Source organism: Parasteatoda tepidariorum, chromosome 6 (genome assembly GCF_982258835.1).
Source record: "Parasteatoda tepidariorum strain Cologne lab strain chromosome 6, Ptep-v5.0, whole genome shotgun sequence".
Taxonomy (NCBI): domain Eukaryota; kingdom Metazoa; phylum Arthropoda; class Arachnida; order Araneae; family Theridiidae; genus Parasteatoda; species Parasteatoda tepidariorum.
The window spans coordinates 53505340-53566346 of NC_141760.1; the positions used below are offsets into that span (position 1 = coordinate 53505340).

At 28.9% G+C, this 61007-nt stretch overlaps 2 protein-coding genes across 4 annotated transcripts; one reads left to right on the top strand and one right to left on the bottom strand.

Moving 5' to 3' along the window:
- Window positions 1-14185: 14185 nt before the first annotated feature.
- On the bottom strand, window positions 14186-27099 carry LOC107452734 (uncharacterized). The gene is made up of 6 exons (XM_016069342.4): window positions 27015-27099; window positions 18413-18564; window positions 18175-18300; window positions 16971-17095; window positions 15767-15924; window positions 14186-14733 (listed from the first exon to the last, which is right to left on the bottom strand). Exons 2-6 carry the CDS (start codon window positions 18555-18557, stop codon window positions 14622-14624), a joined length of 666 nt encoding a protein of 221 aa, XP_015924828.1. The 5' UTR covers window positions 18558-18564; window positions 27015-27099; the 3' UTR covers window positions 14186-14621.
- A 3361-nt stretch (window positions 27100-30460) lies between these two features.
- LOC107452335 (glycine receptor subunit alpha-2) lies at window positions 30461-58486 on the top strand. Of its 3 annotated transcripts, XM_021148192.4 has the most exons (10): window positions 30483-30905; window positions 33227-33361; window positions 35100-35224; window positions 37409-37476; window positions 40031-40251; window positions 43032-43114; window positions 50503-50640; window positions 52162-52422; window positions 55721-55884; window positions 58097-58486. In XM_021148192.4, the coding sequence occupies exons 2-10, from the start codon at window positions 33306-33308 to the stop codon at window positions 58322-58324; spliced, it is 1344 nt and encodes a 447-aa protein (XP_021003851.2). In that variant the 5' UTR covers window positions 30483-30905; window positions 33227-33305; the 3' UTR covers window positions 58325-58486. The 3 variants fall into 3 exon arrangements, with proteins under 3 accessions (XP_071034764.2, XP_021003851.2, XP_071034765.2); XM_071178663.2 differs by lacking the exon at window positions 33227-33361 and having other exon boundaries at window positions 30461-30905; XM_071178664.2 differs by lacking the exons at window positions 30483-30905; window positions 35100-35224.
- The last annotated feature ends 2521 nt before the right edge of the window (window positions 58487-61007 follow it).

Below are 61007 nucleotides of genomic sequence, written 5' to 3' on the forward strand. Positions count from 1 at the left end.
TAATAAAATTATTATCTGGAGGGAATATTTTTCGCTAACAATTGATAAATGATCCTTAAGAGCAAAATAAGTGGAAAAGATTCACGAAATAAGCAGCTAAAATTGCATTAACTTTCACATAGATGAACAGAACTTTCGAATTTTAAAAAAAAAAAATTTATAAATAAATAGAAGGTTACAAGCTTTAATTGGTCAAATTCAAAAAAAAATTATTATGCAATAAAAAATTTGTACTTTCAAAAAATACACAGGTAAAGTGCCAGCATCTCACTATAAAAACAATTTTAAAGCCTATAAAAATATTATTTGGAGCACACAACTTATTAAAATTATGTTTAAAAATAATTCTTTGTTAAATAACTTTTCTTGACAATATCCGTGAATTCAATTTAGCTAGGGTTTGTGGCACCCAGGTGATTACCTCTTTTCAATTTTCAATATTTCTAAAGAAATCCATGAATATTTACTTTATATAACCGGATCCCATATTCAGCCGTTTATCCGTATTCAGCCTTAATGCCATTTGAGATTGCATAACTATTCTATGTAGTAAATTACTCCTACTATTAAGGCAACTACTTTTGCACCAGACAGAATTTTTCACTGTTTTTAAAAAATTTTATTAAAATGAAACAAAGAACTAAAAAAGCATATGTGACAACTAAATCACTGTTTATCATCTTGCAGCAGGGCTGAACTTTTTTTGGCATATGCCTTTTTTATTTACTTACTTATTTATTTTACTTCGACTGGGTGACCTTACTGTGTTTATTACAATGGCCACAACATAAAATATCGAACATCCTCAAATGATATATATTCAACATAATGTAAGCCTGTGTGCCAAGTCAAGATCTATAAGAAGTCTGAGCAACCAAATGAAAGAATGCATAGAAAATAAATATTAAACACAATAACAATGAACTAATTTAAAAAAAAAAAAAAAACAGTGTAAGGGAAAGCATATTAGAACATTAAATTATAAAATACATAAGGTGGTTTAGTTTTATAAAATCAAAGTAATGCCATTAATTTTTTTAAAAATAAAATGTAATACATTGTTTAAAAAAAATAGAAAGAAAAAAAATTCTACAATGGTTTGTGCCGTTTCAGTCTGAATTCTATTTTATGATGTCAGTTCGCTCCTGTTGTTAAGTTATGGGGACAAACTCTTGTAAATAATAGCAAATAACTTTAAAGCATAAATCAAAATATGATTGCGATTATATGATTAGCATAAAATAAAACGGTTATACAGATATTAACCAAGAACTATAAAACAGTTATTTTTTATTTTATTTTATAGCCGTCGTTGAAAAGCCAACCCAATTTTTTTAGGTTTAGAACTACTAATGTTCAACTCCATAACCTTGCAATTTTGAACGCAATCCAGAAGACAAAGGAACTCCTGAATCAAATATTGGGAGAAATTTGCCTTCGTGGAGGATTTTTTTTTATGGAACTAACCTGCATTTGCATTCCATGAAGAACACCACAAGAATCTTTAACAGTTAGCGTGACAGCAAAGTCACTCTAACCCATGATCCTTCTACCACTGAGGATTATTAACGTCAGCGCTGTGGTTGGTGCAAACAGGATGAGGAATTCGTATCAACATGCCATCGCTGGGATTCAAACCAGGTTCACTTCAATCGAAGGCGAATGCTCTATGCCCTGAACCATCGCGGCTCATACAGTTATAAAACAGTTATCAATCTAAAAAAAACTATATTAAAATAATTAATTTTATCTTTATTTCAGACCAACTGACTCCGTAGGCTTTGCCTATAACCCTATTTTAAAGGGTCAAAAAACAATGAGTTTTGATCTCAGTCAGATGAAGTAGAGAGCGCCAAAGATAGTGTCCTCCTTTCTAAATGTTTACACAACACCATGACAGATTTAATATGCTTAATTGCTGCTTAATACATACGACATACATTAATACATACGACACAAGCTTAAGACATTGCTGCTTAATACATCCTGTTTTTTAAGTCAAGAGCAAGAAGTGAAATCACGACCGCCAACTTTTCTTAACCTTCATCTATCTTTTATTTGTTAGCAGTAAATTACACAATTAGGATAATATATTTTATTAACTACAACATTCAACAATGAAATTAAAATTTCAATAGAACATGGCAGACACATTGAATGAACATATCATCTGACACCAGTAAATAAGTAACTATAACTACTCATAGTTCAACAGCAATTGTCAACAATTCAAAAATCAAGTAGCTTAACTACAGGGAAGGAATAACAAATTCACAAGCTCATTGTTTCACTGGAAAGAACATTGTTTAGGAGGGGACATTCTCCATACACAGAGAGATATAATACTATTTTTTTTATCCACTCAAAAGATGAGAAAAAAATATTAGGCATGCATACAAGTAGTTTAAACAAAACAGATACTTATAATTTGACAACATAATTATGCTGAAATTATTGATTACGCATACTATGTTAATGTACAATATCACAATATACAGAGTGGTACTAACAAACACAACTAGAAGGTGCAGACTAGATATTTAACGTTTGTGTAACTAAAAAAAAAAAATACATAAAGAAATTCACAGCAAAAAGTGACTAACATAGTTAAGAAACCTATCTATAAAAATAAAAGTGCAAAAATTAATAGTATCAACTACTTTTAAAGATGCATTAAGATTCCCATTTTATAAATCTGCCATTTATTATAAAAGCTATTGTTTATAAAAAAATTTATAAATTCTACAGCTTTTTTTATGCATTAATGCTCATTTTTTTAATCAAAAGCATTCAAAGTATGGTATTTCAAGCAATATTTCTGCAGTTGTTGATTGTAAAATTGCTTCCTATATTTTTGTATCAAACATTTTTCGTAAACAAAACCTGTTTAGCCTGCTGTCAACAAACAAAAGTGTTAAGTTTTGATCACTGCAGCATAACATAAGCAATATGCACTTGATGTTAAATGAACAGATCAAATGCATCATAGTAGGTATAAGTAATCCCAAAATCATCTATGGAAAGTGATTGAGTGCAATTAAAATAACAATGAATACAAAATTTAGCCTGGAGTATGTGAGGCGGTGATTGCTTCTAAAGCAGTTTCAAATGAAAGGAAAAACTGGAGGGAAAATAGATGTATATTAATGAGAATTTGCATGTGTGTTCCTATTAATTCATAAATATATTTTGTCACTATTGATTAACTCTAAAAATGTCAAGCCAACACTCTAGGCAAACTTATATGGAAAGCTTCCAGTTACAAAATACAAATTTTCAATTGGATAACATGGAAAAAACAGTTGTGACTAATACTTAGAAGGTCGAAAAGAATTCATATAACAAAGGAACTTCAGAAAAAAACTGCATAGTATAAAAATTTTTTATCTAACTTATCTATATTTAGGCTACAATGGAGTGAAAACCTCAAAATCACATGATTATGTAAACGAGTGAAATGGGTAGATTTTATATTTTTGCAATGCTAAATTTATTATAACTAAATAAAAAACAAAGGAATCTGTTTGCAATTATACATATCAATAGCTTTTAATTCAGTTCATCAATCAACGTGAATTTGTAAGGAAATACACTAGTTTGAATTATTATCTAAATTTTGTACAATTATTCTTATTAAAAAAATGTAAATGTTTAGAGCTATGCTGGAAAAAGAACTATGCATGGGAAAAGGTAAAAACTAAAAAAATATATAAAAACAATAAAAGTGTTTAATGAACAACACCAGTGTATATAATGTGTTATAAATTAAACTGATATTTTTCAAAAATTAATAGCATGAATACTGAAAAGGAAAAAGAAAAGAAAAAAATTTTTACAACAAATTTATGAGGTAAGGCATAAATTTTCCTTTCAGATATCTTGATTTTACTTCAAAAAGTGCTCGACAGAGATGACAGTTTGATAGCGCTAATAATTCCTTGATTGGTACTGTTACGTGCTATAATTTCATTTCCAGAGTCTGACATTTGATTGCGGTTAATGGTCGAAATTTTAAAAGTACTTATATTTGGCATTTATCCCCAAAAGATTTTACAAAATCGTGATATGATTTCAACGTATTCCTTTTTGGCTGACAAGTTTGCAATAAATAGTGCAATTTGCCAAGAAATTTTTTAATTAAAACCAGATACTTGAAAGAAAAAATTTACGCCCATCATATGAATTTGTTGCAAAAATTATTTATTTAACCACAACTCTTTTCCAGTTATAAATTTTTAAAGTTTATCCATCTAATTTAGGAGACTTTATAAGAATAGCACATTTAATTCGAAATTGTCATGAACATAGCTGTGGTGATTAGCAAGTTATGACTCTCAAATAAATGGCAGGTAACATTAACTATTCATTTTAAAATGCCCAGACCAATTTTTGAAGTGCATACTATTGTACTTCTTCAAATTAAAGTTTTTTTTTAAAATTATATATATATATTTAACTTGAAGCGGATGTTAACTTTAACAGCTATTCAATGAATGGGAATCTTAAATAAATTTTAAGAAAACTTATTATATTCATAGATAGACAACGTACTAAAAACATATTCTTCTTTAAAGTCACTATATTACATTTCTATCAACCAATTTAAAAATAAATAAATTTAGACATAGCACTTGCCAGTTACAGATTATACTTTTAAAAATTCATAATATATTTTAAATACAACTTTTTTTTAAATCAGGTTGTGTTAAAATATCATCAGAGTCACAAAAATTGATCGATGATTTGAAAAATCCATTGAAGAATCACAATAGGAGACAGAAATATCTAGTTTGCTGTGTTCGGCTCACAAAACCAAATTATTTATATGGAATTTTTAAATTAGTCAAAAAATCTGTCGACAGATGGCAGTGGTGACTTAAAACAGTCAACTATTTTCCACAGCATGTCAGGCCACTTCAACTGAAATATTTGAACCTAAATATTGTTCTCAAACTCTGCGAATTTCTTACAACAAAGGGCACTTTAAGACTACTTCTTAACCTGTTTTTGTCAGTAAACAGAATCGGTATACAGTTAATAGTATCTTCATTGATACATTGCATAAATAAACACATATTTCTACTTATTTTGTTTTTCTTCAACTGATTTTCAAAAAATTGTTTGTCATTTTTGGGACACATGAATGAGGGTGGGTGAGGGAGTAATAATGAGATAATTAATTTTTATGCTTAACATTAAACTTGGTTTTTAAGATAACACTAAGAACAAAATTAAAAAAATCATCCTACGATGAACAAAAATAGTTTGAACATACTATATGAGTAATTGTCTCTAGCTAATTTAATAGTGAATTTTCACATAGTATGATGAAATTCAAAAATCTTAATTTTAATAGTTTAAAAAATTTTAATAGTTTATTAGATCAAAATGACGTATCACACAGGAAAATTGTTGAGAATTTTTGGAGTGTCATACCATATAAAAATAAAATCTTTTTTGACTATAATTAAATAGATAAATTTTGGTAAAAAAAAATGGTGATAAAAATTAATTGTGAAACATATGTGAAAAAATAACAGTGGATATATCAGTGAAAAAAATAAGAGCATTTCTGATTTGTCATAAACTTAGTTATTCAGTTTTTATTAATTTCTTTTATAATTACTGTTAAAAAAAATATACTTTAAATTGGTCAAAACTTATTGTTGGCGTGTTAACTCAGTTGACATAAATAACGCCATAAACATAATTGTAGAAAAATATGTTAAACATCACTCTGAGGGATTATTTTGATTATTAAATACGTGAAATCCACAAAGAATGATGGGTTTTTATTTTCTAAGCAATATCACCAGCAATCTTTCTGTAAGTAGGAACCAAAAAAAAAGGTCCAGGAGATTTTAGAAATAAAACTATTGCACTCTATAATACTAAAAATAAAACAAATGTAAGCAAAAAATATGATATAATAAACCGTAACAGTTGAGGAGATTATAAATAAATGAATAAAAAATACATTGTGCATAGTTATATTTTAGTATTAATTAATGTTAATTTCAGTATTACTTCACTTGCAATAATTTTGATAAAAGTTTATTCTGTACACTTTTCTATTAAATTAATGTTATTTAAAAAAAAAAAAAAAACATTATATTCAGAATAACTAAACATTTCACTAGTTAGTTTAATTATTCAGGAAATGAAAGAATACACAGAATTTACACTTGTGTATACAGAAGAGATAACTATTGCTTCTCAGAGACCTAATTTTCAAGCAAACCAAAAATAAAATTAAAATAATAAATATATCATAAAAGGAACATCACCAAAATCTTAAAATTCATAACAAGAGAAAAAAATATTTTAAAAATACTTTAAATAACTTAACATTTTTTTTAACTAATAACCCAGCATCCTCTAACTGTAAATGCCTGATAAACAGTTTCAGTATAAATTTATGCAAAGATTTGTTGATAGCAACTTACTCTTGCATAGGAAGAATGCTTGTAGTTTTACACTACTTTTGTCTAACTTTAAAAACTCTACTGTTTTATGACTAGGGCTGCAGGTTTGTCGCGGCGCGAATTTCTTCGATGATTTCCGCGAAATTGTCATCTTTTTTCCTAAAATCCGCACATTTCTGAATATGTCTTGACTTGCGCGAAAATTGCTTAAAATTTGATTTTTTTTAGTTTTTTTATTTATTATTTTTATTAAACAGAATTTTTTATTTTCCTGAGCCTTAAATTGAACATGTAATATTGATTAGATATTTAGGGGAGTGAATCAATAGCAAAATGACATGAAAATAGTTCAGAGATAATCACAATCTTGTCAACTAAGGTGGTCTTTCTACACTTAGGGAGGGTAATTACCTTCCTGAAGTCAGTAAGAGTACAAAAGAAATTGGAATCACAAAAGAAGGAAAATGTTATAAATCAAATCTTTGACAGAAAAATTATTATACATGCTATTGCACTGGGCAATGAAATTTCTACGGCCTTTCTACATATCCAGTTAATTTTTCCTAGGCGGCTTCTTGTGATTTCTTAAATATGGATCAGTTTCTTAGATGAAGGGGGGAGACTAGTAGTTAGTAGGGACTTGTAACTAGTAGTTTGAATGTAGAATGTTTGAGTTTTCACAGCAATTACTTCTTACAAAGCAACGGTCAAGGAATTGCGCGTTGGTGAAGGAAAATTGATCGAGTTTCGGAAATCAAAGACCAAACGCTCCTAAATTGGCAAAAGTGACGATTCGAAGTTTGTCGGTGCCTAAAAACAGTGTTGACGCAGAAAGATCGTTTTCTAAGTATAAAAATGTCGTAAGTGATGAAAGACGAAGGATAAATGAGAATAATCTGACATTGTACAATACTTTGTACCAAAATTCTGTTCATTTAAATAAAAATATTAATATTGCTTGAAGTTCAAAGAAATACTTTTGTTGTGTATTTTTAAGCTTTTTTTATTATTTGCGCAATTTCTGTCTTTTGCATCATTTATATAATAAATTTCTTTATGTTTAAAATTTGTGCAATTTAAAAAATTTCCCGCGATTTTTCCGCGAATTCGGGGTCTTATAAATGGGATATAGGCTACATAGAAAAGAAATTATATTTAAATAAATTGATTCTGTTGCAACAAACTTTAAATTGTTGCAATAACATAACCAATTAGGTGCATGAAATTGGTTGCAATTACTTATAATTTTATATGAATTTTTTTTCCTAAGCAAAAGTTTTGCATTAACTATAATAGCATTACATTTAACAGTTAAAATTCTGTTTCAAGCTAATAAAAGCATCTCCAATGATGTTAAAATATCACTTATATTTTTATTTACAATGATCCTATTGTAATTATATTTTTTAAATGAATAAAGATTCTAAGATTTCTTACATTTAAATATTTTTGCAAATACAATTCTTAATTATTTTTAAAAAGTGTACATAGTTTTGTACCTAAAATTCCCCAAGACTCCTATACAAAAAAAAATGCTGTTCTACAGGGATGAGTAAATAATGTTCTTATTTAAATCGTAAAACAGTGAAAGTTAACTTACATTTTAGTGTTAAATATAGTAAATAAATATTTTTGCAAGTTTATTAGGTAGAACTAAAACAAATATAATTTTTCTTTCTTTTCCAGTTTATAAAACTTTTTCTAGTTTTCTAAAATGAAATAGTAACCATAGAAATCTGATTGTCTAACATGAAAAATATAAACAGTTTAGTAAAACTAAGTTTATAACAAATAACAGATATGAATATTCTTTTTTCAGTTTCGAATTCAAGATAAAAATAAAATAATTGGCAGGTGCAATAGAAAAATAGAATATAAGAATCAACAGAAATAAAATGTTTTAAAAATATAACAGCATATATTTTATAATCTCAAAATGATGATTAACATATAATGTACATATAGATATTTGTATACACATTTACTGGACAGATATACAATAAAACATTTTTTGAGATTGTAAACATCAAGATCAATACATGATTATTCTTTTTACCTTAATCTATTCAATAAAACATGTCAGATTAACAAATTACTTTATAATCTATCTACAATATATATTCTTCAATGCTAATAAACTCTTAATCATTACCATATGTATTCCAACAGTTTGCAAATATGTTTTAATTTTTCATTCAGGATAAATATCCATATAAAATCATAGGCAAAAAAAAATATTTTTCAACTGATTAAATTAAGTAAATGTTTAAAAAATATGTTTCAAAAATATACATTTTACACTTTAAATAAATAAAAAACCTTCTTTAATTTATATTAACATCATAATTGTGAAAATTTGAAATGGTAAAACTTCAACGCTGTATTTCTGTCTTTCATTTCTAGAATTTATCAAAATAAATAAAATAGAGCTTACTCAAAGAAATTAACTGTGTATTTTTAACTGTATTTAAAGATATGTACAGTATTTTATCAGATATATCTTTAAACTATAACAAATAGTTTGATAATGATAATGCTTCGGTAAACAATCTATAGCAGACAATTTCCACACTTCATGAGTTTAAAAACTGTAAAAATATTATTAAAATTTTTATTTAATTAATATTTTCTTTAATAAAAAAAAATTGAACAATAAGCATGGCATAAGTCAAAAACTCAATACAATTCATCCGGATAAGGACATCACTTTTCACACAAATTGGTTTATATTTACTATATGGAAGAATTAAGATTAATTAATTAGGTAATAATTATTTTTCTTAATTTCAAGTAATTCAGAATTGTTTAAACTAAATATATAAAGTTTTGGATCACGCTACATCTCTCATGTAGATATACAAAGTCATTACTAGGTACAGGAGAAGCTAAAAAGTCACTAAAAGTTAAAGCATTGATTTCTATGATGCTTTTAAATAAAACCCACCTAAATTTGAGAAGAATAAAGAAAAAATTAGGTAAAATGAAAAATTTTGATGTTTATAATATAAATACCATCAAGCCAAAACAAGTTAAGGACAAAAATGTAAAAAAGTAGATTCAGTAAGACTACTACCCATAAAATGGCAAGATCAAATTTCCAATTCAAAAACAGGGAAGAGAGAAAATGTAAAAATTATTAAAGAAGAAGCAATTATTTTATTTTACATCCATCAAAAGATTCTTTGAATGATGCTTAAAAAATTTCACTTATTTTAAGTTTCTCATATTTGAATGTAGTCACAAAATTTCACACTGTTGCTTTAAATATAACATTAATATTTCTAAGCTTAAGAATTGAAAACCTGTTAAAATGCAGAAAAATATAAATACAGATTTTTTAAAGTAATAATATTCATTATAGAAATGCTATTGTAATCACTGCTTAATAGTTCACGTTAAAATTTCTTTTCTTTTTTTACATCATTAAATATTATTCTTAAAAATTTTTATAGTAATTTTAAAATAACAGCAATAAAATGTATAACATTCTAAAAATCAGTAAAAAATCTTTATAATTACAGAAACAAAATTAAAGTTATATTTACACTAAATGTAACTTAAAGAGTTTTTAACTTAACTATACTAAGTCAATGAATAAGTTTAACTTTGAAGTATTTAAAAAATACTTTTTATATCATTAAATTACTCACTTGAAGATAATAATAACTATAAAAAAAAACAGCTGTTTAACTCATGTGTGAATTAAGTCTAAAAATTAGTAAGAAGCAAACTAAATATATCCAATTAAAGAAAAAAAGTTTTTAAAAAAAATTACAATAATATCCACACGGCATTATTTCAGCTTATATATTTTATGCTATGAAGTAAAACAGAAAATAAAAGACGCTTTATTGAAGTCAGTATATTCATAAAAGGTCTTGCAACTTACATAATTTGCAATGGCAATGAAAAATAATATGTGAAAAGTAACTTTAGGAAAATTACAACATTTACCAAATTGCATCATAAACTGAATTGTACTAAATGTTTATCTCAAACAGAAGAAAAAAAGAGGGAGAGAAACTTTAAGGAACAAACAATTGTTTTTCAAGCAAAGTAGTTTAGTAATTTGGTTAAAGAAAATAATCGACATGAAATATCAAAAATCAAAACTGCTTAATGTCACATAGTAACCAGAAAAAATACAAAAATCCTCCACATTTCTCTTTAATGCAGAGCAATTAAATAAATTTTTCAAATTTTGATGGCAAATGGCTTAAGTAAAATGGTATTTTATGAACAGCAACAGCAGGAAACAAAAGAATTTTCAAAAATTATTTTTATAATAAAACTGAAGCAAAACAATAGTAGATCTAGTAATCCTAGTTAAAAATCTTAGTGATAACTAAGAATATAATTTGTACATACATATATTAAACGAGAAGAATTTCCTTTTCAATCATAAATTTTCAAAAAATAAATACCCCAAAACAAGTTACCTATTTAAAGCAGAAAAATGTATTTAAACCAAAATAAATAATGCATTTTTCTAAAGAAAATGAAAGATACAAATACAAACCTGCATACTCTCAGTTTTATAGTAGAGTAATCATGTTTGTTACACATTATTTTAAAGAAAATAATGTAAAAACAGAAAATATTCCTTGAAATTGAGCTAGAGAACTAAAAGATATATTAGAATAAAAGACACACAAAAGCATAGTACAAGATAATGTTCAGTAACAGTTAGCAATTCATTAGCCAATATAGGGTTTAAGAAAAACTATCCATATTTTATAATGTGAAAAAGTTGATGTGCAATAAATGAAGATAAAATAACTTAAACATTGAGCTTTCAAAGTATAATGATAAACTATAAATTTTGTTTCTAAATAAATATTGGTAATTTAAATGGATTATAATAACCTTGGATTATAAATATGAACAAAAAGACAATTAAAGCAAATTTGTGAACTGTTAAAAGTTAGAATTTAACTCTGGTAAACAGGTAATAGAACATAATTAAATTCCGAAATACCAACAGAATTTTCTTTCAGAGAAGAATAAACCCTGGATTTGTGAAGAAAAGAAAAAAAAGAGAGAATTTGATATTTCTCTAATATTCCATAGACCTACAAAGTTTCAAACCATAATTTAATTAGAAATGGGTCGTTAGTAATATATATTTGTTTTAAAACAGAAGGAGGAGGATAGAATTAGAAGTCGGGCAGCTCCAAAAAGCAAGATACATCGATCAGAGGTTTATTGTACCCAAACCCTAGATCATGACTAGCAAAAAAGCTTTGTAGTTGAAACTAAGTTCAGCAAACACCCGACAGGAAAGACTTGTAGTTCCCAGGTCTTAAAGCAATGTTGCCCCAGATGCTCAAATCTTTGAGCAGAAAAGACTTCACATTCACAAAGAATATGTCTCTTCCTCAAGATGATAAAGAGGATCAGATACATTATCCATAATGTGTCTCCTGGGGGTACAGTGAGAAGATTAATGATCTTCCTCAACCCATTCCACACTCAGTCACCATTTAACATCATAGCTTGTCTTGGACCATCCGAGTTGCACCACTGCTCATAGGCAATCTTGCCATTGAGCTAGAAAATACAGGACTTGAAGGATGTGGGAGAGGTTCCCAAAACTGGTTAAGGACCATAGAAAAATTGCCCTTGCTAATTCATCAGCCAGCTCACTTTCAGGAATACCCATATGCCCAAGCACCCAGTGTAGGTATAACTTGATTAAATACATAATCAGATAATAAATTTATCCATAATATAATGCAGGAGGATAAATATATAGTTACAAGTTCCAATTTAATAACTTTAAATTAAAAAATAAATGCCAATCGTCCTATGAAATAAGTGCTTATATAAAAAACTTTTTCAAATTTTATATTCATAAGGTAAAAAAGTTTTACGGAATAATTGATAGTTATGAAATGTATAAAACACTCTCATTACTCTGAAAGGGAACATTGTGTGAAAGGAAAGGACTTTTTAAAAAAGATCTAGTATAATTTATTGGTATGTAATTTTCCTGATGAAATACAGTTTGGAAGGCATTTGTCCATTTGATATGCCAGTTGTCTAAAGCACCACTAACCAAGTACATGAATAATTTTTCTCTATTCTTACATTGTACAATCAAAACCTGTACAATCTTACATTGGCTCTTTTTCTATGATATTAGATAATTATATTAAATATTAATATTATGTGAAAAAGCATAGCATATAATGCTATGCATTTATGGAAAAAGCTGTATTTTAGATTTTCTTTTTTATCTGTATTTCAAAGTTTCAACAGTACTGTTTTGAACAATTGAACAGAGTCAGAAAGAAAGCTTGAACATAAAATGCTAAGGAATTGATAAAATTTTTATTTTTATGATTTGCTTCCTGCTGTTACTAGTAAAATACAAAATTTCTGAAATGCGATCAACTATAGCTTTCTGCAAACAAAAAATGAAAGTATTCTCAATTATTCAATAATTTTTTGAATATTCAAAAAAAAATAATTTTTTTTAAAAAATAAGTAGCTCAATGATGTATTATTTTTTTAATAATTTTCTTCATTATACTTTCATTAAATTCATATCCCTATGTTAAAATCAAGTATATTTACGAAAATATAACAATCTAAAACCTCGTTATTCCTGTAAAATAGGTATCTCATAAAATCTTTAAACATATATATATATATAGTTTTACGTACATGTATATAGATACATAATACAGTCAACAAGACGAAGTGTTTAGCTCTTGAGAGATTAGAACTGTGGTATTATCTTCAATAAATGTGCGCATAAACATGAACAACAATTTGTATTTACAACATACAATAATAAATTCTCTTTTTACCACTATAATATAAGTTGATCTATTTTCATCACATTTAAATAAAAATAACAATTTAAGTATATTTTGGACTTATAACTTTTATGTTGTTATATCAATATACACAGTTGTAAAAAAATTTAAACTATAAACTAAGGTTCAAAAAATGCCTACGCTATTATAAAGATTTTAAATGGTATTTCATATCTAGTTAAAAGATGCATTTTAAAATTGTAAATGAAACTTTTTGATTAAAAAAATTAATGCCCTGTTAACAAAAAGAGCATTTTTAAAATTACATTTGAAGCATTTCATTCAATTTTAAGATTAAAATAACTAATGATTATAAATGATGAAAACTCTTTAGGAAGCCTTTGAGATTGAAAATAACTGACTGACTAGAGAATGGTAAATATGTTTATGAAAAATTGGAGAAAATTATAAAAATTAAAATTTAATGTACACAATATGATTGAAAAATTTGCATAGAAATGATGAATAATAACATACCAATAAAATATATTTAAATTTATAACTATTTATTTATTTATTATGGTCATAATAAAATTATCAAAATCTAGTAGTGATTAAAATATTTCATAAACTAAAGATTGTACTGCTAAAAGTTCCATAGTAACTCTTTATCAACAACAACAAACAAACAGAGGTAGAATTTAAAAAAATGAAAAGTCATCATTAACTTTTGTAATAATTTTAAAAAAAAACATTAAAATGCTTTGTACATTTCTTTTGGAAAAACTCTTTAAAAATTCTATGATAGCCGTTTCTTCAAACGACTCAGCAAGTATACAAAAACTAATATATCAATAATAACTGTTGCATCACAATAAGAAGGGAGCACCAGCACAACATTTATCCACTCACAATACACAAGCTAGATATTTGGTTACATCCAAGAGTGGGAATTGCAATAATGTAAAATATCACTCCCTCGCAAGTCATAAAGCCTTTTTTTTTTCTAGTATTCACATTTGTTAACAAATAAATGTCTACCAAAACAAAAACAAAACTCAGTTTGTACACTATAACATCATAAACAAAAGATTTCAACAATAAGCAATTCATATCACATAAAACTCAAGAATAAAATCAAAATCACAAAAAAACAGAAATCATGGTTAATCTTGCACAATCTAAAAGGTCAACAAAACTTTAAAATAACACATCTTTCACATGTGACTTCATCCAACAATAAAAAAGCAGCGATAATATAATAAGATAACGATACAACTTCCCCTGCATCAAATATATGCATTAAGCATTTTATTATGCAGCATAATGGCTTATTTCCACTCACCCACATTAAGAAAGGACGCTGCCCAAGAATGCAGCTATCCAGACATAACTATAGCAGATTCTTCCATTTTAATTTGGGCTCTCATTTTTAAGCCTTTGATTCGCATTCACGAGCTATGTGACCCATTTCTCCACAGGAGTAACACTTGTTTCCTCTGTTGGAGTTGCAATTCCGAGCAATATGACCTTTCTCACTGCATCTAAAAAATAAAATAAAAATTATTTTTTTTCTTTGATCTTTACATTTAGTATTAACAATTGGAGAGTATATCAGAAGATACAATACATTTTTCCGTATTGATAAACATAATAAATCAGAAAAAGACATTTTTGTTACCGGCCAAAAGTAATATTTTTAATAAAGGTTACTTTTAAAAATATAGTCACTTTCTTAAAAATAGAAAATACTAAACTATTGAATAAACTACTGATACAGTTAAAATAAAGAATTTCTCAATATGGTAAACATCACAGGACTCATTTTTAAATTGAAAAAAGAAATGTTCATGACCTCTCTAACTAGATTTATTTAAAATTTAAGTAAAATTAAAATTTAAGTAAAATTAAAATTTAAGTAAAATTAAAAAATTTAAGTAAAATTAAAATTTAAGTAAAATTAAAATCTAAGAAAATTAAAATTTAAGTGAAATTAAAATTTAAGTAAAATTAAAATTTAAGTAAAATTAAAATTTAAGTAATGTTTTTAACTATCAAAACTTAATGTTTGAATTTTTGGAACAATAATGCAACATGAAATTTGTGGTTACTAACAAACACAAAAATTTGTTTATTAAAAAATAAATCTAAAACGATTGCAATTATAAAACGAGTAGTTGAAAGTACCTGTTTCAGAGCACGCGGGGAGCATTTTAAAAAAAAATAAGCAGGTCCACTTTTTGTATTTAATTGCCCTGTGGCATTTGGGCAACCTAAAGTTTGTTCTATAATGAACATGCTATGCAGTGTCTTGAATTGCAGTGCTCATCCAAGATGCTAGATCTCAGAATGCTACAACTTGAAGACGTAAATGTGATTGCAAATGAGTTTACATATGGTACTTGCCTGAGGTTGCCAGGACAATTCTTCTCGGATAGCATTACAATTGTACCTTTGCCTGACTGTTTGTCTCACTTGCAAGAGCTTATGTGTGGACATTAAGAACTTCATACAAGATAATGCAAAATATTCAACCAAACAATTACTAATTTAGATTTTCAAAAACAGAGTGCTTACTTATAGCAAACTGTCTCATCCACTTCAGTATAACTTCCAGATTCAGGACATTCTTTGCTAATGTGACCACCAGCACCGCAATTGTAACATTTTCTTTCATCTTTATCAGCCTCAGGACAATCCCGTGAGATGTGGCCAATCTTACCACACCCGTAGCACTAATAACATGACAAAAATACAGAAATATTTTAAATTTTCGTGAAAAGTAACAAAACTATACAAATTTACTTCATACAACATTGAACCCTGCATTTTTATATAACTCTCAGTCAAAAAAAAAAAAAAGACAGAGATTATTCCGCAAGCTAAAACATATGTCAGCTATGGCCATTAGAATATTATAATATGAACTGTATTATTTATAAACCTAAATAATGCATAATTCACTTTTATGCTATATGCATAATTCACTTTTCTTTTAAGTGAAACTTTTTAGCTTCTCCTATACTTATTAATGACTTTGTATGTCTATTAATATAAATGATACAATTAGTGTGATCCAAAACTTTATATATTTAATTTAAACAATTCTGAGTTCCTTAAAATTTTAAAAAATAATTATTATCTAATTAATAATCTTAATTCTTCCATATAGTAAATATTAACCAATCTGTGGGAAGAGTAATGTGTTTATCCAATTGAATTATATTGAGTTTTTGACTTATGCAATGCTTATTGTTCAGTATTTTTCGTCCACCCAACACAAAATTGCTGAAAAGAAATAACAAATGAAAATAGTGCACAAAATCTCAATTCAGCGAGATAATTTATAGCAATGCTAAAATAAGGAATTTGTATTACTATGACAATAGCTGGCCAGAAATTATTATAAAAATATAAGTGTCATTCACAATTATTTTTAAGAAAAAAACAAAACAAAAAATTAAAGATAAGAATACCGATTCAGTGAGAAAATTTATTGTAAGGTTAAAAGGAGGCATCTGTAGTCAGAAAACCCACTTCAAATTTTTAATTAAATTGAAGAAAATGTTGATAATTGTAGGAAAATTTCTGATCTTCTCATAATTGTAAAGGAAATCTACTCAAAATAGCTGCACTAAAATAATCTTCTAATTGATAGCTTTGTTCAAATTATGCAAATTGAATTTCTAGTTAGAGAAAATGAGTTTCAAACTAGCTTCAATTTGACTTTACTTTTATAAAGAATATGTTAAATATCCAGCATAACAATTAAAATACATACTTTGCGGTCATCTTGTTCACAGTCTCGAGAAATATGCCCTCGTTTTCCACAAATATAACAAGTTTTCTCATGTTCTTTACACTCACGTGCTATGTGCCCTGTTCTACCACAATTATAGCAAGACACTAATATTGAGAAAGAAAAAAATATAATATTTTACATAAATAGCATGTAAAGTTTTTTAACAAGATTTTTATTTCAAAAAAAAAAAAAAAAAAAAAAAAAAAAAAAAAAAAAAAACCTCATGAACTAAATTTTTATAATAAACTTTCATAAACTTTTAAGGTTATAGAATAATAAAATAAAAAAAATTTAGGCATAAATTTAAACATCTATTTAATTTTAAACATAAAAAAATGCAATTTTATAATAGCATTTATAAAATAAATTTAAATATCATAAATTTAATCTTATCTCAAACTTAAATTATATTAACATATACAAAGCATCTCATTAGTTGAAATAACTTTTAAAATATACAAATACAAATCTGCATGAATAACATATTATGAAGTCAGATAAAATACACAACAGCCAGTTTGTTAAAAAAAAAGGGGGGGGGGAGGTAATGAAATTTAAAACTACAATTTTGGGACAAATGGCATAAATGAGTTTTGCATTGCACACAAGCCACCTTTAGCATTGCACAGAGGCCACCCAGCTTTATCTAGACATAGGACTGGCCATTTTAAAAGCTTAACCTTTCACGAATTGATAAGACATATGCCAATTATTAGTGTTCAATCATAATCTCTCCCTCTCATATGATTTATTGTATCAGTGCCTCTAAGAGGCAACTGCTGAATGAGGGAGAGACTTTTTTTGACTTGCTGATGCAACAGGATCTTTTGGACTTGTTTTAGTTGTATAAGCCATGGGGATAAGCAACAACAACATATACTGATTTATAATGGACATAAATTTACTATCTCTGAATTTCACAACAATGCAAAAACATAATTAAAACAATTGTGGTTCACTAGTACACTCGTTAATTACAAAAACAGATTTACAGAGAAGGCGGATACAGGGATTTTTCATATAAGAAACACCCAGTGCAATTCAATTAGGAACACTTTAAAGTTAACAATGTTTTTCATGTTCATTTCAGAATGTAAAATATTTATTATTTCCGGATTATTTTTAAAAAAATTAGGAAATCAAAATTTAGATCTCATAAAACATGAAAAATCCATTTCCATACTTTCATCTGGTGCATTATCACAATCTTTAGCAATATGTCCAGCTCCATTGCATCTGTAACAACGATCCTCAGTTTCTTTACAATCTCTCGCAAAATGACCAATTCTATTGCATTTGAAACATTTTTCTAAACACCAAAAAATAAGGATATCAAACAAAAGCATTGATCATTTTCTTTACTGATTATCAATTCAAAACAAGGCACATTTAAACTTAAAAAATAAATATAGATTTTATACCTCTGGGCATTGAACGCATATCAACCCTTCCACCACGGCCGCCACCTCTATTCCTTGATCCAATATACCGTATTCCACCATTTTGAGTGCATTCACGTGCAAAATGTCCAACTTTGTGACATTTGTAGCATTCATTGGAACTCATAGTGAAGCTAAAAGTAACAAGTGCATACATTAAGTTTACATATAAAAAAAATTTCTTAATACAGAATCTAAATATACTTAAAGAAAAAGCAACTGCAAAAAAAAAGGGTTAAAAAAAATTTCTTTTCAGTACAGTACCTAGTAAGATTAATAACATTCATTAAGCATCATATGAAAAAAATATTAATATCATTCATATTTAATAAAAACAAAAGTTAAATTGAAAAAATAACCTATTTAAATCTAGCAAAATTTAAAAATATTTCAGTAATACATGCCGAACAAAAAATGATTCTTTAATAAAAATTCTATGATATCATTGCATATTAATTAAAAATTCTATCATATCATTGCTGCATTGCTTTTTGGAATCAATTGTTTCCAATATCAGATAAAAAAGAAAAATAAATAATTGTAAAGCAACATCCTATAATATCTGTTACTGCTTTCGCTGAAGACAATAAGTGTATAAGTTCTTCAAGATATCAAACATAAAAATAAGTAGTATTACATTTCATAAACTTACATTCCAATTCTTGTTATATATTATATTATTATATAATCCTATTACATATCAATATTATTATATAATCTTACTATATATGCTAATTTTAAATTTATACAGTGAAAATGATATAAAATAATTACTCTTGTGATTGATTGTTCATAAAAAAATTATACGAAAGCTTTAAGACCAATATTTCCTAACACTTCGTCACTTATCTTAAAATCATAAGAGTTCTACATAAGAATAACTGATTTAACTAACTATACTCCGTTGCAAGTTAAGAAAAGATCATTGCGGTTACAGGATTTAAGTAATCATCCGCGACTGCTTACAGTTCCATTTTATTTTGTAATCAAATTATACAAATAGACTCTCAAAACACAATAGAAGCTTTAACAGAGTTCCCACTCAATTTTCCAAAAAAAAAAAAAAAAATTACAGGACTTTTTAATGACCTACTCAGTAATAGTTAATATGCTAAAAAACATGTCAAACAGATTTTATTACATTGAAGTATATATTAAATTTATCAATTTTTCATTGCTTAATGGTTGTGACAATTTTTTAATATGTGTATCCCACAGCTACTAAAGGAAATGTTTTGATAGTTACTTTGTGTTTTAAATAAGTTTGAAGATCAACAAAAGATTTCCGATTGACATTAGCATACTTGCCAACTTTTAAAGAATGGCACCAGTAAAACTTTACATAAAATTTTAAAGAAGCACATTAGAATTAATTGAAAAATTAATATTTAGCATAGCTGTTTCAATTTTAAAAACACAATGCCTTTTTATTACTTAAGAATATCAGGAAATGTATTTTGAACACAATAAAATCTTTTGTCAGGGTTCCCACTCTATGATGAGATTGAAATTCATGGACTTTCCAGGACTTTTCAAGGACCTCAACAAAATTTTCAAGGACCTTAATCTAAGACCAATTTTAAAAATTATTCTCTTCTATTTTACTAGAAGCAACAATGCTTGCTGTGGCAATAATTAATTTCAAATATAATACCTAAATGCTTTGCCTATATAGAGAGAAGAGAGTATATGTATTATGGACTAAAATTTATATTTTTTTAAAAACAACCCTACTGGTTTTACATATTAATTCACAAAATCATTTTCAGCACAATCTGTAACTAATGGTAATGAGGTGTTAATGGTGAAATCCTTTAATCCTGTGTATTTCCATGTGAAGGCTGCATGAAAGACAGAGCTAAATCTTAGGTATTCCATATTCCATGACTATTCCATAACTCCCTCCTCTCCTCTATTAAACATCGTTTCTGAAATTTTTCATCAATAATTTACACAACCTTCTCTAAATGTTATGCAGCAACAATTATTTCTGAAAATAAAAATTAGAAGGAACATATCCCATTTTCACCATGTTTAAAAGTATTATTCGTTATGTGTAATCCACAACTGCCAATGAATATGACCTGGTGGGAATATTTCTCTTTTAATTCACACTGAAGCTTCTAATAGAATTTCCAATTGACATAGGGTCCATCCATGGATAATTGAAGTATTTTAGAGAGCTTTTAACCATCATCCATGCATTTGTAAAAAGAGGACAAAATATTTTCTGCAGTTCCATGACCCATAAATTGGGAGGTAAGATACTTAGTGCAAACTTTATTATCAATTCCTTACCATAATGTTCATCTGCTTAGATTGTAGAGACTGATTTAACGTCTCAGCAAAGAGTACAGTGTAGCAATCAACATTCTTCAGCTCATTTATAAGAATCCCTTTGAAGTATAGTGCCAATCCAAAGGAGCCCAAATAGGCTCACTTTGTGGCACTACAAAAAAATTGTCTCGCTATACAGCTATCAGCAAACATTTTGGAGAACAATTTACTAATCCCTTCACAGGAGTTACATGAATAATTACTAGTGATGCACTTCAGACTCCAGAGAATTTCAGCATCAAGCACATTCCTTTTGACAAGATAAGAAGACAATGTTACCTCGGCCACTAAAGTTTCTGTTTCACATGGGGCACACGATGTTGAAGGAGTATTTACACCAGATGAATTAGACGTTGATGTCTTTGGAAAAAGAGAACTCAAGGCATGAGACTGCTTTTTTGTTTTACCTTTCTTTCGTGTGTGATTTCAGAGCAGATTCTTCCATTTTCGCGATATCGATCTCCTTCATGCATAATCGGCACTTGGCTCTAAACTTCTTTTCGGGCATCGATAAAATCCATTCTTTATAAGCTTGATTATCCATCCATTGGGGATTAAAATAGCACTTCCCAGGCACAACTAGTCTAAACTACATAACACAAATACGAAGCCGTGCCTTTGCGAATACGCTTCACAATAAAGTTTTGAAATGACGCAAACGTAAGAACAAGTGCGGATGGTAAAACGGCAAATTTATTGAAAACTACAAGGTACATATTGTTACGAAATTCGAGAGTATTCCAGTTTCGATAAGAAAAAAGATCTAAGCATATGCGACAGAAGATGAAGTGGAGTCTCGCCCCGAACGCATTGATTGTCTGCTGTGCTCCGCGCGCTTGGCAGACACCAAGACGCTAGGCCCGGTTAGAAACGGTGGCGTTAAAAACCACGTGAGTGAGCTCGGGAACAAAACAGAAAGAACGAGAAAGATCCGCGGGTGTTTTATAAAAAGGGCCGCCGGCAGTATTGGACAAATTCAAGGACCTATCAAGTTTTTCAAGGACCTAAGACGTTTTTCAAGTACTTTCAAGGACCTAAATTTAGCAAAAAAAAATTCAAGGACTTTTAAGGACTCTCAAGGACCGTGGGAACCCTGTTTGTAGTACGACATTTTCATGGAAAACAAACTGAGATTTAAAAGACATTATTCCGTTTAAAATAGATCATAAATCACAAAATCTGATTTTTTCAATTTTATGAATGTAATTCTCCATGTCTAATTTTTCAATTGTGTGTATACAAATCGCTATATGTTACATGTAAATCAAATTGCATGAAACGTGAAGCAAGTCTTGAAGATCGTGTAAATTATGCACCACAATGACTTGCAATTTGAAACGCAATGCATGTTTTGTAAATTAAAACAATATGAATAGTAAATCGTACAGTTTTAAAAATGCACAAAATAACAAGTCGTAAATTGGGATGAGTTATACATAAACCACTTTAAAGTGCTACATAAACATGCTGCATGATTCTTTGATTACTTTAATGCAAAACACAATGTGTGATTTACTAATCATTTATATGTAAAAATCTATGCATTATCTGGTAATCATTGCAATGCAAATGTGATTCAATAAGTAACTTAAATTAGAATAGCTAAGTGTGATTCAAAGAACATTTTGATGAGTATCGCAAACAGTAATTCTTAAATCCCTCTTATGCTAGTTGTGATGTGTAATTCTTAAAGTCTTTCCCTGATTTGTAAATCACCTGACTGAAAATTGTGATACATGATTTAGAAAATATTTTCTGCAAACCCTGATGAATGATTTACGAATCACTTTAATGAGATCTGCGACATGTGATTCCTAAATCACTTTCCTGCGAATCACGATGTTTGATTCATAGTTCACAGAATCTAAAGAGCTAAATTTTACTTATTAGTGGTAAAAATGAAATGTAAAAATCTCAAAATAACAAGAAATTAAAAGAAGTTAATGCAACGATTATATTTAAAATTCAAAGAAATACTGCACATAGATTGGTAACTAAAACTTCGTGCAAACATGCAAATTATTAATTGCTAGAGATTCCAACTTTCTACCATGTCAAGGCGAACGATAATCTGGGGAGAAAAATATAGAAAGGAAAAATTATATATTCTCATTTCACTTTCAAAAATTGACTCATCGGAGCTTATTGAAAATAGCGTTAGTGAAAATTTCTTTACCATTTCATATTTGATAGCATTATAAATTGCATATAATCAGAAATTAGTAGAATTTCAGTATTGTAAAAGAAAAAATATCGGAATTTCAGCAAGCTCCTTCCATTCTCTACGAATTGAAATAAAACTTTTATTTTTGCACATTAGCAAATAAAATGAAAAGTTACAAAAATTGCATGTTTTTAAATTAGTGCATGTTGAAAACAAGGCTTCACTCAATAGTTTCTTTTCACTTTTGGTTTTCCCCCACCCCACTTGTATTTTGTAATAGTACAATCACAAGAGATGGGCAATTAAGGATAAGAGTCTTTTTCTAAATTTAGATCTAACTCCCACCTAGGTGACCTTAACCCACTGGCGGTTAAGGAAATGGGCAAAATTGGGAGAATGTTTCTCCCCTACACACAGTTCCCCTATCAGTTAACATGGGAAAACCGGTTTTGCTATGCAGAGAAGACTGCAGGTTAAAATGCGACTTTTTACGTGCAGAACCGTCAGTGGGTTAAACTATTCTTCAATAAAGAAAACAGCAAATTGAAGGGGAATGATCATAATTTCCATTATTTTGCTTGTGGTTTTTTTTTTGTGTGTGTGTGTGCTTTTTTGTAGGAAAGGTTCTTATTTTGAAAACACTTTGAGAAAATCAAAAACTTTCATTCTCTTTTCGGGGCCCTGATTTTTCCCAACAAAATTCAAGGACTTTCAAGGTTTCTCAAGTACCGTGGAACACTGTTTTAAAAGTTATACAGGTCAGATAGAAATTTAATTTGTGCTATCTTTTACGATATATATCATAGAATTATTAAAAAAAAGTTATAGTTCTGTAGTTTTACTGAAATCCTAGAGCTTGTCACACATTTTGATAAATAAGGAGACATTCAATCTTGAAAACGAAACAAATATATGATGTTGCAAAAGAATTGGACTTGATAAGACCATAAAAAATGGCACATAAACAGGCTCTCACCGTAAGGATGGTGATTTTTCCTTAATTTGCAACAGAGTATATAGAAAAAACATTTTTTTAGGATTTTTTTAATGCTGCTGTTTTACAATACAAAATCACATGGCCAACTAAATTATTATGTTATAAAAAGATATATATATAAATCTGAATAATAACTTGTCTTAATTTATCTATGCATAAATTGACAACAAATTTTTATAAAATAGCTTTCAATTAAAAAATAATACTTAATACTATTTATTAAATAAAAATGACATTTTTTTTCTGAGTGAGTGATGTGTACTCTCTCTCTCTGAATAAAGATTTAACTAAGCATAAGTTAAACTTCAAAATGTGCAATATTTCAAACTTTATGGCCAATTTAAATATCATGATTTCTTTTCACTATTACATTATACTATGCATGTGTATGACATAATATACATTATATTATTGATAGAGGAAACTAAAAATATCTCAACTAGAATGATAAGTATTGTTGAAATAAAGTTCTACTGTACAACAAAATTTTGTTTTTGACACATTATTGCCTTTTGCAATCACCAGAACCTGTATTACATTATTACTAACTTATTTTACACATAAATATAATGCAAATAATTGTTCAATAGGTGATCTATGGATAGCAAACAATAGCCCAATCTCATCATCATTACTGAGAATGAGTCACAAGAGCCAGGAATGCAGCACTAAAAAAATAAAAATACCAGACATTAAATTAATTATTCTTGCAAGTTCAATCCAACAAAATTTGAAATGCTGAAGTACCATTCATTCTAATAGCCAGGAACACAAAACTTGAGATTTTAATTTTTATCAAACAAAATAATCATTCACAATCCTATTTCATTTTCAAAATGTAATTAGATTAACCTTCTTACAATTATTTATTTCTATATAATTAATTAATGTATATGAATTTTAGAAGCACAATCAGGGATCATTTTATGAGAAATTTGGATCCATTAACAGACCTTTCACAAATTTTTCATTGCTAAAATAGTCCCTAAGCAAAATAGTTCATTATAAAAACGAACATTTCGCAAAATATCATTTTATCTTAAGAACGGCCTGAACCCAAAGCTTTTCTTTTTATACAGGAAGTTAGTGACATTTGTAATTCAAAATTTTAGAAGTAAAATTTCTTGAGCTTTAAAATTAAATCTTCTTTTAGTTCTCTTTCATAAAAATAGGATTTTAAATTCGTAAAATTAGAAGTAGATGTTCAATATCTACCTTGTTTAAATTGTAAAACAGTCTTATAAATTAATTTTTTTAAATAAATTTTATTTCAATGCTCTTTCGTCACTCTGACACCGAAATTTTCATTTTTTTTAATAGATGCAGTTAGCCATATGTTAAAATTTTCACTAGAAATAAATAAACGGAAACAGAATAAAATATACCAAAAAATATATGTAGTGACGGCCACTTATAAAATCACTCAATTATAAAATTAGCCGATCTTTAAAATCAAATCTGCGAGAACGAAAGTCATTATATATGCTACAATTATCATTTAATGAAATCATTATAGTCATTTCATAAAATCAAATTTTTGTGAGCTATATGTTTTAAAATTAGAAAACCCTCTTTTTTGAAACATTATAAACATCTATTATCTCAAATTTTGTAAGGCATATAAATAATAAAATTTATCTAGCCTCTAACCAACAAAAAGTACAAATTTACAAATGTGAATAACACTTCTTAAGGAAATTGAATGTTGAGAGTAAAAGAAATTATCAAGAGGTATAAAAAAATCCAGAAAATAACTGCTGATGAATTGAGAATATTTATGGAATGTCTCCCATCAGCCAATGTCAACCATCATCACCCACTCAATCATTTAATAAGGCAAATCTAGATGTGCTAAAAAACATCCAATATTTCAAAATAAACTTTACAAAAATGAAAAAACACTAAAAGTTACTAGCTTTTATAAACTTTTAGACCATGTTTAAGTTTTTAACTTCAAATTTTGCTAATCAAACAAATATGCTAATATTTTAAAACCCTTCTGTATATTAAAAATTATAGTTTACATTTAATTAAAATGCTGAATATAAATTACATAAATAATCAATTCAACTTTTTTAATGTACTTGTCATGTTAAACTTTGAAACATTTTTTCCCTAAGTGTAAAATTATATGTTCTCAGAATAACCATGCTCTTATTCTGCAGCAGGCACTTTATTCAACATCTTTCTGCTTAAATAAGAAAAAATTTTGCATATATTTAAATATATTTATAATAATTACAATTTATATAATTTAAATAAAAAAAATACTAAAGTAAATTTTATAAATTTAAATGCGTAATATCAGCATATTATAACACATAAAAAGAAGTCAACATTTTAATATAGCATATTACAAAACAATTATGATTAAATTGAAACAAGCATAAAATTGTTGAAAACTAAATTACCAATATTTAAAATAGTTTTTCATAAAACGTTAATCAATCCAAATCTTAAAACTAAAACCATATATTTAAAAAAAAAATTTCGACAAAAATATTTCGTTCACAGGTGTTTAATTTATTTCGATATAAAACTGTTGTTTTGTTTTTAAAAATCATTAACAAATAAATAAAAATTCAACTTTTACAATTATTAATAAGGATTTAATTTTAAAAGCAGTTATTCAGATTAATTAAATAAAGCAATTACTTTTTTTCTCGTTAAATATTTCACCAATGAAGTAATAGAAGGTATTGAAAAAATAAATATGCAATAAGGCAGTTGTTGAAACTGCTTCCTCATCTTCTAATAACTCAATCAATAAATCATAAACAAAATACTCAACTGTTTAAAATTGCAGTAGCCTAATATAGTAGCTTAAAATTTATAGCTGATTTAATCATATAAGCAACCGATATATTAACTTAATTCAACAGTAAAAAATGAAGCAATGCAAGACATTCCGACAAGGAAAATTTAATAAAAAATTATCAACCAAAATCAGAAGCGAAAAAAATGACCAGACAGATTTGCAAACTATTATAATAATAAATAATTCGAAAATTATTTTTCGTAAAAACTTTAAAACTTAAGTGACTTAAAAAATAAGGAATTAATAGGACTAATCAAAGACAATTTACCGTAAATAACGTTTGTAAACAGCAATATGGATTTTTTGATGATAAACAAATACAAGATGGTCGCACACCTTGTTGCCATATCCTAAAATTTAATTAACAAACAATTCAACCGCAATGTAAGCTACAAACACCTGTATCTAGTATGTCATGTCTAAACAGTGCCAGTAACTTTCTACATAGCGCTTTTAACAAAAATTACAGTAATGAAGGACAAAACAGAAAAGAAAGAAAGAAAAGAGCACGTTCGAATTTTATTGAAATACTTAAAAACCGTTTTTGCTAGAGGCAATTTTCTCTCATGTGACTGAGAATCTGATTGGTGAAATATTTTTACCCGCGAAAAACTATAGCCATCTTCGGAAGTGTTAGCTTACCATAAGATATAAAATCATGCGGTATTTAGATTTGTATTAAGAGAAAACTGTAACAAAAAGTTCAAACTTTTGAGCAACGTGAAATACTTTTGCTTTAGCTAATTTAATAACACTTAAATATTTTTAAGTGGTGAATTTTTAATTTTTTATCAGAATAAATCAATGTTACTTCATGATATAACTGAATAAAATGAACGTGTTTGATGCTTTTCTTGAAGCAGTATTATGTGTATTTCATAATAGGAAATGATTTTACACGAATATTTTTTCTTTTAATTTTAAATCTTGGTTCATAAACTATTTTTAATATTACCTTATCTAAGGAGTATAATTTGTCGTTTTCAAATATGTAATAAATCATTAGATTTAATCATATATTTGAAAATAAGAAATGATACATTTTAATAAGGAAACGAATACAAGAGAAATAAAAATATGTTATATCAGGGAAGAAAAAAAGACAAATAAAGAAATTATAATTTTATTGGTACATTTTCATACAATTTATATTTCAAAATAGATTCTGAAGAATTCTTTCAGAATCATATGATATACATTTAAATTCCAATGGAAATAATCTAAACATAAACACTGCAATTATTTACAAATAAACGACGCTTATAATATTTAAATAGGATAAAATAATTTAGCTAAGTATAATAATTATAAAGTAATAATAATAAATAAATTATAAGCAATTTATAAAAGTATTTCGATCCTTAAGATTGCAAAACTTTAAAATAGTATTTATTATATTCTGAAATAAACATACATTTTTTTATTTCGTGTTGATTATTATTAAAAAGTAAAGTATTTTCAAATCTTAAGTTTTCTAACATATAAATTTATTGATGACAATCTTTCTCATAAGATTTGTTAAAAAAATATCACAAAATAGAGATTACTCTAGAAAATTATTAGTAGAAAATTATTACACACAGTTAAAATGTTTATGATAATCTTCATAACTCCTTTCGATTACTACGATTAAGAATTTATTTGCAAAGTAAAAGTCTTTACCCCCTGAGTTCTGTCTAAAATAAACCTCTTTACAAAAACAAATATGAAACGTTTTTTAACAAATATTAGCTTTATTTAGATGTCGTAATGAAAAAAGTAACTGTTCCTAATTTGTAACTAAGAAGATGAGTAATTGTTTTATTATTAACAAAATAAAAAAAAAATTAATTAAAATGAACAAAACAATTTACTTTCTCTTGGTTAATTAAAGATACAGATCAACACAGCTCAGCAGTTTTATAAATAATGCTATTTAACATTATCAATGTACTATTTATCATCAATATAATAAAATAACATGGTTATAAAATTTTAATAAATAAAAAATTAGTACTTACTTGAATATCATCATGCTCTCGCTTTCGTATTGCGTTTCCATCCATAACGAAGAGAAGAATCAAAAGGATCCTTTTGATTTAGTAAACGATTAGCCTAACGATTTAGTAAAAATAGCAAACTGAGAAGTAAAAAAACTTTAACTTAATAATTTTTAAAACTTAACATATTAGAAGGCACGCTTATTCACCGAAATGCATGCGAGCAAGTGAAGTACTATCACTAGAGTGAAGATAGTTTAATTCAATTCGCATACTTCTGCTCATGGATTTTTTTAACTCGCGTAGGTTCGATCCCCACTCGAGTCTAAAATATCAATTCATTCTAATTTTAAAATAATTCAATTAAAAATTATTTACTAATGTAATTCCATATATGAAGCAAACCTAAAAAAATAGCTTAATATTTAGATGTATTCATTTTATTTTTAAAAAATATTACAAAATATTATTTAAATTAATATTAATTTTTTTTTTTATTATGACATGTTAATAAGTTTAATTTATTTCTTATTCATATAACTAAAAACTAGTTAATTCAGTTACTAACACATACTAAATTATATATGAATCATATCTAATCTCATAAAAATGACAGTTTATTATTTAAATATAATTCAAATTTATTTTAATTTCATTTAAATCATGTAACTAAAGATTAATTAATATGAAAACCTTTTTATTATGTTAATAAGGTTAATTTATTTTTGATTCATGTAATTATAAATAAATTTAATCAATCCGGCTATTAATACATTTAAAATCATATATTTCATTAATCATAGCTAATGTTATAAAATGCAGACTTTATTACTTAAATATATTATAAATTTATTTTAATTTATTTCAAAATCATATTACTAAAGATTAATTTATATATTAAAACCTTTTTTGATTGAGATTCACTAATTTTTAAATTAGTATCATTAATAAAATCAATATTAGTACTATTACATAATTATTCAATTATTATTTTAATTTATTTTATTTTCTTCCGTAAGTTTAGATTTTAAAGTTTTTATTTCTTGCATTCACAAATAGATGGCACCATTGATTCTCCCCGAACCAAACAAGAGTTGCTGCCCCCTCTAAAAATATTAAAACATGTTAGACGGGCAGAAACAATTATTTAATAACTGTAAAAGGTTAAGTGAAAAATATATCGATGAAACTGTAGGATGATATCGATATCAAATCCTTTTCATTTATACACGTGTTCTGTATACAAAAGTTTAACTTATTTACACATATCTAATCAAGCATTCGTAGGTCAGTGGTTATGATATCCAACTACTGACCCACGAAGGCTTTTTGATTGGCATGAGTTCGATCCTCAGCCTTAATTATGTTTAATAAATAATAATAAAACAGATTTAAAATTTAAAATTGATTTAAAGTTATTTTATTCCCACATAGATGGCGCCACTAGAGTAAAAGCATGATATTAATTTACTACGTAATAAAAGATGGCGTCATTACTTCATAACATTCAATTTCTCCCCCAAATAACAAAGTTTATAAGTATTGCCTTCCTTAAAAACTAATATTAAAAATAATAAGTGCTGCCACCCTCAAAAAACTAATAAATTAAATAATAAACAGAAACCGAAACTAAAATCGATACTGCAGACCGGCAGAAACAAACATACGGGCAGAAATGAGCAATTTCCGGTTTGCCGGCGGGCAGAAATAAGCACATCTTGATTTTTTTTTTCATGATGACGTCACTTCCGCCGCACGAAGAGGGGCTATCACTACTGTCGTGCCAAGAATGGTGATATAATTACTTACGTGAAATGAAAAGTTTAAAGCGTTAGACTTGTATAGGACTACAGAGTGGTGACTTATGAATTGCTGCACATTGAAAGAGCTTGATTCCCGATAACACTCAAATACTTTCTGAATTCACCGATTCTATATGCATTTGTTATCGTATATCTCCGACTAAAATCCTGCTATGAATGTGCATTGTTAAAAAAAAAAAAAAAACTGGTTGAAACGAGAATTAAAAAATAAATGAATGAATACATTACGTTATCTTCTTCCTGTGAAAACATCCATAAAAACATAAATCACAGATAATGATACGTTGTTTCTGCTCGGTGGGAACTTAACCTAATTTTCAGCTTTAACTTTTTACTTTTGTTTATATTATGACACAGGTATTTTCTTTCTTTTATTGAACCTTTTGAATTCAATAATTTTTAAAGACAGTGGAGAAAAGAAATGAAAATTCATATTCTTATATTATTATTGATAAAATTTGTTAATTATTATTATTTATAATTGATTAATTTGATTGATTGAATATGTTGGGACAATATATTTTAAATATATGTTTAAATTTTGAGTTGGAAATTTTTTCCTTGATAGCATACAACATATAATAATATATATAATTTTACTTAAAAATACCCAATAGTTTTGATCTAATTGAGTTCTTGTAGTTAATTACGCTGCAGAGATCTAAATTCAAATTCCTTAGAAAGGAAAAAATCTTTGTTTGAATTATTAGTTTTTCCTAACCACAGTTACATATATAATTTTTTTTTTTAAAAAACTGATTGAACCATATGGCTTAGCTTTAACCAGGTTATCTCAGACTTCTTGAATTTTCTTCACAAACCATATATCATGTACGCCATTGAACGAACATAGCAAAGAAAATAAAAGTTTATTTATATATTTATTTATATATTATTTATTTTTTATTTCCTTATTTATTTATTTATTGAATGCAGTTAAGAGACACACTCTTTACTTTTTCTAACTTCAGTTATAGGTTTTTAAAACGGTCATTTTGAATCTCTACCAATAGGAGTTGTTCTAAGTTATGAGAATATGCAGTCTATGGTATATATCAGCAATTTCTAAATGGTGTTCCAAGGAGCCCTGGGGCTCCGTGGACGATCCACAGGGGTTCCGGAAGTTAAAATTTTTTAAATCAGTCATAATTTTTGTAACTTGAGATTATATTTATATCCAAGTAATGAACCATAATTTCTTTGATAGTTCGGTTATTTTTATGAAATTAAGAAATGGCAAAATTTATTAAAAAAATTGCATCAGTATTTCTCGCTAAACTTTTCAATTCAAATTAAAAATGACCAAGCTCAGGAATAACAAATTATGTTTCTCTGATAACTATTCACAGCTTTTATATGAGCTATTTTTAGAAAACCATGATGATTTATTCATTTTCAGCTAATGTATACACTAAAAACAAATTCAAAACTGGACTATAGTTTGCCTAAGCTAAGAACTCCTTCCGCCACAAAGTCTGAGACAGTCTGGTGCTGTGGAAACAAGAATGGAGCATTGTAAGGAGGGTAGCTTTACTCTAGGACTAACACAATAGACCGAAGAGATTTCCTTTCTCTCGCCGTCCCGACCCGAAACCACTCCAAAACAGGGACCCCGCACCCCGACTTGAAACAGTCATACCTCGTTACCATAGTCACCACCACAGGTCCAGACGAATGTCTGGAGGAGTTCTTATTTTAGACAAACTATAAGTACCACTCAAAGTCTGCGAATTCAACTGTTTGACATAAAACCTATTATAAGAATTTTATTGATAAAATGATTATCGAAAAAAGAAATTTCATTCTTCACATTTAATTAAAAAAATTGTTAGTCTTTTTTTGGTCAATTTGTTCCGGCTGCTAATAAATTTTATTTAAATGTCTTTGGGTTCCGGCCAAAAATGCTCGATTATATAGGGCTCAGTAGTCGTAAGAAATTTGGAACCGATGCTATATACAATGAAGAGCCAAAAAAACTGGTATACCTGCCTAATATCGTGTAGGGTACCCGCGAGCACGCAGAAGCGCCGCAGTGTCTAAATTCAGAAGATTGCCGCTGGCCACCAAAATCCCCAGGCATGAACTTTATTGAACATATTTGGGATGCCTTGCAACGTGATGTTCAGAAGATATCCCCACCCCCTCTTACTCCCACTGGTTTATGGACAGCCCTGCAGGAATCATGGTGTCAATTATCTCCAGCACTACTTCACACATTGATCGAATCCATGCCACGTCGTGTTGCGGTGCTTCTGCGTACTCGCGGGTACCCTAGGCAGGTGTATACCAGTTTTTTTTGGCTCTTCAGTATAGTATGACCTCCATCCTCCATTACAGTGACTTTGCCATTATAACGACTTGTACAAAAAAAAAAACTATTTAACATTCCATAAACGCTATATTATTTTAATGCCTATTAGAAAATCCGTACTGATATGTTTATTTCAAACAAATTAAAATTATTGTTCCTAACCGACAAAAATACGTGTGAAATCCTGTGTTTTACTCTATTCTAATACGACCCAGCTGTAAGCAATGCGAGACATTTTCTTATTTAAACAAGATAAATAGGGATTAGTAGAAACTGAACTCAGATTATTTATGGTTTTTTTAAGAAGAAAAAAAAACTAACTGACATATGAAGTATATTCATAATCCTCATTTCATTTCCGATAAAGATAATCACCCTGCCTGAGTAAAACTTGTTTCTTCCCGATTTATCGGAATTACAGAAGACATACGACAAAAGCATTTGAAATGTTGCCCTTCTGCATTTGTTACATCTCAATATTCTTCCTTCTAAATGACGTTAGGTAAGATGGAAATTTCTATACTTAAATTAGAAATAGCGTTTATCCAAGTGTATTTATCTATTATTTTTTTCCTTATTTATTATTTTTCTTAATTTTTAAAGACACGGATCGCAACTTCTACTTAATTACTCATCAAACTTATGGGATACTGAAACTTAGGGGTAATTTATTCTTAAAACAGAGAAGAAGAAAAAATTTACTTCCTCCATGCTAGCCTACAGAGAATTGTGGAAGAATTGTAGAGAATTGTACAGAGAATGTGTCCCAAATTTCCTTATTTATTAAGCAGCTAATAATAATTTCTGAATATTTTTTGTGGCATTTTGTTCATTAAAATGTGTTCCATTGAGCTTAGCTGCCAAATTTTCAGTTTGTAAGAATTTTTAAACTGTTAAAAAATTTTAAGAATACTGAAAATCTTAAAATTTAAAGTTTGTTATATAGAAGGCCTTTCAATAAATAAAGTGAACAAAAATTATTCCAAAATATTAACTAATAGTTACTGAATAAATATAAGAAAATTCCGATCATATAATAGTAATTCACTGCAAGTTAACATGTAAAAAGTGAAGTCTGAAGAGAAACCTTAAGTAAGAACATATCAAGGAGAAATATTAACATAAAATTTTTTTACCTTACTAAATTTCGATGCTTTCGATGTTTTTGCTTTAAGTGCTATATTCATTTTTTAATCTTTTAAAAAAATTTATGTCTTATTATATCGACTTTGAGAGTACGCTTGATCTTTTGCAAATTTTTATATTGAATTTTTAGACCTTTTGGTCAATTGTATAATTTTAGCCTTTAACTTCATGCTTTTTTCCTTCTATCAATTGTCTCTTATAATCTTTCTGTTATTTTTCCTGTATTTTAAGCTTTAAATTTTTAAACCACCAGTTTTCGGTCATGAGGTTTGACCAAAGATATTTTTCATGAAGCTTGTACAAATTCCATTATATTTTGACAGCTCTCACATGGTAAATTCTGGGTCTCACATGGTAGATATCATTAATTTTATTAAATTTCAAATATTTATTAGGGTCCGTTGGCCAAATTTTAAACTTTAATTTTTTTTCTTGAATTTTTCATATATTTTATTGTAAACATCAATCTAGATGTTTAACTTCACCTGTTAGTTAATAGTCAGAATAATCACAACTATTATACATGTAAAACGTTTAATTCTTGAGGTGAATTTGTTACTTTTGTATTTTTGCCCGATTACCACCGGGCTGTTGCCAAAATAGTACTATGTTTTTTTCTTGTTTTTAAATAAATGCCACGGAGGGGGCTTCACCGGGCCTCTCGGCCAGTGCATGTGCCTGATACTCTCTGTCTACCTCCGGCTGTGCGGGAGACTTTCACGGCAACAAGTTGAAAATTTTTCCCGCATACCTATATTTGGGGGGGGGGACCTAATTAACCTTATGTTACTAAATCTATTTGTTATCAGTTACCTTTTTTTTTATAACCGTCGTCTTTGTAGCAGATTGTTTTACAATATTACCTTTTGTAAGATTTATATACGTTTAAATATCACAAAATTATAATTTCTAATAATTAAATTTTATCAAGCGTTTAAATATTACAAGCGTATAAATATTACAGCTTATTATAAATTTTAATCATTTAAATATTAACTTATGAACATAATGAACTTGTAAATATTAATCATCATAATATTTAATGAATACAAGTTCCCTCCCATTGATAAATTCTTCAAAATTCTTATCTTTAGCTATGGAGAAAAGAAAACTTTTCAACAACATACGAAGCAATGGGAACACCAGGAAATGCTGTTTTCAAAATTAATAAATTCGTCTACTCCTTATAACGCCAGACTGCGGCCATTTGCCACTAAAAGTAAGAAATTCTTTCACATATTTTTTTCAATAAGTGAGTATGTGTTAAAAGAAAGTGTCTTTAAAAGTATAAACAGCAATGAATTATATTAGAACTTCCCAAATTATAAGGACTTTGGTGACGCGCCACGGGTCATTACGGGCCATTCGCCAATTGCGAGAAAACTCGTCTCAACGATGGCAGCCACCACTGCAACCCAAGAGACCAAGCAACATGCGGACTCATCGCAACAAAGCCCCGAGTCACGAACGATTAAAAGCGCCACAGCTGAACCGAAGGGCTGCAAATGCTCTGCAGGGCCAGTGTGAGCTGATTTTCAGGTGTAAGGAAAAATATTTTTGAATCACCCACCATTAAGCATAATAATAAATAAACGGAGTTAAATAAATAAATTTTCAATTTTAGAAATAAGTCAAAATCTGCTGTTTTTAAATTTTTATAAAAACGCAGTACAAACTACCTATACAATGTATTTTTATTTCAATGTCTACTCTGTGAAATAATGGAATTATTAAGATCTGTAATAGTTATTACGAGATGAATACGTAAAGTGTACAAAAATATACGGACTACAATAAATAGCTTTTGATCTAATGATCGAACCTCGCGTTCTAGGACTTAATATTAATAGTTCGAAGGGGTAACCTCAAATATGCTAATTAATAAGTGCATACGTTATATTAAGTTACGAAAGACACAAAAACGTATTTTCTCTGAATAAATATGCCTGTTGTTAAACGGATTCGGTTTTCTGAACCCAAAAATATAGGGGGTATCCGCAATCTGGGAAATATGGTCCCAATAGTTTGGTCAGAAGAATGCTTTAAAGTTTGGACCCCTTAATGTTAATTTTAGTTTTTGCGTATTTTGTTATATCTCGAGAACTTTTTAATAGAAAATTCTATGCAAAAAATAACTTTTATTAAATATTCATTATTTTATTCATTTATGGTTGAAAAAAATTTAAAATATAAGGCACACAATTTTTTGCATCATTTTAAAGAATATAATTTTGCATGACAAAAATACGAAATGTGAGCAAAATCTGTTTAATAATTCCTGAGAAATTGAATTTCAAAAAAATCAGATATTTAAAATTTGATTTTTCAGGAACTATTCGACCGATTTTGCTTAAAGTTTGTAATTTGCCATGTAAAATTATGTTCCTTAAAATGATGCAAAATATTGTATACCGCACAATTCAAAACTTTTCTGACTATTATTAAGTAAAATAATAAATATTTACTAAAATTTATATTTTACATAGAATTATTTTTGGACAAACGAGTTTTGTAATTTTGTGCAAGAATTTTCAATTCGCTTAAAAAGTTCTTGAGACACAAAATAAATTAGCATTAAGAGGTCTAATCCTTGGACCCCTCTCTTGACCAAACTATTAGGACCATATTTTTCAGATTAGGGCTACTCACTATATTTTGGGGGTCAGATATCAGAATTCATCGAAAAAAAAGATATGTTTATTCAGAGAAAGTACGTTTTTGCCTCTCTATTTCGTAACTTACAACATCGTCTGCACTTATTGATTAGCATATTTGAGATCACTTCCTCGAACCATTTTGATTGAGTCCTAGAACGTCAAGATCCGATAATTAGATCAAAAGTTATTAAGGGCGGTCGGTTTATTTATTTATTTATTATTTTTTTTTCTGCACTGTACAATCCGTGGAAATCATTGGCGAATGGGAGTTAAATTTAATGCGTCTTTCTCAGTTTAGTTATAAATAAGCCTCCTCCTAACATTTTACTTAAATAAGATTTTTTTTTTTGCATTTTTGAATTTAATTTTAATAAATTTGAATAAATTTTTTAAAATTTGAATAAATTTTTTTGAATAAATTTTATAAAAAATTATTGCAAGACATTTTTGGGATGAACTTTATATAAAATATACATAATATATGGAAAATTAGCCGAGACTCTATAAACTCAATGTTTATAAGTTGCACTCAATATTACATTACTTTCTCATGCAAAATCTTAGAAAAGTTTCTGGTTTTTAAAATTTTTTTAATTATTTTATCGTACATTTATAAGTTATAATTTTTTGAATATTAATTACAAAGTATTTGTGTTTGTTATTAAAATATCAGTTTTTTTGTTAAATTTCATAATTACTGTAAATACTTTATATATATTTTATTCACAATCGTGTTTTGCTTGTAGACATGGCTGTAAAAGTGAATACTAGCATATTCCTATATAGTGTGACGTCAATCAATGAGCTGCGAACGGTAAGTAAATACCACTATTTAGTTTTTTGAATTAATCTGGAAAAGGGTAATCTTAAGACTACAAAAAATAAAAATTTTCAAACCATTAGGTTGCTCAGAAAGTAATTTCGTTTTTTCCAAACAAAGAACTTAATTACATATTTTCACAAACCAACTTCGCACTTAAGCCACATAATCATTATAAATTTTAATAACAAGGTTTGCTTGAAGAAAAAAAATTTATTGATTCTGCGCAGTAATACGGAAAGTAAAAAACAGAATTTTCGGCATACTTTGCTTTTTCATTATCGAAAAAGTGAAAGTTTTGTTCAAGCAAGAAAATAAATATCCGGTGAGTATAAAAAAGATGTATTGACAGTATGTCAGTGCCAAAACTGATTTGCAAAATTTCGATGAATTGTTGTTGTTGTTACTTTACGTCGCACTAGAGCTGCACAATAGGCTATTGGCGACGGTCTGGGAAACATCCCGAAGGATGATCCGAAGACATGCCATCACAATTTTGATCCTCTGCGGAAGGGATGGCACCCCCGCTTCGGTAGCCCGACGACCTGCGCGCGAAGTCGAGCACTTTACGGTAGCACAGTTTAACGAGGACCCATACCGCACACCCTCGGTCCCTACGCAGACTGATCCAAGTGGTCACCCACCCGCACACTGACCGTAGCCAGTGATGCTTGACTTCGGTGATCTGCTGGGAACCGTGTCTTAACGATCAGTCCACTGCGGGACAAATTTCGATTAAGAGAAATGAAGATGCTCGAAGCAATTTCAGATAATAATGGCATCAATTGATAAAAAACAGTGAACAACTCGAGAAATCGCTGAAAGAATAAATTTATCAAATACAACCACTTATGATCATTTAAAAAGCTTAAGGTTTAATCACAAAGCTCGACATAAGTGTTCCTCGTGTTTTTACAGAAAGAAATTTGCATCGTTGCGTACACGTCTGCGATTTGCTTTTCATACTTAAAAAAATCCATTTTTGAAGGCCATCATCATTAGGAAAGAAAAATAGGTTGTTTACAGCAATGTTCCTGCTCCTGCAAAATTTTTTAAACTGTAAAATCTTTACTTTAAATAAGGAGGTCCGAAACTCACCTGTGGCTCTTTTTTGTTCCCGAAAAGAACACAAAATTTTATGCTCATGGAGACATGTTAGTGTCAGAAATATGATAGAAGGTAGTAGACCGAGATGGATAATATTTGATTCAATATAATATTTATTCACTATAAGAAAATAGCCTTTCATTTTCTTAGAAAAATAATAAATAAATAAAAATTGAAAAAATGAAATTTCTTTCCAATACTTCTGAGTAACCCAATACCATTTTCAGTTTAAATCATGAAACTAATTTATTAAGCGCTACATCTCTTCAATTTGTTTAAATAATGGCAACTCACAAAGATCAGTTGGCCTACCATTTAAATAAACCATAACAATTTTACATGATCGGTTTTGTACTCACATTTCAAGAGTCACTTATTAAATACGTCGTAATCATTTAAATCGTAAAGTAGTAGTTACTGGCTCTGATTGTATTACAGTCATAGCCGAAAATCACAATTCAAATGTTCCTACTGGACGCCCTGCTGCTTTCAATAGTATTTCTCTGTATGGTGGCTTATTGGTCCTTAACTCATACTTTTAGAATCATCATCAAAAAATCATACAAATAAGGGGACCAAATTAATATTTTAGTTAGGATAACATAAAAGCGCTATTGAAATCAAATCCAAATTTAACCTTTTCGCGCCGACTATTGTCGACGCGATGTGAGTTCAAGATATAGTAACCCGGCCCGGCAAATCTTGAAATGTGAGTACATGATGTAGTCACCAGCATTCTTGATCAGTGTCAAAATGATAAAACTGGTAGTCAAACAGTTTCCTTAGCAGTTTATTTCTCGGAGTGGAAATAATAGTTTGATTTATTTAATTCACCGCTACTTGGTTCAAAATAAAAATTTCCTAGGCTGTGATCAAACTGGTTTTGACGTTTTTAATCTTGTCTTCCTCTTAAACGACTCGTTAGATCTCGGCATTATTTCCTTAGCTGCAATATTAATTTGAACATCTTGATGCTGGTACTTTTTTTTCTTATTTCTGCTAAGGGTTCTAAAAGCCTATGCATTAAGGATAGTCTTCTCAAAACACTCTGCTTACATGAAATGACCTTTTTAAAGCAAATCTACCGACTAAAGAAAAGCATTCTAGCAGCGACCCATTCTGGCCCAGGGGGACCATGGAAGTTTTGCGCACAAACCGCCTTTTACTTCCAGTAAAAGCTAGTACCCATTGATATGAATTTAATTGGGGTTCAAACCGCTCTTTAAATATTGAATCCCTCTCGTTAACAATGCAATCTCACAGTACCTTAACCACTAAAATTGCATGACCACTAACAGCCTTAACTAATTCTTAAAACACTGGTAGACAAAAATTCATCTTGTATGTCCTATGCCTGTTCAGAGGAAGATTTTGTTAGAGTTCAGAAGAAGAAAATTTGCAAACCATTGGATTTTATGAGGGAATTTTTTTTTCCGCGCAGGACTATACTATGCAAATACTGTACAGAGAAACATGGTTTGATGAGAGGCTAGCATTTACGCCAGACGAAACCGTGCAAGAAATTGTTGGTGATAACTGGCATGCTGGACAAATTTGGATACCTGCCGTTCATCTCGTAAACGACAATGATTTTGGAGCTCAGAACAACGAGAGAACGTTAGTTCATATTGATTCAAATGGTAAAGTTTTGATCAGCAAAAGGTAATATATTACGGCCATCTTTATTTTCTTCGTTATTCTTTTTCTTAAAAAAAAAAAACAATACGATTATTATTGATAATTAAGCTTCTAAAGTTTACGATGCTAAAACAAAGTTTTTCAAACTCATAGCGTTTTTCAACTAACTTAACTACTTTAACTGAACTTAATAGCATGTTCTAATATTTTTGACATACAACAGAAAACGTTTTTGCAATGTTTTTTCTAGTCAGTAATGACATCTGTTGACCTTTATAGCCAATATTAAATCATGGTGAGAATAGATTTCTGGTTTCATAAGCAGAATGCAGCAAACTTTACATTTATATCTTTTTCTGCTTTTCTTCAATTGGTTTTACAAACCGTTAGTCATTTTTGAGACATTCGTTTTATTAATGATGTAATTTTTGTTTTCCACAATACTTGAAGCAAAACTCAATCCGCTGATGATCAAATTTTCATAGTCTGAAACGGAATCTTAATGATACGAAATACCATTAAGATACAAGGATGTACTTAATATACCAATCAAATACGCATCATTTAAACTACGTAATGTAACTATAACTACGCAGAGTAACTTAAGCATGTAACTATTTGAATAGAGCTGGTTAAATATCATGATATTTAAACATGATATGACTAAACGAACTAAATAATGCATTTTTTGAGTGAGAATGTTATAGTTAAATAGTTAGGTATTTAAATAGTGCTAATTAAATAATGCAGTATTCAAACTTACTAGTAGTGCTAATTAAATGCTGTGATATTTAAATATGCTAATGAAATAGCGCAGTATTGAAATATGCTAATTAAATTGTATAAAATTTAAACATGCTTATTAAACAGGTCTAAATAAATTGGGCAGTATTTAAATATGCTAATTAAATAGTGTAGCATTTAAAAAGTACTCTTAAAATAATAGGGTATTTAAATATACCAATTAAGTAATGCATTACTTAAATATTAACTCTATAATGCCAATTAAATCGTGTAACACTGAACTGTTCAATTAGTATTTTTAAAATAAGGCTTTCAAACCAAGAAAATTGATGTTATAATAATGTCTGTTTTTTTTTCGTACTGTACTTTAAAAATATGATTGAAAACATAAAATTTTAGGCACATACAGCAAATATTCTTAATTTTTTTCAATTTATGAATTTTAAGTATGTGCAGTGGATTTGCGTATTAAGTTCAGGTTATCAATTCAATTCAAGCATGATTTAGTTTGTTACATTTGATGTCAGTAATTTTCCAGCCAATACTTATCTTTTACACTGTACGCCACTCCGCGCTTGAATCCGCACTCACTTAAATGATCATTAACTCTGAAAACTTGAATTATTATCTACTATATTCGATGAAAGTTTACCGTGATTTGGGGTGTATACGTGGTAAATTATGCCCACTATTCTGTGTTACCGTTGTCCTTATCGAATAATTGTAAAGTTGAAATCTCGCTATGACGAATTGCAAAAGAATTTTGCAGTTGAGCAATTTTCAGAAATGAACTAATCATCTGCACTTTATCAACACTTCTTAAAAAGAGGCAAAGTTTTCATGAAAATTACAAAACACTACACGAAATTATCCAGCAAAATACGGGTCTATTTGCTACCAAGTTAACCGTGACGAGTGTTCCTTTTTTTTCTTCTTTTTTTTTTTTAACCCTTCATAACACCATTTTTTTCCCCTTAATGTAATGTTGAAATATATTCTGGGATTGAGATTGATTTATAAAAATAAATCCATTAGCATATTATCTAACTTGATTTTTATTTATTTATTTATTCATTTATTTATTTATTCATTTATTTATTTATTCATTTATTCATTTATTTACTTTTTCATTTATTTATTTATTCATTTATTTATTTATTCATTTATTTATTTATTCATTTATTTATTTATTCATTTATTTACTTTTTCATTTATTTATTTATTCATTTATTTATTTATTCATATATTTTTTTGTGTGAAGGTGGATAAGATTTTTAAAATTTTACCTACTGTATTAGATTGGCAATAAACTTTTGCACATATAAATATTTGAATTCATAAATTCTACTTTTATAAGTGTTACTAACTACAAATAAACTTGATCAGAAATGATTAAATAAATGAGCGCATATAATGCACACTAGAAATTATCTCTTTATTGTTGGCCTATCTTTTTGAACCCATGCTAACCCTTACCGTTACTCACATTCATGTAAGCAAAGCTCTTTATTGATATTTTTTCTGTATTTTCTGAAGTTAATAAGAAATGAACGCACGCATCATAAGAAGTAAAACAGCTCATCATCTACGTTTAAAAATTAATGGTGGAAAGTATACTTCCCACGTCCTTACAAGATATTAGATTAATGTAATTGCATTAAAAATCAACCACGTCGTTATACATAATTAAAGGTAAGACAATTAGGGCGACAATTAAACTTGACGACATTTAAATTCGACGAAAAAAAATGGGAGAGATAGTTCCAAATTCCAATATTTGACCACAGGATATAGTACCTTTGTTATCAGGATTATACTCTAACTACAAATACAAAAGAGACGATTATACAGTATATGGATTAGATCTTCAAAGTAATTTATAAAAGAAATCTAAAGAAACAATGATAAAACGAACGTAGTTACTAGCCACTATAGCATTAGTTTAATTATTTGCTTCCCTAAAAAAATATTTTGAATAGTGTTTGTGAATGCTTTAATTATTTTAAAACAAAAATAAGAGGTTATATAGTATTAAAAAAGAGTTGTTTCTCTTGCTCTAGGAGAAAGCTACGGCTCCTCTGTAAAATGGAATTTTATCGGTATCCTATGGATAAACAACAATGTACATTAGAAATAGAGAGCAGTAAGTATACATATTTTTTTAATATTACATTCTATTCATGTTTTAAACTATTATTTAATCAATTTGTAGTTATGTATTTGTAGTAGTTCATACTAAACTAAATCTTCGGGAATCGCTTTAAAATCGAATAACAAATAATTTTTATCAGTATAAACTAAAATTAAAGAATTCATGTTTGATTCTTTTTATTTTATTTTATGTCTTTTCAGTGCAATAAGTTAAAATTTATAATCAAATAAAATAATCAGGCCACTTTTGAATTTGGAATTTGCATACATAATATTGAAAATATAAAAGGAAAAAAATACAAAAACATAGAGTTGTACACAGAGTGTTTATAATTAAAGTCACCCTTCTTCGTCGCAGAAGAAATTTCAGGAGCAAGATTTTTGAATAAAAAAAATTGCACTTTTTTTAAAAAAAAGTAGTAGAGGAATAAAAATTTGTTAGAGAAAAAATACTGATGAAGATTACTAAATTCAAAAAAGCTAGTGTTAGATGCTAGTGTTCAAAAGGGTAAAGTGTTAGAAATTTGCAGCAAGAAAGAGGACGGTTGCAACTTCAAACTTAATTCGCGATCGCAACGAACTATAGGGTGCGTTGTTGTATGAGACGCATACCTGCGATTTCTATATGAACCGTTATTCAGTTACTCTGGAGACGTCTTTAATGTAGCACGTAGCATTGTAACGTTCCTTCTTTAATGTGGCTTATTAAATTTAAAAAAGAAAAATGTTTGATATCCTTTCTTATACAACACGAAAACAAAATGGTATCTCTTTTTTTTAACGAAGAAACATCCAAAACACATCTGAAAAATATTTGTAAATAAACAGAAAAAAATATGTATCTTCTTATTAGAGTTAAAACCTAATGCCTGAGAAATAGTTTTACTAAATTTAATGATATAACCTGAAAGACCTATTTAAACTTTACATTCCATAGTTTTAAGAATCATATTACTTCAAACATTAAAATAAGTAAAAAGTATACATAAGCTTCATAATTTTATGTAATTTAATTTTGTAAATAAAGTTTTTTGACTAGCAATTTTATCAAAAAATTTTAAGTTTTAATAAAAATCATTATTTAAAAACTGAAAAACGTAAAGTAAAGATGCTTACGATACAAAAAAAAAAAATTCTAAAAATTCCTTATATTAAAATAAACAACTTTCATGTTTTTTCTTTTTGATTCATAATCGGACGTAGAAAACCATTCTATCGAAAACTATCATAAAAAAAAAATACTTAAAAGTAAAATTTTTTATTTTATAAAAATTAACACTTACCTGCTTTATAAATCAGAAGAATTCCCAAATGATTTGTTCTTCGATTTTTGTTACCATTTTTTAGTGCTACGAAAATGCGTCTTTGGGATTTGCCAAAAATAGAACAAGATGCAATTTTATTTTTTCTGGAGCGAAATATTTTTGCCCATTGTCCACCGAAATCCGATAAACTACTTTGATTTTAAATAAAATGTTTCGTTTTATGATTTGTCACAAAAATTTTAGGTGTAGATTGGCGGCACTTAATAACAGCCAAATCTGTAGCTGTTGTGGCGTTAATACATAAGTACCGAATTTTTATTCATACTTTCTGAATCATATTACTTGAAACATTAGAATATGCAAGAAGTATACATAAACACATAATGTTATACCATTTATGTTTTCAAAAAAAGTATTTTGACAGCAATTTTTATCAAAAAATTATAAACTATAAAACGGAAAATAAAGAAATCTTAGGATAAAAAACGATTTTAAGAATTCCTTTACATTGAAATAAAAACTTTCATATAGTTTCTTTTCTTATAGTTCTTATTCAGACGTAAGAAACCATTCTGTAGAGAACTATCATCAAATAAGATAAAAAGTTTTACAAGCTAATTTTTTATTATAAAAATCATAACACTTACCTTTTTTATAAATCCGCAGAGTTCCAAATGAAATGTTCTTCGTTTGAAAGTTTTATTTTCAAATAATATGTACATAGATTATCCCTTTATTACTTTTAGATAACATACCACACATCAAAATTTTATAATTGTAAGATCTCGATATGAATTTGAATATGTAGCTTAAAAACAGAACAGCTGAATTCTAGTTGAAATTATCTATTCTTTCAAAACTAAAAAATACTTACCAATTTTATTAATCATCCAGCACAAATGACACTATTTCAAGTAATTTCGTTGATTCTTTATTGTTGTTTTCCGAATTATATAGATACAGAAATATATACTGTTCTATAACAAAGAAGAATTCTATAACTATTGCAGTTCTAGACGTTCTGAATTCACATTTCTTTATTGGAATGAGATAAAGCAATGTTGACTTCACTTTAATTTGTAATGAATTGAAGACAGAAAAAATTATTTTACCGTAATATACACATCTGTAACAGCAAGTGATCATGAAATTGTAAGTTATGTTGTTGGTAATAGAAAGGTAAAAATTATTGAGAAATTGTTCTTCAAATGCTTGGCGTGTTCTGCTTCAATGTTTGGCATGTTCTGGTTAGTTTTTTCAAGTTCTTCAGCTGTTCCATAGGGAAATTTTTATTTTTATTTGCTGCTAAGAAAATGGCGTCCGTCATGGCCGATGATTTTGATGCAACTAAATGAAAACGTGATAAATTAATGTCTGATATTTACAGGCTCCCGATAGAGGGCGTACTCGAGCGTTGCGATCGCGAATATATTCTTTAAAAGAATTCATTTCTGGACATAAATTCATCACAAGGATGCGAATTCAGTATCCTAAAGCTAAAACAAATATGAAAAATATTTAGTATCTAACCTATTACTAGCTATAATATTCAAGGAACTGAAAATTATTAAAATTGTAACATTTTTCTAATTTAAGAAACTAAATTCGCGATCGCAACGCTCGAGTACGCCGTCTAGCGGGAGCCTGTAAATATCGGACATTAATTTATCACGTTTTCATTTAGTTCCATCAAAGTCATTGACTGAATCAGACGCCATTTTTTAGCAGCAAATAAGAAACAAAATTTCCCTAAGGAAAAGGCCGAAGAACTTGAAAAAAAATCTCCAGAATATTAGTAAATCTTTCAGGAACAGAACACGCCAAACATTTGAAGAAAAATTCCTCAATAATTTTTTATTTCTATTATCAACAAACTTGCAACTGATGACTTCCGATTTCGGATACTGTTACAGATGTGTGTATTAAGGTAAAATGCATTTCTTCTGTCTTCAATTCATTACGAATTAAAGTGAAGTCAACATTGCTTTCTATAGCATATTCTTCTTCGTTATAGAATAGTATATATTTCTGTATCCATATAATTCGGAAAACAACAATAAAAAATTATCCAAGTTACTTGAAATAGTGCCATTTGTGCTGATTCTTAATTAATTTAAATCATTTTCTTGGTAAGTTTTTTTTAATTTTGAAAGAATAAGTTCAACTAGAATTCAGCTATTCTGTTTTTAGCTACATATTCAAATTCATATCAATTATAAAATTTTGCTGTGTAGTATGTTATCTAAAAGTAATGAAGGTATAAACTATGTATCTATTATTTGAGAATAAAGTTTTCAAACAAGGAACTTATCATTTTGGAATTCTCCGGGAATCATAAATCAGGTAAGTGCAATGATTTTTACAATAAAAAATTTGCTTGTAAATATTTTTTTTTCATTTGATGATGGTTCTCTACAGAATGGTTTTTTACGTCTGATTAAGAACTATAAGAATAATAAAAAAAGAAACAATATGAAAGTTTTTATTTCAATGTTAATAATTCTTAAAATCGTTTTTTTTATCCTAAGAATTCTTTATTTTCTGTTTTTTAGTTTATAATTTTTTGATAAAAATTGTTCTCAAAATACTTTTGAAAAATTAAATGGTATAACATTATGTAATTATGTATACTTCTTGTATATTCCAATGTTTGAAATAATATGATTCAGAAAAGTATGGAATAAAAATTCGGTACTTACGACGTATTAACGCCACCGCCGCTACAGATTTGGCGGTTTTTAAGTGCCGCCAATCTACACTTAAAATTTTTGCGACAGTTCATAAAATAAAACACTTTATTTAAAATCAAAATAGTTAATTGGATTTCGGTGGAAAATGAGCCGATATAGAGTTTAGCATAGATTCAAAACAATCATATCGCCATATGAACTCTGATGAATAAGATTCCAAATGAAATAACATTTCCAAAACGTACGTTTGCCAAGATAAAGTTTTATGATGTGGGAATTGGTACATTTTCGTTTTCTCGGTAAAATATTTCCCTCCTGAAGAAATAAAATTGCATCTTGTTTTGTTTTTGGCAAATCCCAAAGACGAATATTCGTAGCACTAAAAATGGCGACAAAAAAGAATTGTTTTTTTTTTGTTTTTGTTTCGTCAGAATTCTTTATTTTACGTTTCTTAGTTTCTAAATAATGATTTTTATTGAAACTTGAAATTTTTTGATAAAAATTGTTGTCAAAAAACGTTGTTTACAAAATTAAATTTTATAAAATTATGAGGCTTATGTATACTTTTTGTTCATTTTAATTTTTGAACTAATATGATTCTTAAAACTATAGAATGTAAAGTTTAAATGGGCCTTTCATGTTATATCATTAAATTTAGTAATACTATTTCTCGGGCATTAGGTTTTAACTCTTATAAGAATATACATATTTTTTTCTGTTAATGTACAAATATTTTTCCGATGTGTTTTGGATATTCCTTCTCTAATAAAAAGAGATACCATTTTGTTTTCGGTTGTACAAGAAAGAAGATCAAGCATTTTTCTTTTTTAAATTTAATAAGCCACATTAAAGAAGGAACGTTGCAATGCTACACGCTACATTAACGACGTCTCCAGAGTAACTGAATGACGGTTCATATGGAAATCGCAGGTAAGCGTCTCATACAACAACGCCCCCTATAGTTCGTTGCGATCGCGAATAGTAATATAAATAAAGAAACTAAAGAAACAAGAGATGCATAAATGAAAAACACTTACCCATAATTTTTAGTTATAAAAATTGTTACAATTCTGATACAAAATATTAGAATAATCCATTTTTCTTATCCAATGAAAGGAAGAAGAGAAATTAAGTATTAAATAATGCATAAATGCAAACGATTTTTTTCATGAATTTATTTTTAATCAAATCTCAACACAAGCTTAAAATTTGTTCAGTTTTTAAAAAAAAAGATAATAATTTGAAAAAATTTATTGAATCTTAAAATATTAGAATATTTAATGTAGTTGGTCCAAATTAATTAAATATAATACGATAATATTTGACTTCAAAAGTTTTACGAGTAGCTCATGAGAAATTTAGATTTATTGCAGACGATTATATTAAAAAGACATTTGTGTTAAAATGAGATGTTAACGTATTATGTTCCAGAATCAATAAAATTACGAGATAATGACGTGATTATCGACATGGTAAAAATCAGCTATAAATATAGTCAATTATTTGAATTGTTTTCAATCAAGTGTTTTCAAAATCTTACATCAGAACCAGAAGAATGGAATATTTAGAAATAATTGTTGCAATGGTGGCCTAAAATCAAAAACTTCTGCCAGAGATGACAGCGAATCGAAGGATATAGTTTTTAAAAAAATCGTTTCAAGATATTCTCTAGCACTGGGCTAATGTAAACAAAAAAGACTGCCAAATACTTATTTATTCCAGGCAAGTGTTTATGCGTTATGCAGTGATCAAACCTGAAAGCGATGCTTGAAAATATTAATTAACTTTCTTTGTCCACTTTAAATTTTAGTGTTTATAATGGTGTATTCTAATATTTTGGACCACATAAAATTTTGCTCTAATATTTTGATTTTTTTCCAAAAACAAACTTTATTTTGATTTTTTTTTAATGTTCATCATCAATGTTCAATCGTTCTCAAGTATACATAATTCCATACTGTTAATTACGTATACTTGACTCTTTAAATTTATAATTCAACTTAAGTAAGTAAAAAGCAAAAAGAAGTAAGAACTCTTTTAATGTCTAATTTTTCAATAACTTTAATATTTTGAATCAGAGCTATATAATCACTATAATTATAAAAAAATTTATTTATTACTTTTCTTATATGTAAACGAAATAACGCACAAGTAACAGTTTGCGATTGTCTGAGAGTAAAACTTTCTTTGCAGAGTTGAGGCATTTGAGGCATTTTTATCCTGTGATACCTCAAAATTGATACTTATATGTATGCATACTTTCTTCTTGAATTTATAATTAATCTTAAATATTCAAAGTATCTATAATATTCACAATGCACAATTAGAATAAAATATCCATATACTTTATCAAACAGTTCAAGTTTGACACTTGTTGACTCAGTAATTAATCTTGACATCTTTATCAAGTAATTAATTATTAGTGAAGAATTTTTTAAAATTTTTCTAATAAAGTAAATGTTCTCTTGAGAAGAAGTTACCTCTTGAAAGATATTTTGTAAACTAAAGAAAATCAAGCCATGTTTTCGTAAAATTACAGAGTTTTGCAATCCCTCAATAATTCATGCAAATATGGTATAGTTCCGTGTTTCTTTGCTGATTAATTTAAAAGTTTAAAGATGTTTTTTGTCACCACGAACATAATTTCGGCACACAGTGAGAAAACTAGATTTGTGCCCAAACTTGCCCATCACTTGCTGGAAAATTTTAAAGTTGCTTTGCTAAGCTTGTAAAAGGCATATTTCGGTTGAAAAATATTGTTTTGCAAACAGTTTATCGATGTTTCTATTCATTATAAAAGATGATTGTTCCCCACCCCCTCAAATTCATAAAAACTTACTTAAAGATGATTTTCGAAGCATTTTTGCCTGGAAAATAAAAAATAAAAAATTCAGTGTCTACTCTCGAGGCAAAGCTATAACTTTAAATAATATATGCTATCTTGAGCACTGAAGGATGATTTAGGCTACAGAACTAACAAATAGCTGAAATATTTTAAAAGTTAATAAACTTATTTAAAAATAAACAATCTGACGAGATTTTTCTTCCCAGATGAAATTCATTAAAAATGATTTGTAATTCTGAATTTTTTGCACATTTATAAAGGACGAGACGATGCATCGTTTGAATAACTGTTCAAATAGTCAGACAATGTATCACAAACGCTTTTCATTTTCACAAACTGTGACTTTTTTCTTCGTAATAAAGTTTTGCGCCATTTTCATAATTAGCTCAAAAAAGCGCAGGCTAAACATAGTAAAAATTTAATCCAATAGTCATGAATAACATATAAAAACTTACAGCAGTTTTAAAAATAGCATATGATTTACTAAAAATGTTATTTTATCTATGATAAAAGAGCTTTCGAAAATCAGCCTTTATTCATTCTTCCACTAACTTATCAATTTATTTATCATTTCTTTGAGGTATATTACCAAGCTCTGATTTAGAATTAGCCTGGGATGCAGAAAAACCTTTGGATTTGAATCGAAATTTCATTGTGGCTGGATTTATTCTAACGAACTATTCCTTGGAACAAAGAATGAAATCTTATCCAGAAACGGGTGAGTTTGATTTAAAAAATATGAATGTAAATCAAGGCTTTTAAATCAAAAATAAAATACATTATGAGCTTTAACTGCAAACATATAAAAAAAAAATATGAACACGCCAACATCAATTACTTACACAGGTTATCATCAATTACTTATCTTCTATTCTACAATATAAAACATCAATTAGACTTATACTTATATATGGCTTAGAAACCTGGAACCTGAGCAAAGCTGGAGGAAAAAAATAGCCATTTTTGAGAGAAAAGTTTTGCGAATCAATCTTAATGGGATAAAAATCAATAATGTTTGGAGAAGAAGATACAACTTTGAGCTATATACAAAATCTATAAGAGAGCCAGATATTGTTAAGTTCATAAAAATAAACCGGATAAACTGGGCGACTCTTATATTTAGAACAAATGATAATTCCACATAAAAAAATAAAAAAAACTTTTTCATAAACCCCTAGCAAGCAGGAAAAGGGGTAGACATAGGCTCAGATGGATGGAGTTAGTGAAAACTGACTTCCTTGCTATTCAGGATAGAAACTGGCACACAAATGTCAAAAATAGATTGCAGTGGAGCAGAATTCAGGAGAAGGCACTGGCCATCACACTTGGCTGTCCAGCTGTCTTGGAAGAGAAAACGACGCTATTGATTATGACCAACCTGGGAAAGTCGAGATTTTGTCGTATCAACTCAATTTCAAAAGCGAAACTAAGAACAAAATGAAAACTCGGTTTCAAATAATTTTCAAAATGCTAATTCAGTTAAACCACTATTAACCAAGAAAACTATTCACGTTGATTTTATTTGTGCTCCCCTGATATAAGGAATCAAAGAAAAATAATTATTATAAACGTGCTGTAGATTTTTAGCGAAACTTTGTCGTCATGAATTGGAGCTGTAAGCTAAAGTACGAATCATCCATAATTCGACTTGTAACAATGAGTAATGTTAATTCTAAGAGAAAATTTGTTTTTTGCTGATCCCGCTCGAACGGTTTGTAGTAGAATGTCGAAAGTGACCTTCCGCTTGCTTGAACTATAACAGGATGCCAAATTTCATCGATTTCAGTCTTCTGGTTTAAGAGTCTATACAAAAACAAATAAACATTAATTTTTTAGTGCATAGATTTAAACTTTTATTTTTAAAATTATTTTTTGAAATAGTTGAAGCTGGGTCAAATATCAGTCTTATCAGGCAGAGTTTTGATCCACACAAAGATAGGTCAGACCATCTTATTAAAAATAAAACAAAAGCTGTTTAGAAAATTATTAATGACTCATTAAAATTTTATTTAACCATTAACCATTCCAAAACGTTAAGTTTCTAAAGAACACAAACAGAAATCAATCATTATTTTAACAATCATAAAAATCAGAGTCGAATTTTATTTCGGAGGAATTTAAGAAGGAAGGAGGAATTAAAGAAATCATTTTATTCTATTGATTTATTCACAATATAAAAAATGGTTTATTTATTCGCTTAGGTACATTATTTTTGAAATTTAATGCTAAACTTTTGCAGGAAACTTCAGTCGCATCATTGTGCGCTTCGAACTTCAAAGGGAATTCGAGCATTTTCTGTTAGACATATACATACCCAGTATTTTATTTGTGGTCACTTCTTGGCTCTCTTTCTGGGTGGAAATCCCAGCTGCACCAGCAAGAGTCACACTTGGTATGACCACAATGTTGACTCTTGTCACCAGTGAAAAAGTAATTCGCTCAAAGTTGCCCAAAGTGTCCTACTTCCACGCATTGGATATATGGAATGTTGTTTGTACAGGTTAGTATTGTACTTTACCATTAAAAAAATTAGCCACGAAAATATAGGCTTTCTATAAATCCCATTGAAATTTCTAGTTTCAATGATTTGTTGAATGGTACAATGCATGCTAGGTTGTCATTAATCTTAATCAAATTTCTATAATCCTTTCCAAAGATGAATTTAATGGATGAACACATAATTGGTTGCACATTGATATTAAAACGATAATGGAAAAAAAATTTAAACGTTTTCAAAATTTCCAGAATCACTATAGGAAAAGTCGAAATGAAATACATCAAAACTGGTTTGACTGCTGGATAAAGCTTAGATATGTTCCTTTATTAATCGCTTTTTACTTCCTTTCAGCTTCTTTCAAAAATTAAAGATCATTTGATGGGTTTTTTTTTATCTCGCCATTCTCAATATCTATTTGATAATATTTTTGTTTTACCTGACTTAAATATTAATTTATAACCTCTATTATGTATGTTTTTTTTACTTAATGCCTGACAAGGATTCTAAAAAGATATATTAAGAGCGGTGATTACAGAACACCCTGCTTTTACTAGGTTGCATCGAATGAAAGGAATTCTTTGATGTACAGTTTTTAAAATACCGTTAAACACAGAATTTTTTCCACCTATGTTATCTAATTTTACATTTCATTTATCTTTAAAAAAATTTAAAAGTTGTTAAAAAAATTTCAGCGATCAGGGGATTTGTCCATAAAATATGGCAAATAAAGCCGAACTTCCCAAAGATATTTTCCGACAAAAATGGCTTTTTCTTGGGAAGTTATTTTGACTAAATAACTAAGAGTTCGTATAATATTAAAAAACGTAATAATAAAATGCAATACTGTAATTTACTTTTTTATGAGACACTAGCCATCTTCAACGGCCAGCTGATCCGCTTTTCAAAATTCTGGTCAAAATTCTTCTACCATTGACCGCCTCCCACTGTTTCTTATCATCCAATGGGATACAAGCAGGAGCCGAAACATCTTCAACATCAGTACCATCCTAGAGAGACCAGTACGGCTAGAGCGATTCAGAGGCGGACGTTTTCAGGTCCAATGTTACAAATGTCAGAAATATGGACACACTCAACGTAACTGCACAGCCACAGTTCCCGCCTGCGTGAAATGCGCCAAAGACCACTACTCGTACGAGTGTACGAAGCCAATTACTGAACCAGCAACTTGCATCAACTGTTACGGTGAGCACCCAGCCTGTTTTTCGGGATGCGGTGCAAGACCCAGGAAGTTCCCCAAGGAGAGAAAAACCAAGAATGCCATTGACTCCACCACTAGATTTCTCAGACTCTTCAAAGAAATGAAGGAACTTCTCAAGGACGAAGAGCTTCTTAAGCTCCTTCGCTCCCTTCTCCCTGAGTCACAGAACTGATGTGGATTTCCACAGCCGCCAAGATTTCTACTCACACGATTTCCACAGTTTCCTCACTGTGGTAGACTTTTACATTTACATCTTCATCTTCAACATCTTATGACTCCACAACTTATCACTACTTAGTTTCGACGAATCATTTAGCGGCGCTTCGCGCCGAATGCTGAGATTTCACCTATTCACATCACATCACATCACATCATCTCATTCCACTCTTCAACACAGTTGCAGAGTTTAGTGCATTTTTTGAATAATCTTGTTTCTTGCTGGTTTTTAGGTGAAATGAGAGAACATCATCGTTTAGACGAAGGTATGAGGCGGAGAATTGTAGGTAGACTTGAAACAGACCAGTCCCAAGCTCAGATTGCTAGGGAATTGGATATAACACCAAGCGTCATTTCCAATTTGTGGAGTCAATTTAAAACTAGTGGGACAGTATGCAGACGACCAGGACAAGGTCGCCCGAGGGCTACAACGGCCAATGAAGACCGGTATTTGTTCCTTTCAGCTAAGTGCCAGAGGACGGCTACAGCCACTCAATTGTCTAGGGGCCTCGCGGCTGCTACAGGAACACCAATTTCGAGTAAGACAGTTTCCAGGAGACTCCATGAAAGAGGGCTGTATGCCAGGAAGTCCGCTATTTGCATCCCACTCACTCCCACAAAAGAGCGCGTGCAGAATGGTGCAGACAACATCAGAATTGGACACAGCTTCAATGGGCTAATGTTCTCTTCACCGATGAGTCCAGATTCAGTCTACAACCTGATTCTGGACGGTTATAGATATGGAGGGAACCTGGAACCTGGTACCATCCCACCAACATTATCGAAAGGGACCATTATGCTGGTGGAGGACTCATGGTTTGGGCAGGCATCATGCAAGATACCCGCACAACCCGCTCCATATGTTTGACAATGGTTCCGTGAATGCCCAGAGGTACAGGCAGGAGGTCCTAGAGCCCTATGTGTGTCTTTTCAAGGGGGCTGTTGCCCCTGAGTTCATTTTTATGGACGACAATGCGTGACCACATAGGGCTCTCATGGTTGATGAGTATCGGGAAAGCGAGGATATCCAAGGAATGGATTGGCCAGCCAAATCCCCTGACTTGAATCCTATTGAACATGCTTGGGATGCTCTTGGGAGAGCTATTGCGATGCGCCAACCTCCCCCAGAACCATTCTGGAGTTAAAAATTGCTCTGGTGGAAGAATAGGAGGGTCTTCCACAAGTCCTCCTTAACTCCCTTATTAACAGCATGCATTCTCGTTGTGCATGCTGTCTGCCTGTCAGGGGTGACCATACACCATACTAGAGGCAACACGCACTATACAAGCCTCACTTTTATTGTCATCTTTTATCTTTAAGTTCAGACTACATTGGATTTATTGGCAATAGGTCTTTCCAGTGACTGGCACTTTCATTTTTGTTTTGCATACTTTATTATCATATAATAAGCTATATCCATACCAAGTTTCATTTATTTATATTCAGTATTTTTTGAGATATTTGGGAAAATGTCTTCCATCTCTTAATTTTGTCCACCAGCGTATATCTATTGGTAGAAGCTTGCTGTCTCTGGCCACGACTATTATTGTGAGTGCTGCGCAGTTACAACTCCAAAAAAAATTTTGAAATACATCTACTAGTGTAGATTTTTTTGTTCTTTTTTTCAAATTCATACCAACTTAATATTAAAATTTAATACTACATTTTATACCTTTATTAAACAAATTGATTCACCTCAATTTATATTCATTCATTTTCCCTTATAAATGTGTTCATCCCTTAAACATATTTTTCTTATTATTATTACTTATAGGGGAATGTTTAGAAATTGTAACATACTGTTTAGTAGCCAAACAAATTTGGTAACTCTAAATAATGTGGGGAATTTTTCTTTATTCCATACAGGCTTCGTATTTGCTTCATTAGTAGAATATGCTTTAGTGAACTATATTTATCATAAGGATAATAGACGAAAAAGAAAGAAGACCCTGAAGCGAACGGGGAGTGCTGTTAGTGTTTCTACAATAGCCAGTGAAGCAGGATCTTCCCCAATGTTGATTGCCAAAAATGTAAGAAACGTCACTGATCAAATGATTAATAATGGATTTATTCCATTTATTAAAATTGGGAATACAAATTAGTTCGGTCCGTTTTTAAAAGATGGCTCTGCTGTTACATAGTGACAGCTGGTTTCGGTGGTTTCAGAGAGGTTAAACATCTGCTGCCAATAATATTCAGTTCATATCGCTTTGAGTTTCATACAAAAAAACCCTGTTTTTCACTTTGTTGAATGTGTCAAATTTCGTGGTAACGAAGCACCATTTGCGGGAGGTTTTATGTTTCTGCTTTAATTGGAAAAAAAAGTGCAGCTGAAGCGAATCGAATGCTTGTAGAAGCTTATGGTGAGAATGCTTCAACTGATAAATCATGTAGGGAATGGTTTCGAAGTCTCAAGAATGGTGAATAGTGTTGTATACTATGAGCTGCTACAACCTGGTGATTGCATTACAGGCGATCGGTATAGGCTACAATTGATTCGTTTGAGCTGTGCATTACGAGAAAAACGGTCAGAATACGAACAAAGACATGACAAAGTTATTTTTCTGTATAATAACGGTCAGCCTGATGCCTCAAAAGTCGTAAAAATTATTTGGAAACGCTTAAGTGGGATATTTTACCGCACCAGCTGTATTCGCTGGACATTGCTCCTTCTGATTACTGGTTGTTCCGACGGATGCAGCATGATTTGATAGGTCACTAGTTCACTTCTTTCGCAGAAATCGAAAATTGGCTCCTAACATGGATCGTCTCAAAAGACGAGACATTTTTTCGCGATGGAATTCGAATCTGGCCTGAGAGGTGGAGAAAATTAGTAGCCAGCGATGGACAATACTTTGATTAATCTGTTCATTCATTTTGTTCTGAAATAAATGCTTTGTTTACCACAAAAAAACGGACCGAACTAATTTGTACTCCCAATATAATTCTCAAAATTTAATTATAATATGCTTGATAATATATGTTTTATTCTCCAGAAAACTGATTACTTATTCGTTAGTTTGGCATCACATGAAATTTGGTTAAAATTATCGATCTTCGTCACGAGTGCATCAGCAATGCGTCATCAATGTCCATAATTAATTCAACCCTTATTGGCTATTAATTTTTAATACATTTAATTCATACCATAATATGAAACATATAGAAAAAGCATAAAAGTAAAAATATCCTTTATATCCTTTCCGAAATCCTTAAATATCCTTTTCCTAATAACTTAAAAACATTGAGAGCATTTTGTCTTAGAATTTTCCACCTACTAATGATAGTGTAAAATTGTGTTCCTTCAAAATTTATTTTAACATCCTTTCCTAAGCTCTTCCATACGCAAATATCAGCAAAATCACTACTGTACAAAAGCCGTTGATTACAGAATACCTAGTATAAGCATATTCAGTTTCGGGACAAATAATTAGTTTGCTAAGATGATATTTTATCTTTGATTTTCACCTGCTCGATAATTTTAATACCTTTGTTCTTTAGGTCCGGTATCATAATTATCGGCAATATTATTCTAATAAATAGACTCATTAGTAATTATGCATATTGCTATCAATTACGGACCAACCAGTATCAGTGTTCTTAGTTATGAATCAAATCATTAGTTCTCGGAGATATTATATTCGAACTGTAACTGCATAAGATTAAGAACCCTTGTTCTTTAGGTCCGGTATCATAATTATCGGCAATATTATTCTAATAAATAGACTCATTAGTAATTATGCATATTGCTATCAATTACGGACCCAACGAGTATAATTGTGCTTAGTTACGAATCAAATCACTAGTTCGCGGAAATATTATATTCGAATTGTAACTGCATAAGATTAAGAACCCTTGTTCTTTATTAGGTCCGGTATCATAACTATCGGCAATGTTATGCTATTAAATAGACTCACAAGTAATTATGCATATTGCTATCAGTTACGGACCAGCCAGTACAAGTGTGCTTAGTTTCGTAACAAATCACTAGTTTGCAGAGATGATATTATATTTGAACCCTTGTTTTTTATGCTATCGACAATATTATGTTATTAAACAGACGCATAAGTGATTATGCATATTGCTATCAATTACGGACCAACTTAGTACTAAGTGTGCTTAGTTACGAATCAAATCACTAGTTTGCAGAGATAATATTATATTTGGATTTGCAGCTATAAAACGTTAAAAAGTTATTATTAATTTTGAATTTTTTTAATAAAGTTTTCGTTCTACTTTTAGTCTGAAAAACTGGAGCCTGGTATGCCGAATAAAAAGGCTGTCTCCATTTCTTGTTTAGCTGAGATGCAGACTGTGAATGCAATAGATGTAGGGTGGATCCGCGATCCAGTGAAACTGACTCCTAGGGATATTGCCAACGGAATAGATCGAAAATGTCGTTACATATTCCCTATTTTGTTTTTAGTTTTTAATGTTTTTTACTGGTTTGTTCTCATAAGTCTTACCTAGCTTTCGCATGCCATTCTACCTTAAAGAAGTGTAAAATAGTCTATAATGGTAAGGATTTCGAACAATACAATGTCATACTCAACAACAAACAATACGAACAATAAAATGTCATACTCAACAACAAACAATACGAACAATAAAATGTCACAAAAATCAATAAAAGTCATACCTGTTTTTATAATATTTAAAACTGGTGCTGTTCTTTTTGAATGTTTAGTTGGAAACTTTAATTACCCTGCCGTTTTACACTTAAACATCTTTGTTATAAGTCTTACCTAGCTTTCGCATACCATTCTACCTTAAAGAAGTGTAAAATAGTTTATAATGGTAAGGATTTCGAACAATAAAATGTTATACTCAACAGCAAACAATACGAACAATAAAATGTCATAAAAATCTATAAAAGTCATGCCTGTTTTTATAATATTTAAAACTGGTGCTGTTCTTTTTGAATGTCTAATTAGAAATTTTAATTACCCTGCCGTTTTACAGTTGAACATCTTTCTTATAAGTCTTACCTAGCTTTCGCATACCATTCTACCTTAAAAAAGTGTAAAATAGTTTATAATGGTAAGGATTTCGAACAATAATATGTCATACTCAACAGCAAACAATACGAACAATAAAATGTCATAAAAACCAATAAAAGTCATACCTGTTTTTATAATATTTAAAACTGGTGCTGTTCTTTTGGAATGTTTAGTTGGAAATTTTAATTACCCTGCCGTTTTACACTTAAACATCGTTCTTATCAAGCTTACATTTGCATAAAAATAATAATTATAACTAAGGTAGAAATATTTTGAAGATTAGGCGACAAGGAAACTGTTTACGTTTCATAATTATAGGAATAACTTGTGAATGACTAAAATAGAAAAAAATGCACTTCTCATTTTTCTCCTTTTCTTTGTTTTAATAACAATTTTTCAAATATTGCAGTAATATTTTAAATGAGTCATCTAGAATATTCAAAGATAAGCTTCTAAAAAGTTTCTCAGAATTGAAAAAGAAGGTGAAGTTGCAGGAGGGAAAGTGAAAAATAAATTTATCTTTTAATAAAATAAGACAATTTTTTCTGACAAATAAATATCATATAGAAAAATGTTATTAGAAAACAATGAAAAATCAAAATGATAAAACTCTTGAAATTTTCCGTGTTTAATAGAAATATTTACACATTTGTAACTAATCAAATTAGAGATTAAGCTATTGAATTCTGAGAGTTTCAGTTTCTAAAGAATTATAAATCGGTTTATACTATATAGTTCTCTTTTTGTACAATGAATTTTTTAATGTTTTTATGATTTTAAAAACTTGCTTTGGAGTAAATTTTTGGCCGTATGAAATTTTTCTTATTTTTTGTTTGTTTGTTTATGTGTATTTGATTGATAAAATACCTGCATCAAATTTCTAAATTCTTGAATAAGAATTAAGAAATTTTTTAAAAATATTTGGTTTAAGAATTCAAATATTCGGTAAATGCAAATATTTGGAATATATACGAAATATTTGGTGCCAAAAGAAGATATTCTCCTCCAAGTCAATTAGAAAACCTGAACTTAGCTATTATTTTAAAGCAATAGTTATTTTCATTATTACATTTATCAAGGCTACCAATATCTTGTTAAGATTTCAAAATGATAGTATCGCGTTTAACTTTTCATTGTTAACTCATAATTTGTTTCTTTTTGTAGAATTATGTCCTCTTGACCGTTTTCAATAATGTTAACAATGAATCAAGATCAATTTTACATTAGGTGAAACAATGTTATTTTCAATTCCATAGTAAGTGACCGAGTGTTAAACTAAGTGAAACAATTTTATTTTTAATATTATTAATTAAAATAATGATATTTTCAATGTTATTAGGTAAAACAATTTTTTCACTGTTTTGTACATTATTTGCAATGCTACAAAAATAAATGTACTTGTTAAAATTTTTCCTCCCTAATCGTTTTATATTGGAAAAACCTTAGCTCCTTCCTTAATTTTTCAGATTTTGTTTTTTATCTCATTAAAAAAATTATCGATATCGTTTGTATTTTTTCTCTACAGGACAAATTGCATACTTCCTTTTATAATCTGTTCAAAATAGTATGTTAGAATTATTATTTTATTTTATTGTTTTTAAGAAAAAACCTTGAGCTGTGAAGTGGACCAACGTAATCCGACTCCGGGGTTCCTTTGATTTACCTTACGGTGCTTGTTGACCCCTGTGGCAAAAACAATATATTGAGAAACAATTTTTCAAAATAAATGGTGCTTAATACAATAATTAAATCGTCTTTTACAATTTAAAATGAAACTTCATTTTTAAAGAATAATATATAGGCTTATAATGTTGGGTAAATATTAAGATGTCCCAGAATGGCTTTCAATAATGAACCATGATTCATTTCTATTTAAGTCTCTACAATATTGGATTGTCAATATTTCGCAATATTGGTCTTAGAAATGAGTTTTGATCCAATATTGAAAGCCATTTTAAGACCAATATTAGTCCCTCCGTGTGTGTTCTTGTAGGTACTGTGCCAATGAGCCACTTTTAATCCATACTTCAGCCTAAGTAAAATTGTTGCTTGGCTAGATTTATAAAAAAAAAATGTCTTCAAATGTAAAGAGAAGATCATCATTCTAACTGTGAGCAATTATTTATTAAATTTTATAATGTAACACATTTTTG

Bases quoted from the DNA above. Each gene is read 5' to 3' on its own strand.
- LOC107452734 (XM_016069342.4), bottom strand. From the start codon at position 18,557: ATGAGTTCCAATGAATGCTACAAATGTCACAAAGTTGGACATTTTGCA. The intron at 17,096-18,174 runs GTATGGAAATGG...TCTCAATATTAG, and splicing joins TGATAATGCACCAGATGAAA to TGTCTTGCTATAATTGTGGT. The intron at 15,925-16,970 runs GTATGTATTTTA...TCATGTTATTAG, and splicing joins GTGAACAAGATGACCGCAAA to TGCTACGGGTGTGGTAAGAT.
- LOC107452335 (XM_021148192.4), top strand. From the start codon at position 33,306: ATGTTGCCCTTCTGCATTTGTTACATCTCAATATTCTTCCTTCTAAAT. The intron at 35,225-37,408 runs GTAAGAAATTCT...TTTTGCTTGTAG, and splicing joins GCGGCCATTTGCCACTAAAA to ACATGGCTGTAAAAGTGAAT. The intron at 50,641-52,161 runs GTGAGTTTGATT...AAACTTTTGCAG, and splicing joins GAAATCTTATCCAGAAACGG to GAAACTTCAGTCGCATCATT.